The sequence below is a fragment of the Neolamprologus multifasciatus genome, chromosome 15, assembly GCF_963576455.1.
Source record: "Neolamprologus multifasciatus chromosome 15, fNeoMul1.2, whole genome shotgun sequence".
In the NCBI taxonomy this organism is placed as follows: Eukaryota; Metazoa; Chordata; class Actinopteri; order Cichliformes; family Cichlidae; genus Neolamprologus; species Neolamprologus multifasciatus.
In genome coordinates, this window is record NC_140453.1 from 8,396,732 (window position 1) to 8,457,783 (window position 61,052).

A 61,052-nucleotide genomic window follows, 5' to 3' on the forward strand; every position below is an offset into this window, starting at 1 on the left:
AGTGAGACATAATCACATCACAATTTAAATGGAAATCTTTGCAGCATCCAACGCACGGTGTGAGTATTTATCTGAGACATGGCCCTAGTCATTCATAAACATGCAAACACTCACTGGTGTGTGAGGTGGATTGGATTAAAGCTTGGCAAAGCCTGGAAGCTCAGGTGTTTGTTCATGTTTTATGCACTCATGTTGCGTTTATATTTCTATGAGCTGTTTTTAAAAGCATTAGAAAAAGTATGTTTTTCTGCTCATTTACATACAAATGCACACGCAACGGTTTTGTCCATAGTAAATGAATGAAAGGATGCATAAAAAATATTTCTTTTGAAAAGCTCTTAAAAAATATGTTAGGATTATTTTAATTAACCTCAGTGTTTAGCGCTCTTTAGCAGATGTTAGCAACTAGCATGCTAAATTGGTTAACCCTTTAAAACCGGTCAGAGCAGCACGCTCCGTTTTGCGTAACTATTTTTAAATCCCGGTAGCTCTGCAACCAGGTAAGCTAGCGCAATAATTTTTTTTGCATATGAAACCGGAGGAGTTGTACTTACATCTTATGCCATCAGCTTGTCCTAGGTCACGGTTTCCTTCCACATATAGCTTTGCAAAAACTGCATAAAAAGCACTTGCAGCAACAAAAACATAATATTCCAGAAACACGCTTTGCCATCCGATCAGCTGTTCATAACACTTCCTATGTCCATCAGCGTGAACTATCGCATGTCCGCCATGACCTGCCCGAAATCGGAAGTGACGTCATTTTCGCGGAAATGTAGTTTTTTACCATCAAGGCCTCATGAGCGTATACTGGTGTTTTTAAAAGTTATCTTTGACTTTATGACTTTCTGGGATGCTTAGGACTAATATTGCACTGCTGGAAATAGTTTATTTTGATGCATATGCTGCTTTTTTGCAAATTTGCACTATAATATTTATTTTTGTTTTTCCTGCAGTGTATAGAAATTGGTGTATTTCAAAAATAAAACTATGAAGACACTCAAAATAAATTGAACTTGAACTTGAAGATGGCATAAAGATGGGATTTATCTACTTTTACCTAAACACATGACACCAGATGTGATGCTGAAGGCAGTTAAGTGCTGACATCCAATAAATACATATGCTAGATTGAAAAATAGCAATTTTAAAGATTATTGCATTTTTTCATATTGCAATCTCAGCATTGCCTTTTGAAAAAATGTGGCTAACGTTTTATGTCTTTTTGCCTTGTTCTGTCAGTGTTTATTGAATAAATCTCCAGCGATGTGTGAGAAGCAGAAGTACAAGAAGACTGGCAGCAACCAGAAAGAAGTCTTTCCCCTCATTACCCTTCCTCCCATATGACACAAATGTGACATAAGAACAGCTGCTGTAGTACAGCTGCAGACTCTTTGCTTTTTTCTAAATACACCACAAATCCCATCCGCATCTTTTGGACTTTACCTAGTCTTCTTTGTTCCTCTCCCTGTTTTCCAGTCTCCCAGTAGCCAGAGGGCACAATCACACAACCAGAAAGTCAATCAGGAAGCTTATTAAACATGACACTCGCTGAGCGCACTCTATATGGATGAAGGATATAGGCTGTAAGGTCTACCTGCCAATTAGGAGAATAAAATCAATCATAGCAGTCAATGTAACTCTTTCCCACTTTTCCCATCCCTTCTTCTCACTTTGTGCTTCATCATTTCCTGTGCTCACAAAACCCTCTGGCCTTCACTGAAAATTTTCGCTACCATAAATGCCAGTACTGCTGTTGCACACATTCATGCACAGCTCACTACAGAATAAACAAGGAAACACAGTCCCCGTCTACACAGGCATGCAGACACACACACACACACACAGAGAGAGACTACTACACTCCAGAAAGCTATTCATCACAATTTAGCCACACCATTAGACAAAGAGAGCCAATAACACCCTCAATAGAATACCATCCCCCCGAAAAAAGAACTAAACAAAAAAAGAAAAAAAAACCACAGCCACACACCTTCTCCTCCATGACACTCATTTTCCTCTCCATTTGTCATTACAGTCTCTCACACTTTTTAATTCTGGCTAAGCTGTCATCTGTCTTTTGTCCCCTTAAAAACAAAGCTATACCATTCAGTGAATATAAACTGAACGTCAGTGAAACTAAGGGAAAAAATATGCTTTTATTTTTAAAGGAAATGAATGTGTTATTTAACCAGATTACTTAATGTAGCCACAGTAAGTTATGTATTTTCAACCCAATTTCCAAATCGTTGGAAAGCTATATCACAAATTAAACAGAATGCCATGATTTTCAGTTCTCATAAACTCACATTTTATTCACAGTAGAATAGAAAACATATCACGTGTTTAAACTGAGAAACTGTTGTCAACCCCTTTCTTGCGTTTATTACGTTCTTGTGATTCATTCAGACTAGACATGATTTCCTTCGTGTCTAGTCTGTTCCTGGTCTCGTCTCTGTCTTGTCATCAGCATCTCTTGTTGTCATCTGTAGTGTTCCCGGTCATATTCCCGTGTCTGTCTGGTCTTTCTGTGTTCTACCTGGTTTCCCTTTCCTTTCATGTTGATTCGTTTGTGGTCCAGTCCCAGTGTCAAGTTTATGTGTCTTAGTCTGAGTCTCTGTGTGCGTTACTTCCTATTTTATTTTAATAGTCTCCCATCTTATGTATTATGTTCAGTTTTGCGTCCCCTCTCTCATCAGTCTGTGTTTATGTTGCCTGAGTCTGTGTGTATGTGTATGTGTGTCCCTGTGTCGTCTGTAAGTTCTGTATTTTCTTGTAGGGTCCCAGTTTCCTTAGTTCTTAGCTCCTAGTTTTCTTCTTTGTCTGAGTTTGTGTGTAATTAAGTTTCTAAATTCATCTGCATCTTTCAGTTAATCCTTTTTCCCTCTGAGTCCTGCTATTGGGTGCTGCCTGGCCTGCCATACAGTGCATTATAATAAAAACTATTACAGGGGAAACATAAGGCTGGAAAATCAAGCGGTACAACAAAGAAACAGCTGGAGGAACACTTTTCAACTAATTCAGGTCAATAATCAACAAGTCAGTAACTTGAGTGCATATAAAAAAAGAGCATCTTAGAGAGGCAGAGTTTCATCAGTCTTCATCTGTAAATATTAGGATAATTTCCTGTAAATGTGAAATTCTGAAGACACTGAATATCTCATCATGTAAAATGCATAATACCAACAAAAGATTCAGGCAATCTGGAGAAATCTCTGTGCGTAAGGGACATGGCTGAACATCAGTAGTGGACATCTGTGATCTTCCAACCTTATAAACAGGCATGGAAACCACTTCATGGGGTCAGGAACACTTCAAAAAAAATCACTGTCTGTGCCATGTACAAATGTAGTGTAAAGCTTTGTCATGTAGGATTATTGGTGGAAAGCCACAATCAATGCTGAAAGATATCTACAGGTTTTAGAGCAATATAAGCTCCCATCCATAAAACGTCTTTTCAGGGAAGACCTTGCAGATTTCAGCAAAACAGAGCTAAACTGCATCTATTACAAGAGTATGGCTTTGCAGTAGAAGAGTGCAGGTGCTGATCTGGCCTGCCTGCATCAACTGAAAACATTTGGCGCCTCATGAAATGAAAGGAGGAGGTAGCATCGTATGTCAGAGAAAAATTGCACAATATTCTTCTTTTCTTAAGAAGAAAGAAAAAACTAACACATTTAATCCCCTGATAACACACAATAAAGTAGTGGACCTAATCCTTGATGGGCAGGAGTGGTAACAATGATTAATAAATCAACATTAACAAAAAAGTATGACCAGATACAAAGATGACCAAAGTAATTTTTTTTTTTTTGCCATAGTGAAATGTCTCAGTTTAAACAGCCAGCTGATTGATTGATGTCTTTCCTATGTTCTTTTGTGAATAAAATATGGGTTCGTGAGATTTGCAAATCACTGCAATCATTAAAAAATTATTTATACCGGGAGTGTTGATAGTTTTACACAGCTTAATATAAAAGCTTCACATTAACTTAATAGTATATGACCCAAACCCTAACTTTAGAGTTAGCATGTTAATTAAAGTAATCAAGGTAATTAAAAGCCAACCTTAGAAATTAGCGTTAATTGTATCCCTTTTAACACGAATCTCTTAAAATCTCCACACAGAACAAATTGATGCTGCTGGCAGATTCAGAAGGATTTTGATGTTTAGTAATTTTTTTCTGAGTGCTGTATAAGACAAATAAATAAACTGAGACATCCAAATAGTTGAAACCCAGAGAACACTTTTTTTTAAACATTTATCTGTTAGCTTAACCTCTCCTGATCCCCCTTCAGTATCCTCTCCACCTTCTTTCTCATCAAGCCACTGATGAAGTGCTTCAGGAAAAAAAAGGACTTTTTAAAGTCTTGCCAAAAGCTTGTTGAGACATAGTAATAGGCCCGCTAGACTGGTGATGATGAAAAAGAGAGATCTGCTCACAAGATCTCATTTCAGAGACAGTGACTGGAATGCTGTAGGCAAAAACTTGATTTGTAAGCATGAACTAACAAAGATCACTAGCACCACCTATAGATAAGCTGTGAGGGTGCACAACTTCAGGCCAATGGAAGTCATGGCAAATCAACATGAAGGGTGTAAATGTTTATTTAGATACAAAACACAGGTACAGATGTAAGATATATATTTTTTGTGGCTGGTTGTGGTAGTTTGCACCTTTGAAGATGCTGGTGTTCACCAGACAGGAGCTAGTTTTACTAGCTTGTATTTACTCCAGGTTTTATGTCTCCCAGGGACACCGGGGCACAGTACAGTACTATGACAATTGTAAAAATGGCTAGTTGTGCCGTATTGAGGTGTGTAAACCATATTATCCCAGTAATAGTCATACTTTTAGACAACTTAATTGGTTTTAGCAATTATGTTACTGAATCGCCATCGTCTACAGCCTAGACAGCGACTCTAGTATTTTTCCCAGTTATGAGTTTGCCTTTAGATTTCTATCAAATAGAATAACAGCTTGTAGTCTAAAGTGCTTTGAGTGGTCAGTTAGACTAGGAACTGCTATATAAATGCAAATCCATTTCGATTCCCCAATCCAGGAAAAATCCTGGATTCTTGCATCTTTTCTGCGAGTAATCCATTGATACATGATTGGTATCAAATAACAGGGGAAAAAAATGCAAAAACGAGAAAGAAAAAAAAATCTGTGTTATTACACAACGAGTCAGTAAAATCCAAGTAGTGCTTGTTATGTGGAGATATATGAGAAGTGATTCCCCAGAATTTTTTTCTGGGGTTGCTTTAACCAGTGTTCATCGCTATTATGTCGTAAATAATCTCACATACACACACATGCAATTTTATGTCCCAAAGTAATAAGACAAAACCTAGCAAAGTCGTGACACAGCACCTGAAAGATCCATCTGGCATCTCTACTGTTCACTGAAGCCTCATCAGAAATGTCTCAGTGGAAGGGTGGCTGTCAAGAAGCCATTCTTAGGGAAGGGAAACAGGGAGAAAAGGCAGAGTTATGCCATCAGTGGTATCTTATAGAAAGATGCCTTCAAATCTAAAACTTTTGGTTGAAATTGTTGTCAGTATTTATATAGGAGGTCATGAGAAAGGTACAACATAGAGTTGCAACAGCTATCTGTAAAACATAGTGGAGGCTTTGGGGCTGCATTTCAGTCAGTGGTGTTGTGGAGAGGTTGTCAAAAATTAATGGAATTATGAATGACACACTGCCAAAACAGTGAAAGCATACCTGGATAGAAAAACACACAGTGGAACACTATCGGTCATGGATTGGCCTCCTCAGAGCCCGGACCTTAACATTATTGAACCAGTGTGGGTTCATTTTGACAGAGAACAGAACAAAAGGCAGCCAATGCCAAAAGAAAAGCCTTGAATGCTCTTTAGGAAGAATAAGAACAAAGACCAAATACTAAATACTGATTTTCCACGTTATTAAAATTGTAAACATTCTGCTTTAGCCAATAAACTGCTGGACCCTTTTCCCATTTTACTAGCAAAATATCAAGAACTGACAGGTACCTGAAAGATTTTGCATAATACTGTATTTTAAATGAACCTCTGCCTTTTGATCCTTTCCTATGAGTCTTGGACAAAATGACACACACACGCAAAAAATCAATTAGTGTAATCATGGCTCCCAATGGAGCTGTTTAAGGTGACTTTGGCTTTCATCCAGCAGATGGCGCAGTTATTCACATAATAAATTTTTCTCGATAGAAACGTCAGTTAAAGTTGACTAGGCTGAAGGCAAGACTGCTGCGTGTTTTCCTTTCATTGTGAGTTCCTATGCTATAAGGAGAAAATTATAATTCCACTTATTTGTAATAGAGTTTAGGTAACTTTTAAGTTGTAAGAGTGTAGTGCCAGCTTCAATAATATCACCACATTATCTGAAGTCCTGAACATCATTGTGGAATAACGACTTTCAACAAAGGAAAAAAAAGGAACAAAATAATTTATTTGACCTGATTTGACAAATACAGAGATGGAGACTTGTTGGCAGAGAACAGCACTGGGGACAGGGCCACCACTCCTTTGTTAGCAGAACAACAACAACAACAAAATGCTGTTGCTTCCATTTTCATGGAACTGGTTTAGAGTGAATTAGAGTCTTAAATTGAAAGGCGTGGCAGACAAATACAGGTAGTGCAGCATACAGGTAGGTCATCTTCAGATTTCCTTCCCTCGGTCCCACACACGGTGTAGCATCCACATCCAGAATCCAAGAGCCTCATACCGCAGACCTTACAGAAAAGACACATTTTTAGACAAACTTTGTCCACTCGAAGATTTACTAACCGACATATCCTAAGCTCTGTAACTCTAAGTCAACAGCGTGTCGTCATAAATATGGCATTACCATTCAAGCCAAATCCAGTTTCTTCTGTGTTTCTGATAGCTTTTCCTGGAGTCGTTTTTTCCTCCAGTCCAGAAACCTTCTCCTCATTCTGTTCGCCTGCCACCCCGCCAAGAAGCCGGCAGCGAAAGAAACCACAACGGCGACTTGTAGTGTCCTCTCCGAGACGTCTGCCATGTTCACCTCTGTCTGACAGATGCACACATTTGTGTAAGCATGAAAATCTTAATACAGGAAGTGAACTCCTGCGAGTCTTTTTCTTCTTCTTCTTCTTGTGCTGGGTTTACTAGCAATTAGCTAACTGCTCAAGCGTGCCACCTACTGGGCTGAAGTGTGTAGCAGAAGGTTAGCAGACAAGCTAAAGTTGAGAAAATAGCAACTAAGTACCTAATTACCTAATTAACTAAATAAATAAATTCTTTATTAAGACCATTCTTCTTATAAGTGTTGAATACTGACTAAGTGTTTACTACAGCGTTTCTTTTAATTTCTGGATACCTTTTTCAAACACAGATATGCTTTTTAAATATCATAGACTCACTGGTTACTTTATTAGGCACACCTGTTTAGCTACTCATTAATATAAATTTCCAATTACCCAATCATAGGATAGCAGCTGAATGGATTTAGGTATGTATGCGTGGTCAAAACAACATGGTAAAGTTCAAACTGAGCATCAGAATGGGGAAGAAATGGGATTTAAGTGACTTTTAATGTGCTATTGTTGTTGGTCTGAGTATTTTAGACACCGCTACTCTGTTTGGAAAGAAAAAAATATCCAGTGAGTGGCTGTTCTTTGAGTGAAAATGCCTAGTTGATGCCAGAGGTCAAAGAAGAATGGCCATACTGCTTCAAGCTGTAACTGTAACTCAAATAACCACTCGTCGTCACAACCAAGGTATGCAACTTTTGGAATGTGGTGGAGTATGACATTTGCATCAGCCAACATATCTTGTCATGCTATCATGTCAACATGGAGCAAAATCTTGAGACAAGTTTTCAGCGCCTTATTGAATCTGTGCAATGAACTGTTAAGGCTGTTCCGAAGCTAAAAGCAGTAGCAAGATTTACCTAATAAAGTGGCGTGTGAGTATAGCAGTCACTTCCTGTGTTGCTGAGGTTTGTGAATTTTTCCTTTGTGATGCTTTTTATATCCCTTCATCATGTGTTTCTATGTCAACAATCAAATCACAGCTTAAATGAACACTTATTAGTAATATAGTAATAATAGTAATATTAGTTATTGAAAGTGCAAAGAAAAATTCGGAAAATTGGAAAGCAATTTGTGGTTGCTTGTTGTAGCTTGTTTTCACAGCGAAAAGTTTTACTAAATACTGATAAGCAGTAACGCGTTACTGCCCATCTCTGTAATCCGATTACTTTTTTCAGGTAACGAGTAAAGTAAGGGATTACTATTGCAAAAACGGTAATTAGATTACTAGATTACTGTCAGTGCGCCCCAGGGCAGCTGTGGCTACACTGTAGCTTGCTATCACCAGTGTGTGGATGTGTATGTGAATGGGTAGATGATTGTGTATAGTGTAAAGCGCTTTGGGGTCCTTAGGACCAAGTAAAGCGCTATACAAATACAGACCATTTACCATTTACATTACCGTTACTTTCCCGTAGGAAAGCTGCGTTACTGCGTTACTAAAGCCGTGAGTTTTTTGCGAGGATGTCTCATGACAGTGACGTAAGCGAGTGCGACGTTTGTGACAACACCTGTGTGCAGATCAACAATGGATAATATATCAAGTGCGGGAGAAAGTATGAGCGTGCAGCGTTTAAAGCGTGGAAGTACTGACCTTATTTTGAGTTTGATTCCATAAAATGTGACAAAAACATAAACTCGCGGATTCTTCAACTGACCGCTGCGGCACACCTGCACCGGGGTAAACCTCCGCCTACCCTACTCCTGCTTTACAGGTGAAAATAGAGCAACAGGACCGCTAGTCTTTGACTTTATTTATTTTCTGCTGTGTTTTACTTGCATCTATTTGAAAGAGAGAGTGTAAACACACAAAAAAAATTATTTTATGTGCTGGAATGTGCAGAAAATAGGTTTAAATATTAAACAGATTTCTTCCAGTCAGAGAATGTTGCATATAATTCATTTTTTGCTTGATGCATAAAGTTAAAAGATTAAAACTAATAAAACAAGTTTTAAAAAGAGACTTTTCCATTTGATTACATGTTGTAATCATGTTCATGTTGTATGATGGATTATGCAGAAAAAGTAGAATTGGGCTGAAAGATCTATTGCTTTATCACCTATTCAGGTTGTAAATCATGTTTTTAAAAGTAACTAAGTAATTAAGTAATTAATTACTTCTGAAAATAAGTAATCAGTAAAGTAACAGGATTACTTTTTGGGGGAAGTAGCTACTGATTACTTTTTTCAAGTAACTTGACCAACACTGCTGATAAGCAATCTGATTTTCTAACTGCTTTATGATACTGTGGGATAAAACCTGCAGCACCAGTGCATTCTAGCCTTTGCACCATATGTGAACAGGATCATTTGATTTGCAAAGTGCAGTTCTGTCTACTTTGCAATATGTATTATTGCAAAGTGAAAGTGTTTAGGAACCACAGCAAGTCAGCCAGACCACGTGGCAGACCCCATAAAGTTACAGAGCTGGGTCACCGGGTGCTGAGGTGTGTAAAAGTCATCCACGCTCTGCTGATTCAATAAAAGCAGTTTCAAATCTACCGTGGCATTACTATCAACACAAAACTGTGCACCAAGAACCTCATGACATGGGTTTCCATGGCTGAGTAGGTTCTCTGGATGTATTATAGGTGCCTCACTTCACAGTAGTTCATCGCGTAAATGTACTTTTTGCAAACCTTTGTACATTTATACTTACAATTGGTTTTCCAAAAAGAGAAGAAATTCAATTAAATAAATTCAAGTGATAGTATTATTTCTGTCATTGGTAATTTTCTATACATGCTGATATCCCAGAAATATCATATTCTCAATTCCTTGGCTATGATATATATTGCTTTGTCTGTTTTACCATACAGCTCCTATTTCAGATTAATAAACACACTTTTATCTTTCATCCTTTATGTTAACTAACAGCACAAAATCCAGTTAAGTAAGAGACAGGATTAAAATAAAGCCAGGTTTATTTAAGTATCAAACAGTACATCAAAATTCAATTAACATAGGTCACTAACTCAAAAATTGACAACATCTAGAGATTCTTAAATTTGTTGAAATAGCTCATGTGCTAAATGTTTGTGTTCATTTCTTGCATGTATTTAAAATCAAGTTTGATAAAGTGAAACTTTTTTTTATCATAAAAGATACTAATCAGCCTGTGTTGTACAAACAAAGCATTGAAGCATTGAAAAAAAAACAAGATTAAAGTAAGTAACAAGTACTATACACATTAAAAAAAGGCATTGTTTGACAAATACTGTGTATGACTACCTTTTGCACAATGTCACACAAGAAAACTGAATTTGGTGGCTGCATAGCCCTGATTCTGACATGGCAATGTTTAAAAGAAACCAAAAAAAAACAAAAAACAAATGTTAATGCTCGAGACATTTTACATACAGCAGTTTCCCTTTTTAACAGTTAAGGGATGAAATCCTGCTCCATTCTAAATGACTGAAGAGGTAACTTATGAGAAGAATGTAACCTGAAGGAAGTCACAGAGGTGAAGTTTACGAGTAGATATGCTGTAAAATGTAGTGATTGTAGTGGTAGTATCTGTTTCGGTGAGCACCCAGTTGTACGAGGTTTATTAAATTCGCTTTGTCTCATGCTACATTGCAACCCCAGTGGAAAAAAGAAGTCATATTTCCTTCCTGTCATTATGAGCACTGTGTGATTACAGACATCTACGACTGGTAAAAAATCTTGATCGCTTCACTCGAGCTCCGGTGTGGTTTGTGGTCAGAATCTTCACGTTAACAAATCACTTCTTTCTTTATTTTTTAAAACTTTTCCCAAATATGAGCTCTATCACTCCTTTCTCATGAAGTTTTACACATTCCAGTATTATAAATGTACACTTTGTATTGTCAAGTCTCTGGCACATAAACCATTTGCTTGGCCAACAAGTGTGCACTTAAAGTTCAGAGATGTTTGAGAACTGTGCTCTCAAAATGGCTCAGTAACAGCGCTGTTTTGTTCTAGATTATCTTGCAACAGACTTCCAAATCGACTTAATGAACAGTTTGAGTTATTAATTACAAGTCATGTCACCAACTTCAACCTGGATAAACGTGACCAAGTGAGGATAAAATGGACTATCTTAAAAGTCCAGCAGCAAGACTTTGTAAAGTTTAAATGTGTTACTGAGGTAAAGCACCCTAGAAGTTTATAATGATATAATACAGTATCCAGTGATTATGATCTGCACAAAATAACAATGCCCAAGCTCAAAAATTATTATTACAGGTCGTACTTCAATATACCGTAGCTGCCATCTGTTTGGCGACAAACTATTTACAATCTATAGCAGTTCAGGTACAAAGTAAAGAGAGACAAAAGTAAAATAACTGTTTGAGCTCTTAAATGTCCTAACATGTACAGTCACAGTGTCCAATCTGTGGACAAAGTGTGGTGTAAATGTAGTAAAAGCCAGCATATATTTGGATCAGACGTTCGTGATGTATTGCTGATGACTTAGAAAGGTTTCGGGAATTGGCACCGACTCGTTGCTCTTAAAAATTAACGAGGCGATCGAGGACTCGGCTCACAACCGGCTCTGCTTGAGCCTGTCGATGTGGTAGCAGAGTTTGAGCGCTGGTCCCAGCTTCAATCCCAGGTACTTCATCATCATCTCACTTTTCAGAAGAAGTAGGGCGTCCCCATCTATTTCCTGGAATATAGCAAGATATAGTCGTAAAGCAACAGAAAAAAAAGGGTTACTTTAAATATTCCACCCAAGTGCTGTGTGAGAAATGGAGGCAGCACGGTGACTTATTTAAAAGGCTCGGGGACAAACCTTCGTGCGCTTTAAAAATTCTTTAATAATATTCATGCAGTTTCCATTTCAGCTCATTTACATTCAGGACCACAGGGCACTGGGTGACAGATAATTTGAGCTACAGCTGTCATATAAGAGATTTTTAAATAGAAAGTAAAACTTTATTTACTTGTTATGCATGAATAACAAGAAATTGTTATTCATGCATTTGTTTCATCCCGTCTGGACTATTGTAACTCTTTGTTTACTTGTTTATGTAAAGCCTCTTTGGAGCGTCTGCAAGTCGTTCAGAACGCTGCTGCAAAGCTTCTGACCAAGTCCTCCAAATTTTCCCATGTCACACCCCTGCTGATTCAGCTGCACTGGCTCCCCGTTAAATTCAGAATCCAGTTTAAGGTTTTGACCTTGACTTTCAGGGCTCTTCATGGACAAGCACCAATATATATAAGTGAACTTTTACATGTATACATTCCCAGCAGGTCCCTGAGGTCTTGTGACCAGGGCTTGCTTGCTGTTCAACACACAAGGCTGAAAACAAAGGGCGACAGAGCTTTTGGAACTGTGGCCCCCAGACTGTGGAACTCTCTCCCTTCGAGCCTGAGATCTGTGGACTCAGTGGTCGCTTTTAAAAAACAGCTAAAGACTCATCTTTTTGAACTTGCTTTTGGTTGATTTTTATTTTTAGGTTTTAGCTTCTGTGAAGCACTTTGTGATTTTTATCTTGAAAGGTGCTATATAAATAAAGTTTTACTTACTTAAATAGAAAGCATACCCTGCTTCTTGTAAGCTGTGCCCCAGTGCATGTTGGGAAATGAGCTCAGTTCCAGTACATTTAGTATTTAAGTTACACAGCATTAAGCGGGTCGGACTTACATGCTTCCTGAATGCTTCCGCATGGGGTCCCAGAGCTTGGGGATCAGCATCTTTAATGAACCAAACCACATCCTCCACACCCCAGCTGGAAGGGTCCTTACCAACAGAACGCTTGCACTCTCCGGCATCTGACATCGGGCTGTAGGCTAGATAGCAAAAGAGGACAGGCAGGGTGAATTTTTATTCTAAAAAAAAACAACAAAATTGAAGATCTCATAATGTTGCCTGAAAAGAACTTAGAACACAGTCTATAGACTCTGAAGTGATGCGAAAGAGCCTTTACTGCTCATCTGTTTTGTTTTTTTGGCTTCCGTAAACACTTAAGAGATAACGTCTCAATCTCTAGTTTTGAGTTTTATTAATAGTGCAGCAGTCTTTTATTTTGAAATTTCACCCAGTTAGATTGACATAGATGATGAAGGAGGGTGTAATTTAGCTTGTGAGTAAAAAGTTACTGAGCAGAATACTTGGTTTCTCAGCCAATCAACCCCTCTCTTTCCTTACTTCCTGTTTCGAATAACGTAGATGGCGTCGGCCAAAATTCTCAAGTCATCGTTTCAAAATAAGTTGGCAAAACAATGCTTATGATAATGATGATTTGGAAAATGCTAGAAGTAGCTGGCCTGGCTCTGTCTGAAGGAAATATTACAGAGACACTGTCACCTCCTAGGCTAACCAATTAGGGAAAACAACAATTAAAAATTGTATATTACAATTTTACAAAGTGTTACCTTCAAGTCACACTGAATTTAGGCAGTAATTAGCATGTGTACTACTTATGCCAAGCTTCTTCTCATGGGTCTTCCAGAGATTGCTGATCTCAGCCTATTTTGGTAGAGGTCTCAGGTTAATCTTTTTGCATTGCACAGAATTCAATTCTATTGAAGCTAAAAAACTCCAGGGTTTCTCACACTAAGGCTGCAGCACACCTGACTGTGTGACTTTACTTGGGCAGATCTATGATGGAAATTGTGACATCACCCATCCCAAACCACTTACACCACAAATGACATTATTATGCTGTAAACTAGCACAACTATAGATGTAGGCAGATGTTAAAGAAATGCGTATGAAAATAAATGCAAACATCTCTTGAATGATGAGTGATCTGGACAATGCAAGTATAAACCAACACTAATGGCACAGGTGATGTGCATGGAAGTGCACCTGGCAATAATTTATAGCCTCACCATTTCTGTTTCCTTCCTGGTGACTTCCTGGGCTTGACGCTTGTCTGCACATGCCTGCTGTAGCAGAGCAGCTGCTGCCACGGTAACCGTAGGACTGCTTCGTCTGATACTGGGATGTCGTGACGCTGAATGCAGAGTCACTGGGATCTATAGCATAGCGCCTAGAGTCCACCGGTGGGTCACATAAAAAATCATCAGCCAATGGCATCTCCGCTGGGGAGGGAAGTACAGGAAGTGGCATTGTTAAAGCCAAACCCAACAAAAAAAAAAGTTGCTTTTTTTTAACATGACCATTGCAATTATACTGTGAGATATCGCAACATGGTTATCAGAGGATGTACCCTAACAACCCTGAATGAAACGATTTTCATGGATTATCATGAAAGCTTGATATGCCTGAGTTGCACTGAGGCAATGGCAAAAAAAGCTAATGACATTTCCTGTTGGCCTTAGCTTTAGACTGTGTTATGCGCTAGTTGATATTAACAAGCAAAAAGATGCTGAACATAGTACAAGCTATTATAGCTTAACCTCCTAAGACCCGAACTCTTCCACGACATGCATTTTTAATTTCTCTTTGATATTTGGGCATATTGGGGCCCGATGAATGTAAAAACAAAGAATTACCAGATTTTTTTTTAACCTTATTTTTGTTTTTAAGAAAAATAAGAGCCAAATATGAGGATATTCGTTTAAAATTTTGATAGAACACTAGCAGTATAATGTCCTCGTAAGTGGATATCATGCCCATGTAGAGCAAAATTGAGTATTTTAGTCTAAATAACCTAAAATGTGATGTCCACATATGTGGACGCCAGGTCCCAGGAGGTTAAAATTCATTGCATAAAGCTCAATGTATAGCCTCAAAACACTGCAAGTGTGGCTGTATTGTTCAAATTGGGCGATAGATACAAAAAGTAGAAGGACTGTGATGACCATATGAAATTTATAATGAGTCAAGAAAAAAAATTCTTAATATCTTACTATATTTTCAGACCAGTATAAAGCCTTTGGGTGTATATAGTATATTAGACAGCTTCCTTTCACCAGACTAGAATAATATAGAAAGAACTGTATAATAAATACAAAGCTAATCTTTAGGTAAGCTGCATTAAAGCCCCTGCGGTCTGTAACTGTATGGATCTGAAATGGATGAAAGATAGTCAGTAATTCCTCAGAGTCTGCTCCCTTTGTGCCAGCTTTTCAGTTTGTCAATAATGTAAATGCTTGCTAGTTAAGTCAGAACCAGGCAGATACAGATTTTCCTAATGACAGATTTATAACATCCAAAAATGCTACTAAGATAATTTTGCATTACTTCTGCATTATGCTCATGCAAAGGTTAAATGTACTGCTATTGTGTTCTGAAAAATCAATTATGATTAAGATCTGGGCATGCAAATTTGAAGGATTACACACCCCCACATGTACACAATAAGGCACACGTGCCCTACAGAATGTATTTTGATACTTTTCAAATATAAGCAGTTAGATATATAAGCAGTATTTTGCTGCATATCTACGAGTTCATTGCAACAGCTAAAAAGTCGTCTTTGATCTTTACATCATAACGTATTACTGCGGCACATACTATATATATGTGCGTGTTTAAAAATAAGATTTAGAAGATTAGTCACTCAAAAGGAAATGAATACTTCCAATATACATAGATGCTCCTGAAATGCTTTTTTTCCACTGGAGGAAAAAAATATCAATATCTGTCTGGGTGGCACCACGGGGATCATGCTGATTTTTTGTCTGCATGCATATGCGCATGTGCACTTCATCTCTGTGTCTACAGTCTGACATCAAACACTTTTCATGATTTGCATGAACAAAGAGCAAACGGCTGGTCCTTGACGCATGAGATTCCCCCCTCTAACCTTAAATACACTTAAGGCAGCCTTTAAATATTTGCTAATTCAAAGCAAGGCTAATCTTTAGGGTGGGAAAGATGTTTTTAAAATGAAAGAAACCATGGTTGTATGACTTTTGTTTCTTATTTAAAAGAATATTTAAGATTCGTACTTTTAAAAATCTTATTTTCTAAGCAACTAAGGAAAAGAGGCTGGGAAGATTGGAAGGGAAAACAAAATATGTAACTGGGTTATGTGTGAAGGTGTGAGCCCTTTATCCTAAATAAATCCACATATACTTGTGGTTTAAATTAGATAAATAAATTAGGGAAAACCAGTCACTAGTGTATTTAGAGAACAAAAATGAAACATCACACTGGAAAAAAATAGACAGAAGCATTTTATATTGCCCCTCAATTAAAGTCAAAGGCAGAGTAGTAAAGGATGGGGGGTTGTGGGGGTGGGAGATAATACAAGAAGTAGACAAAACAAAAAAGAAGAAGGGGGAGGCCACAAAGTCACACCATCACTTCAACCAGTGAATGCACAATGAGAATCACATTTTGAAAAACCACCATTGGTTAGCTTTCCCTTAATCGTTCTTCCTATTATTCTGGGCCATAGTTCACATCTGTTTGCATGCATACGTGTGAATGAATGTGAGACTGTATGGTTGATTATGTGTATGTTGGAATATGTATGTTTATCTTTAATAAATGGCTTATTTCTCCACTATTGTTATTAATAATGGCCAAGCTTCTTTATGGAAAAACTGATAATTATAACTGTGCGTGTCTTTGTGTCTTTTTACCTGTCAGGACCTGTGGTGCGGCAGAATGGGGGACGATGGCAGCGTCCTGTGGGATGGAGCCCATCTCTGGCTCTGGTGTGCTGCTGGGAGGACAATTGGCTAGAGGGGACATCACCATCCGGGGCTTCAGCTACAGGGGAACATACACATGCAGTCGCTAATTAGAGGTTCTGCATGTTGAAAACTGACATGGGTGAAAGGAAATCCTTAGCTATATCTGTAGAGTTCCTATAATGCAGCACATACTATAACGTCTGGTTAATGGGCTAGGCTAAAGCACATTACTGTAGATTTACAGCTGAGGACAAAAGCATCTTGTTGTGAGCTTTGTTTAAAAGCAGGCAGGCAACCACAACAGATAAACTCACCAGACACTTTATTAAATACAGTCTTGGTTAAGCCGTTTTTTTGCCTTCAGAGCTGCCTTAATTCCTTGTTGCATGGATTCAGCAATGTTGGAAACATTCCTCTGAGACTTTTGTCCATACTGACATGAGAGCATCAGACAGTTGCTGCAGACTTGTCGGCTGCACATCTATGATGTGGATCTCCTGCTCCACCACATTACAGTACAGTGAACTCACTGTCATGTTCACGAAACCAGTTAGAGATTATCTGAGCTTTGTGACATGGTGCCCAGAGCAGCCAGCAGGTCATAAAGGGATAGGGATGGTCACCAACAATAATCAGGTAGGCTGTGTTGATATTAAGGGGCCAAAAGTTTGCAAAGAAAATATCCACTATACCAGGGGTGGGCAACTCCAGGCCTCAAGGACCGGTGTCCCTGCAGGTTTTAGATGTGTCCTTGAACCAACACAGCTGATTTAAATAGCTAAATTAGCTCCTCGATGTGTCCTGAAGTTCTCCAGAGGCCTGATAATGAACTAATCATGTGATTCAGGTGTGTTGACCCAAGGTGAGATCTAAAACTTGCAGGACACCGGCCCATGAGGCCTGCAATTGCCCACCCCTGCACTATACCATTCCATCACCAACAACAAGCTGAAATGGTGATACAAGATAGCATGGATCCATGCTTTTATGTTGTTTACACCAAATTTTGGTGCAAACATTCACACTGGCGTAACCATGTCTACACGGCTAAAAGCACGGAGCTAGTGTTGAGCGATTGGTTGATTGAATATTTCCTTAACAAACAACTGAATTATACCTGCTAAAATGGCTGGTGAGTGTATAAAAATCAATACATACAATACAGAGATACATTTACCAGCTTTAACTTTTTTCATACAAAATGACATCACTTCTGCCCCAAGTGGAGGAGCTTAAGTATCTCGGGGTCTTGTTCACGAGTGATGGGGGAAGGGAGCCGGAGATCGACAGACGGATTGGTGCAGCGGCCGCAGTGATGCGGACGCTATACCAGCCTGTCGTGGTGAAGAGAGAGCAGAGTGTAAAAACGAAGCTCTCAATTTACTGGTCGATCTACGTCCCTACCCTCACCTATGGTCACGAGCTGTGGGTAGTGACCGAAAGAATGAGATCGCGGATACAAGCGGCGGAAATGGGCTACCTCCGAAGGGTAGCTGGGCTCTCTCTTAGAGATAGGGTGAGAAGTTCGGCCATTCAGGAGGGGCTCAGAGTAGAGCCGCTGCTCCTCCACATCGAAAGGAGCCCGTTGAGGTACTTCGGGCATCTGATAAAGGATGCCCCCTGGGCGCCTCCTGGGCGAGGTTTTCCGAGCATGTCCCACCGGGAGGAGGCCCCAGGGCAGACCCAGGACACACAGGAGAGATTATTTCTCTCAGCTGGCCTGGGAACGCCTTGTTGTTCCCCCGGATAAGCTGGAGGAGGTGGCTGGGGAGAGGGAGGTCTGGGCTTCTCTGCTTGGGCTGCTGCCCCCGCAACCCAGCCCCGGATAAGCGGAAGAAAATGGATAGATGGATGGATGTCATCATTTTATCCCTTTTGAAATTCTATGAAAACTCTCGATTTATGCCCAAAAACATGTTTTGTGAGCTCACAGTCAATTTGGCAAATTTATTACTGATGGTTATGCGTGTTGGATGTTTATGCCAAAGTTTAAGAATTCCCCTTAAGATGTTCCTTAGACACCTCATTCATGAGCATGGGATACGGTATTCCATTCATTCACGTACTATATAGTACTGAGCCACCCATAATTTCTTAATAGTTTGCTAGGAACATGGAAACTATAGGTGCAACGATTTATTTAAAACTGTGGAAATACAAATGGAAATAGTATATAAAGGAAAATATTGATTCTCTACTATTCTGATAAGCTTATAATCCCACCTTTATTCTTCAACACAGCCTAAACTCTCATAGGCAAGCTTTCTTTTCATTTCTTTACGAAGTCTTCAGGAATAGTTCTCCCGGATTCCTGAAAGACATTCAAAGCTCTTCTTTGGATGTTGGCTGCTTTTTGATGCGTTCCCAGCCAAGATGATCCCACACTGGTTCAAAGATTTTGAGGTCCAGGCTCTGGGGAGGCCAATCCATGACTCATGGTGTTCTGTTGATTGTTTATCTATCCAGGTATCCTTTTACTACATTTGCAGAACGTTTGGGATCATTGTCTTTCTGAAAACCAAGACATCTGGATCAATGTCTACATAAGACCTGCTACCACTGGCTGCCAGTCAGCATACCTCAGCCTTTTCTACCTGTTTCCTTTCCTTAAGGATAACTTCATGACAGCCATCCTTCCACAACAGATGGTGCAGCTGAAGTGCCAGATGCATCTCTCAGGTCCAGTGTCATTGGCTGGATTTTTTCGTATTTCTTAAAGACATCACTTTCAGATGCTGTTCATCAGCTGCAGATAGTTTTTTAGGCCTACCACTGCTTCTTATGTCATCCACTTGTTCAGTTTTCACAGTTTTTTAAGGATTAACTGCACACCACGATGGCATATGCCAAGTTTTCAGCTGATAGCAAGGAATGAGGGCTGCCTCAAGACTACCCAGCGCTGTAGGTGATGAAAATAGTGGGTCATCATGCATACAGACATTCGAGCAAAATAAAGAATGAAAGCTAGGTTAAGTATTTGTTTCACAAGGAAGAAAATGCCTTAGTCATTCAAAGGAATGAAAACACAACATGACAACATGAAAACTGTGTGAAAATTCAACTGTGTTTGCTCACAGGAAGACTCAACGGAGTGCACTCTGTGTAAAAAGAAAAATGCATTAAAAGCATTTTTCAGTTGTTGATCACATATGTGAGGGAAGTGGTTTGTATGTATAACCACCAAGGGTTCAGGGAAATACGTATAGATTAGCAGCCTCAAAACACACATGACCTATACTCAGTACTGTATATGATCGTATGCTGTACCAACAAAGACTCGGTTTCCCTCTTCTATGAAAGGAATGCCCATCTACATGATTAAACTAAAAAATTAAACTGACCTTAAAGCCAGGCTTCCTGCCTCTTTTCTTCGGGACCTTAAGAGGTGACAGAGTTTCAACATAGTGGCTCTGGAACTCCAGCTTTCGGATAGGAGGGCGTCCTCGCTTCCTGCCAGGCACCTTACCTTGGGGCCCCGGTATGAACTGGGGGTCGAGAGCGGAAGCCTGCATCTCCGAGCCGGCGGACAAGGAACTCATCAGACCTGAGAGACAGCGGGAGAGATTATCAAACTCAAAGTGGCAGCTTTTAAAAAAGCGTGCAACACTGCTCGGCTGCAAATCACAGTGGAAACTCAGAGGCTCACTCACACACACTCACCGCCCCCCTCCTCCGAAACACACCGAAAATATAGGAAGTAGTAGAAACAAAGCCACATAAAGCTTTGTACTTTACTCCACCCCTCCCCCCCCCCCCCCAACCCTCCAGCTGCAAAGATTGCAATAAATATCATTACTGCACTAAGAGAGAGAGGGAGAGAGAGACAAAGCCCCGCAAGCAGGCAGACACACAAACATAGGAAATGAAACCCACAACACCCACACACACTATCAAACAATCAATGAAGTGCGCTGTCACACAGACACGCACACATTTACACACGCACAGGCAGTACTTTCAAGTGTTTGATTGAGTGCCATTAATCCACACTGCCTCTCTCAATCTATCTCAATCAATCAATCCATATTATTTCGTTTGGGTTTTTTTTAATTATGCAAAAGAATTCAGCTGACTTTGCCTTTGAACATGAAGCTCTGTGCTTTACTTCTCAGAGCTCTCCTGCCAATTTACCCGGTCAGCGGCACATTACTCTTTCGTTTCTGTAAATGGCTAAACAACGCCTTGATGCAACTTGACTCCAGTGCAGACAGACAACAGTCTGCAAAGTATTTGCCACTGCAGAGGGAGAGAGAGAGAGAGAAACAGGAACAGAGGCAGACAGACCACGTGAATACGTACGATGCCTTCCATCCTCTCTCTCTCTCTCTTTTTTCCTCAAATAGAAAAAGCTTCAAAATGACCTGCTGAGCGTTACTTACCATGCACACAGCTGTCTGTGCTAATTGCCGTCTCTGTGATGCCTCACCTCAGCAGCAGATTTATGGATGTCCCCCCCCCTTCTCCTCTCTGACAGATCTCGCTTGCTCCAGCAGTCTGCCACTGCTGTCCTCCGCTGCCACACACTGACTGTCAAGACACCGGCAACTCCGCGTGCCTCTCTCTCTTCCTCAATCTCCGACACAACCCCCTCCTCCTCTTTCTCTTCTACTCTAACCCCCTTCCTGTGTGTCCCCTTTCAGTCGCCATAGCAACACGCCTCTAACATCCCGCGGCAGCCGGCAGACGTGCTGAGCTCAAAGCACTGTGTGTGTGTGTGTGTGTGTGGCAGTGTGGGACAGTAATGTAATTACAGTTGCTGCATCTCGGGGTTCTTCTTGCCTGTCTTCAGAAAAAAAACAACAAAAAAGAAGGCTTAGAGCGGGTGACAAGGGATTCAAGCTGTGCACTGTTTTGTGCTGCAAGCGTATGAGTTACACACAGTAAAATGTCTGTTTTTTCATTTTTGGAGAAGAAATTTCTGCACAGGAAGATTATTTTCTTAAAGAGTCCAGACCAAAATTGGAATATCTCGCTATTTGTTTTTCCTTTGCCTGATTACTTTTGAATCCGTGAAGCTTATGCAGACTGGCTTTAAGGTAAAGAGATCAATTTTCCCTGTAAACATCAAACGGTTCCAGCAGAAGCCCCACAGCCCCTTTTGGTTGCGATAAAAGATCACACTGTCAGAAACTCAACACTCTTCCTTTCATTCATAGTCTTCTTTGGCTTCTATGTCAGCTAATGTAACGCATTTCTTGTTTTATCTGTAATGAAAAAGAAAACAAACATTGGATAGACAAAGAAAAGGGGCCAGCCAAAGGCTTGTCTGTGTCTCTAAAGTAAAAAAGAAAAGAAGAAGAAAGCAGGCTCGAGAGGGCTTATTTGCTCTTAAAGGTTACAAGTGTACCAACTCTGGCTTTTCCCCTCACTGCATATTGATTAGTTACGCCCTGGTTGCAATGCCGGTTCCCGTTCCAAGCTGTATTTGTGGGGTTTTAACACTCAATCAGAAGCAGGTTAACCTTTCAAGAAGGAGCCTCAATCCCTGACGCACGCAGGGCGCCTCCATTCGTGGCCTCTGCGAGCGTGTAAAGAGATTTGTCAAGAGTCGGCTGCAAAGCTTTGCTCACGGGATGTTTTAACAGTGAATATTAGGTGCCAGGTGAAGCCTACGTGATAATAAAAAACAACAACGACAATAAACAGCAAGGTCAAGACAAATACTCTGTAAAACTGTACACACACACGCACTGTAATGGCCTGAGTGCGCAGAAGTGAGAGCCATAAATCATAAAAGTAATTACGCGGTGAGATTAATCCTGATGTCCCTCTTCAATCAGTCCTGTCTCATTACAGCACATCACATTAGAGACATAGACAGACTGAGACAGAACAGATAATCATCTTTTACTTAAAAAAGAATTGGATATGAGGGGTGGGAGCCCATTAACGCTCACCGAGTCAATATGAGACAGCGCCAGTTTTTTGGGGGGGGTTTTGCAGGCAAGCAGAAAGAGTTTCAGCATTGCACGGGACCCACCACTCCCGCCCAGACCCCTAAACACAATACGGTTGGGATCGCAGCCTAATTTGTTTATGGCTAATAAAACAATTAAGCAATCAGTGAACCCCTGCATGCGATTTTATTTTCCTGCTGAGGGACATCGGAAGTCAAATGTTGGAGGGAGCCCGGTGTTACAGACTCAGTCATGCAGCGACGATCAGCAGTGATTAGCATAACATAATCACTGGCTTCGGGGGATGGAGATTTGTATCCGCTTTCACTTACGCAGAGGGGATACAGCAATAAAGTGAGTTATAGTTATGCCTCACTAAACTGCACACCTAGACGCACACATAAACAAACAGTCTAATCACGGCCTTACAGACACACACAAACCTAAATGCACGCATATAATAAGTGCAGTAAGACAACATACCCTTGCTTGGCAGCAGAATAGATTAGTATAAGTGTGTTTTTGTCTATGTATATGTGTGTATGTGCGTGTTTTCTAATCAGTGTAACAATATAACCCCAACCTCCCCCCAACCTCCCCCCACCCTGAATTTATTTACAGCTCAGGCAGGGCGTCACCATGGTAACAGACAGTGAAATCGGATTCTGCACCAGCGTCGTGTGATAAGGTGGGAATAAATAAAAGGATAAACAACAATGTGTGTATTAAATAGGCGAGCTCTCACACTCCGCCTGCCCCTCCTTATCTCTGCTGAGCCCTTCTAACTACACAGCACACTTCAGGGAGAAAAGTGGAGGTGGGGAGTGTTGCTCTTTGCACCAGCTCTTTGCACCGGTGGTCTTGGAGGGGGGAGCTCTCTGACATAGACTAAGCCACACACCTGTACACACACGTCTGTATGTAAAACTAGGCTTAGATGTGGTCTGTGGTCTCAAAAATATTTGTAGATGTTGAATTCTTTATAACATGCGACACAAACTGACAGAATGTTACTTAGTAACATCTTTCCAATATCCTTCTTATTGTTACAAATTTGCTTTTTTATGCATTTCTGCTTCACAAGGTAATAGGAGAATGTAAAACATACTCCCAGTCATGTCTGTCTACTTTGTGTGTCCTTAATAATATTATATATTATATTATAAAATGCATTTCTATTATATAAAATTCTGAATCTTCTTATGAATAATATCAAATTTTTTCATTTTATTTTTGTTGCAATGGCTGGAGTTGAATTATTTAGCATCCATATTTGTCTTTGATATACAATCATCTGCCACTTAGGTATACCTTTTCACCTGCTTGTTAACATAACATTTTATGTAAATAAGAAATCACATGATACTGACTCAGTGCTGTGAATGTGGCATGATTGTTGGTACCAGACAAGTCGGTCTGTGTATTTCAGAAACTGCTGATCTACTGAGATCTTGTACTGATTTCCACTCTAGCTAATCATAACATTACTGTTAAACTCATACTTTGTGTGTAGGAGTCCTGGATCTTCATACTCTGCATGGCTGGCTCTGACTCTGGATCCAAGTTAACCAGATGCCAGCAACTGCGCCCCCTGTGGTCACGCTGATCTTGACGCAGGCGCAGACGCACACCTTTGCTGAGGGCGCCAGGCAGTCTCATGCCCTCAAAGTCAACCGCGTGAGGGCAAAATGCACCACACTGGAACGGCAGAAAGAAAACACACAGAAATAATCATGTGTTCATGTGGCTGATACGCTTAGTTTTTCCATTATTCCATTTGTCAGCATTAATCAAGTCTTCTGAAAATTAATTTTAGACCTTTGAATCAAAAAATGAGTGTGGAAATGGAAAAAAGCAAGCAACTTAAGGACAGATGGAGTAAGACAGAAATGGACAGGGTGAGCAGAAGAAGCACAAAAATTAATTGGGATGCCGGTTGGGTAATTATACTAGTGCACGCTCAGAGGTCAAAGGAATAAACTGGAAGTTAATGGGAGAATATGGCTTAGCTAATGATAAAAGTATGTGGAACAATTTGTCTTTTATGCTGTAAAGCGAATGCAATTCGGCCTCCGGGGTGCTGGATTACTGATTAATGTGAACTAACGTGGCTTTAGTCTTCTTTGTACTGGATGGAACAAAAGCGAATGAGAGGGAAGAGCGGAGCCGAGAACTTGTAGACTTAATGGAAATGTTCATATTATCACCCCACGCTGGGAGCAGATCTTGTTTTCTGTGTGTTGTTTGTTAATTGCTATTTAAAGTTTACAGAGGACCTGGTTATATTTATCGCTCTCAGGCTTAGATTAAATAATCCTTGCAATTTTTAGCTGCTTTTGCTTTCCTGAAGGCTCCATATGGACTTCCACCAATGGAAATTTAGCAGGGATTCTAAACCAATCAGTCTAATCACAAAAATATATTAATTATATGCAGCTTATGCTTATACAAAGACTGGCACTGCAAAGCTCTATGGATTATCAGCAAATACAATTTGATGAGGAAGAAGGGAGCGTCACAGTGTCATAAATATCCTAAGCCTGGTGACAAAATTAACTTATTTAAATTGCAATCAGATATTACAAGGTGACTGTGTTTGCTAAATAAACATATTGTAATTAATCTTCCCTGTCGTCCTCAAGCGATTCAACAGGAAGGAGAAGACAGAGAGGAAAGTCATTTCCTTCAGACACAAACAAAACGAGATAAGGAACATCAGCAAAAAAGATTTTTGTGTACAGTCCTTGTAAAATTCTTTTCTTCACATTTCACTCATATCCTGTCTCTCTCCCTCCTCTAACTCCCAACGGTCACAGCAGATGGCCGCCCCTTCCTGAACCCAGAGGTTTCTTCCTGTCAAAAGAGAGTTTTGCCTTCCCACTGTCGCCAAGTCCTCAAAGGTGGTGTTATCTGATTGGTAGGGGTTCCTCTCTATTTTTGTAGGTCTGTCCTTGATATATAAAGTTATATAACTAAAACTGTATTGATTTGAACCCTCTATAATAGAGATGTCATGGAACACATGGGAATCAATTTGATACTAAGTGTGTGTGTGTGTGTGTGTAGGGGGGGGGGGACCAGTATTAATAGAAAAGTCTTAATCAGAAGGAAAAACTATATATGAAAATACTGCTGAAAGTCTGAAATTTATGCCTTCCTTCACATTTTCTAAAGCCATAGGTGTGGGGATTCAAGTCTTTCCTGGGCATGTTCCGGCCCCCGGACTTTATGTTTAATATCCATGCTTTATAGGATCTGTAATGAATTATTCCCAGAGGAAATTATGTGAAAAAAATTCCATGGCAACAAGAAGGACAAAAACTCTCTCGACAAACATGTTTGAGTTAAAGCTATTTAAACAATCAGAAAGTAAGAAAAAAGTTTAAAGTTCAGGGAAAGGGGGAAAAAACAGGAGCAACTGAAACAGTCATTCCAGCCATGCTACGAGGTTATACAGGACTCCTCCCGACAATCATCTTGACATGCTGAAGTGTACATTACAGCATGCTTATATTTGCTAATGAGCACTGAACACAAAGTACAGCTGACGCTTTTACCAAAAATAGAGCATCAACTGAAAAATGACCCAATGATGGCGCTTTGGACAAAAAGATTTTCAGTTCAGTAGCTGTCAAGATGTTTGACTCAAAACCATAAATATAAGGGAAGCATTAGGGTACACCGTGTGTGTTTGTACAAGTGTTCACACTAATACATCCTCGGCATCTGTCTGATTACATAAGCAAAAGGGGTAAGAAATGAGATGACATGAAAAAGGTCACGTGGCGCTGGATGAAGATTTGACCAGATCACTAAAGTCAGTAATGGGGTTCATCTAATTTAGGGTTTAAGAGCGCAGTTTGGACTGAGTGGAAATGAGAGAACATAAAAAGAGAAGTGAGAGGTGGCAGTTAAAGGAGGAGACCAGATAAAAACTGGACAAGGAAATGAGAGAGGGAGGAGGACAACGTGGAGAGAGAGGCACATTCAAATGATTGAACTCTTTAACTCTTTCCCCCATAAAGATGGTGTCTGACAGCCTAACCTGTACCCTAAATGGTGGGTTTTGACACCTCACTATATATTTAATGAAGAGTTAGTTTGAAAACCATTAGAATAGTTTCTGGGTTTTTACAAAGGCAGCAGGTCTGAAATGTGATAGAAATTGCTTTGCTCAGAAAAGAGCTTCAGAGGTTACTCCAAGTAAGGGGTAAAGGGTTAAAAAGTGCTATGAATGTTATAGGAGCATTGAAAAAGCACAAACAAATTCTAGCTATTTAATGGTTTTTTGTTTAGTTTTCTTAATTAATGAATAAAAAAACAAAGGAAAAATTTAGAAAAACAACAAGGGGTAGGGGGGAGGAAGAGAGTAACAAAAAAAGGAGTGGGAGACGATAAAACACTCTTCAGTGTCGGACTGTCAGATTCAATCAGGCTGCAGATGAAAAAAATCTGCCCTGAACCTCAAAAATTCCCATTTACAAAAAAAAAAAAAGTGAAACATCAAATAGTTATTGTAAAAACACACAAACACACACACACACACACAAATCATGCACCATGAAACAACTTGAATGGAAAAAAACCCTCAGATTTGATGAAATGCAATGCAACTGACACACACGCGCGCGCACACACACACACGCACACACACACAGGGGAATGCTTCTGTTTCTGTCTACAGGATCTGGGTCCCATAAGGGCAGCAGGCTGCTTCACCTTGTCACTCTATCAAAACATTGTGTTTTGGAGCTTTGCCAGGAGTGTAGCTGCTGGGTTTATTTTTTTGTGTTTTTAAAATCATACACTCACAGACAGAACCACACACACACACACACACACACACAGCTGTTCTTATTCAGGTAAGCCACGAGCGAGACATATGTAGTGATGGAAAAAGCACCAGAAAGGCTCGGATTTTTTTTTTTTTAAAAAGGTCTTTTTTGATTAAAGGCTGCGGCTTTGCTCACGCACATAATCATCAAACGTGCTGCTCGTGCTTTACGAGTGTCACACTCCATCCCTTTGCACTGCAAATCCACCCCATCCATTTTAACAGAGTAAGACATCCATAAATAGACTGCTTAATAGGTAAAAGTTCAAAAGATTATAATTACTACTTTTTTCACACAAGGAGCAACAAAACGTAGAACACAAACAGCCTGAGATTATATTTTTTTGTAAAGAATCCCTGTGATACCAAAAACAAAAAGCCTTGATATTCAAAAGAAGAACATTGAATATGTAAATTAAGAGCGTGGAATTTCACAGAAGGCATCTGTATTTGATTTGATTTGCCAGTGAATCTCACTGGGAAATAAGACAGAAGAAACAGAACTGGATTATTGTTTTTGTGTATTAAATAATGGTTTGCTGTCTTAGAAAATGTAAAAGTTTAAAAACCAAATCAAAAGATAACTTTTTAAAATAATTTTCAGGTCTGCCAAGCATTGCCAGCTTTTTTGGTAGCCAATGTGGAATTTTATGAAAAAAATAGTGCATTTAGTGTTAAATAACCACAATGTCTACATTTCCCAACAATTTCACAGGTGACCATCTTTTCATTATTTTTTTTTAAAAAAGCTGAGAGTTTAATGTCCTTCTGTACTCTATTAAAACACTAAGTGATCTTTAACAATTAGGCATTAAATCATCAGACTGAGCTCGAGCAGTCCACAGTGGAGATTTGCTACAATGACGACTTTAATGACATGTTCTGTCATTGATCGCAGACCCTGGCTTCCCTGGCTTCTCCACCCACCGCTGTACAGGTTGGTTTTTTTTAGCTCAGGGTCAGCATGTTTATAAAAGGGAACAGCGCGAGAAAATCTGTAGACTTTGCTTCTCTAAGTGAAGCAGCCACGTATTAAACCTTTATTTTCAGTCGGATAAGCTGACCTGGCTTCAACCCTAAAGACAAACTCCAAGATGTTCAGGCAGTCATGAGAGCAGAGGTGAAGCCTTCATTACTGGATGCTTTCCTTCCAGTCATCCTTACTTCTTTCCTTTAGTTGATGAAGGGATTAACAGATAACTGAAAGCATATTCAAATGAAAAGTAGATGCTGTTACCACTTACACTAAAAAAAAAAGCTGTTTGCCTGCAAGGTAGGCACATGGGGGCCCACATGTGGGGGCACACCCCACTGCAGTCAACCTTTGTGATGCATGATGGGAAAATAATTACTTTGCCATTACTATATCACATAGGCTATATATATATATATATATATATATATATATATATATATATATATATATATATATATATATATATATATAGTTTATCATTATCTTGTCAATACAAGGACAATCAAAGGAGCATGATCCTGTAATAAACAATGCTTTAATATAATTAGCGGGTCTCTGTTGGCCCAGTGTGAGTGTATTTTGACCTTGCAGGTTAGACTAATGAAATTAGCACCCGTGGGTTTGTGCGCTCTAAGTCCAGTAACGTCAGGATGTGAGAGGGTCGAGTCTGTGGTAGGATTTATTTACCTATGTCGAAGCGGTTGATTCATCAGCGGGGAATCAATTTCTCCACAGCAGGCTGGCTGAGCACACAGTGCAGAGGTAGTGCACGGAGCATTAGATGCAGCACAAACACCGGGGAAGGAGGGGGGGCACGAGTCCGGGTTCCACCCCTGCAGATGCGGCAGGGAGGCGAGCGAGCTCAGCGGGCTGCCGGCGGGAAGCAGAGCTACAGACTTCACCTTCCTAACGCGCCGTCCGATGCTTTTCAGAGACAGGAGTTGAAAGATCCTGCAGGGCGGAAGCTGAGGGGGAAAGTGAGACTGAATTGGTGGTGTGCATAATTTTCCTATCTGGCCTTATATAGCCTTAAAGCTGTTGCCTATTGCGTTTTATCTCCACCGGGTTAAGGAGAGCGGGAGATGGCACGGTAAATAAAGTAGTAGCACTCAAACTGAAGAGGTTCAGCCTCCTTTGACAACACAAAAACACCCCTCGGTGGGCATGGAGTGCGGGAGTGTGAGCCCAGTCCAGACAAAAACAATCGACATGGGTCTAATGAGTCATTTGATTAACATTTTACGTGCCTGAGTATCTTTAAATATTCATAAGGCTTCTATCAGGCTCATGTTGATGTAAGAATAATTTACCCCCACAGTGCCGTTACACGTGGCTACATATTGATATTATCCAAATCACGATGCTATCATAGTGAACTCACTCCAAAGTTCCAAATTATACTGACAGGGAATTCCCACCTGTTCCTATGAGGAGGAAACCAGTATGTGTGGCAGTTGGTGATCAAGTGTTATTTAGGCCACAGGATTTTAGCTATTCGGTGCTTTAGTGATATGAAAGTAACTAGTTACATTTCCAGAAACAAGTGGCACTCACTGAAAATGGAGTGTATTTATAGAGGACCAAGACTGCCGACAAATGTACGAAGATTATCATAATAAATTCACAGTTTGACAATAAATGAAGCCCTTATTCGATTATAGACCTTTTAGGTTTAACTGGCAATTCATTTGGGTTTACTTTCGTTTTAATATGAATATATTTATTTCTGTATTTTCTTAAGAAATATAAAACTATCAGCCCACCTTCTTTTTATTCTCACATAATTTTTTTTATATATTCACTTCATTATGCAAATGAGGATGTTATATAAAGTGGTCACATGTTTACTTTCTAGCTACCAGGTTCATTTAGGAACCTGAGCTAAAGCTAACACCGTCAATCTGCAATAAGTTACGCGATGTTTCTTTTAAGACCAAATACTACAAAAATAAATATATAAAAAATTAAATCCTGTTCAATGCATAAAAGAATAAAGCCGCTCATTTAAAAGGTTTTATTTGAAATGATTTTTAAATACAAATAATATAGTTTTTCATTTACAATGACAGTTCCTTTGTAAACAAAAGTGGCAGATAATCATTGGGTAGTCATTTGTCCAAACTGAGGCAACTTGCCGGCCAGTTGCCTGGATAAGGTCTGTCATGGGTGGGATGGCGTATTTTACCTCACTGCATTCTCCCCCCACGGCATAAATCACTGATGCTACATTCTATTGTGTAGAGTGATAAATACTCAGATTACAATATTACTTGTTAGCGTACACCTGCTCTGAACACAACTACAGATGGGTATAGTTTGCACATGTGAGATTGTGTGAATGCGTTGCGAGGAGAGCATGCTTAAACTTTCATCTCTCCCACACTGACATGATACACTAGTAAGCACTGTAAAAAAATAAAATAAACAAAAAACCACACAACTGTATGGATATTTGTGGCGATAGATTACACATTACTGAAACTGCCAAGTTGCCAGGATACAGCAAGAGCCCACAGAACTACTCAAAGTATCTCTGTTCTTTTTTTTTCCTTCCCAAAGTCTAACACATGTAAAAATCAAGGTTAGATTACAACAAAACCAGACACACATTTATGTATTACATGATTAACGGAAAAATTGTCAATGAAAGTGGGAGCCTGAGCTGCTCTGTGTGCCTCAGAAAAATGGAAAACTCCCAGGTTTGGTAAAAAAAAAACCCAAACCACTCAATCTGACATGGCAGTAACTGCAAACCTAAGCCTGTTCTGCTTAAGAAAAAAACAAAAAGCAAGTTTAACAGTTTTTTCCCCAGATGAGTGCTGTGTGTGTCTCTCTAACAGGGATATCATACTCACTTTTACACTCACAATGCACATACAACTGCAAAATAACTGTACTTATGGGAGGTATTGTGATGAAAAAAATCTGTGATATGTATCCCAATACTTATGAGCTACAGGTTATCAAAAGAAAAAGAAAACCAACACTAAAGATTCTTACACAAGAAAAAAAAAATTACTTCTCTCTCAGGAACCAATGGTGCATAGCACCCAAGGACGTGTATGTTGCAGTATTTTAGTAGTATTCGTAAGGCCTTTTTCAGACAAGGAGTACACACTGGAATGTGAAAAAGGATTGAGATAAGGGAAGTAACTATGTAACGCTCTCCCTCTAATACATTTATATATATTTTGACATCAGTATCTTATCCCCAAAAAAGACTGAAGACACATCTTTTAGTGCTAAACTAAAAGATGACTCATTCAAGCAAACCCTAACACTGCAAGTTTTTTCAGCTTCCCCTCCAGTTACATTTGAGATCACATTTCAACTCGAGCTCCTCCTGCTTTCAATCAACCGTCTTCTCTTCTCAGAAAAATAAAAAACATTTTAAAGTGAATCACGCGGGGAGAAGGGGCATCACTTACAGAACTGGCTGTAGATCAGCATCCATCTGTGGATATCTCTGTCAAAAATACGTGTACAGACAAACGAATGGCTGATTTGACAGTGGATGTAAGTAAATATCCCAAATGGCTGACTTGGTTGCGATGTCCAAAAGCAGGACTGAACTTCGCGCTTCTGCAGTATAAATGTACAATAGAAAGCATCACTGCTGTGGAAAACATTGGTGCTGAGCATTATTAAAAACAGGAGCAAAGTGTGTTGAGAATGATTTCCATACGGAGATCAGCATTTTTAATTTTGCAGATGGAATTGGCGGTTATACATCCCCACTCCCTGTCAAGAAAAGAAGAAAAGAGCCAATATAATAATAATAATAATAATTAGAATTCTAACAATAGGTCCTCCAGTCCACAGTGTGTCCATTTGCCATACCTGTACAAAGACACAAGGTTACATACCATTGACGCACTCACACACACCCGCTCACACACACCCGCTCACACACACCCGCTCACACACACCCGCTCACACACACCCGCTCACACACACCCGCTCACACACACCCGCTCACACACACACACACACACCAGGCCTGTTAGTATTCACAGAATTCTCTTCCGCCAGCAGCGGAAAGTGAATAAACAAGTCTCTGTAGAAAAGAGAATTTCGGGGTGTCGGGGTTCAGGTCACAGTCCATGACTTTGCAAAGGTTAAATGGAGGAGGGCTCTGTGTGTAGAAACTGTCCCCGGTGACTCTGTGAGTGTTTGTGGCTTCGCTGCTCCTCACTGACTGCTTTCTGGCTTGAGCGGGGTCAGCAGTGAATGTGTGGCCAAGTCCATGAGAGGGTAAAGGGAGGAGGGAGGGGAGGGCTGAGCGCGTACGCACGCGCTCAGTCGTTGTCCTCATCGTCATCTTCACTCTCCTCGATGCCGTCGCTGTCCTCTTGCTCCTCGTCCTCCTCCTCTGTGTCGGGGATGTCCCACTGCGGGTGGTTGTCCAGAATGGCCTTGGCCTCGTGGACCTCCAACTGCACAAACACAAAGCACTTGTGTTATCATCATTGCAATTAACACTTTCGAGTCTGTGCATATTATTTAAGGTGATTTGTAGATTATTACAAATGCTAGCATGTGCCTCAATATGACTTAAGATGCTCGTGGAAAACCGATAAGGAAATATTGTAACACAATACTGGGAAAAATGACCTGTGCACCTACATGAAATGTTCACATGGGAATCTAGGAAATGTACAGCAGCGGTTCCTGGTTTACGGCATTTAAAATGTCAATTAAGCAAAAGGTTGCTGGTTTAATTCCAGTTACCTGCTGTGGCGACCCCTTGTGGCAAGGAAGCAGCTAAAAATATTGGTGTAATGTATGAAGTATATCAGCCAATATTTGCTGATCTATCAGAGTCAGTATTATATCTGCTGTTAAGTAAATTAACCCCAAGCCAACTAATTATCTGACCTCGCTCTGATTTTAAGTGGCTGTCTTTCCCAGTCGTTTCCACTTTGTTATAAAACCACTAACAGCTGACTGGAATCAAAACACTGTGAGCTCCTGAGAGCGACCACCCCCTTTTTTTGTTGTTTTTAAACAAATGTTTGTAGGAGTCCGCATGCTTAGGTCCTTGATTGTATACAACTGTGGCCACGGAAGTGATTGGAACACCTGAATTCAATAATTGGTTGGCTGAGAGAATACTTTGGGCAATATAGAGTATATATTCTCCAATATATCTGTTTTTTTTTAATATGTTAGTCTTAAAAATTCTCTTTGTGTTAGGCTCTAGTAAAGAGCCTGCAAGTGTTTTAACTCTTTCTCACCAGTGCATCATTTAATTTATGCATTTAGTGCTTGGCCCACATGTTGTGCTTTATGGTTATTATGGATAACCTCCTCTCTGCCTGCAGAAGCGCTATCGGCCACTGACAATGGCTGACAAACTTTCAACACAAGGTCATTGAAAAATATATATAAAAGATGTAGTGCCAACAAGAATCCCCATTCAAAGATGTTCTACACATTTTTTGTGTAGAACATCTAAATACACATCCAAATACTGGATAAAAATTAGGTACTAAACAAGTCATTTTATAGTATGTCTGTACGACATTGGCATTGACATTTTTTCCACTGCAAGCACCACATGCTTTCAGAATGAAACCAATCACATACTAGGTTCAAGTCTAATTTGAATAACATTGATTTGAAGATCCCGCATTTTAAGATGAAGGTGAGTAGCTATGAAATAAATAAATTCTTGACCAGTAGAAGAAAACCAAACCTTAAGTGCACTTAAAGTGCACTGGCTACAACAATACAAATCATATTGCTTCTGGCTAGCAGTCAATACCTTCATTCCTAACATCTTGGCAGCAATCAATACCATTGTTCAGTGAGCCTCAGCTACATTTGGCTACAGCTGGTGGGTTTATTATTCCAGCCACTTTGGTAGCAAAAACCCATCATATCCAGGACAATTTGAACTGATTGGCTGACGGAAGGCCCCCCTATTTACACACACACACACACACACACACACACACACACACACACACACACTAATAAAAGGCACGCACATACACACCTTGAGTGGTTTGATCTGGTCCAGTCCTAGGTAGGAATCAGAACGAAGGATAACAGAATATTGGTAGTTGCCCGTTTTGGAGGGGGCTGAAAACTTGAGCTCCACCTGGAAAATAACCCATGGAGACACACACACACACATAAATATGTTAATTTCATGTTTCTTAAAAGACTCCCTTTAACCAAATCTAATCACAGAAGCACTCAATGTGCAGTGTATAACTGTATGACTCAGAGCACTATTGTTTTATGCATTAATTATAGCTGCAATGCTGGATTGTGGCCAAAATCCTGCGATTGATGCAAAAATACAATAGTCTCCATGTAAACAAAGCCGACCTGTTTCCATCCCCATAGAAACCACTAACGCAAGCGCCAAAAGGAGGCAAAGGACAAACGCAGTGAATATTATAAACTTCTGCAATCTGCTGTCACCAATGATGTACAATCATCTAGCAGCAGAGGGCCACAGCGTGGTAGGTAATTACAAATGAACTGCCGCACGATGATGGGGTCCAACTGTAAATATTAGACCAACATTGCCTCAGGCTATGATTACTATGTTGCGCAATTACATATGGAAAACAGCTCATTACGAGCACAATGAACCTAATTATTATTCAGCGTGCGAACAGAGAATGAGCTGTGATCATAGCCACTATTAACTGTCCTGGCCAGAGATGAAAGCACGGCGTATTAACAGTCACGCAGCGAGAAACGACAGAAGGAACTGCTGAAGTGACAGGCTAATGGATTTCTTGGCAGTGACCTGCAACGCCTCTTATTACCATCCTTGAGAGCGGGGGTGGCCAGTCATGCACGCTTAAAAACGGCCTTGTTAAGCTTTTACCTTCACGTCAGTCTGTGCTGGTTATGCTGAGCACCAGGATCAGTGGTGCAAATTGTGCAAAACAAACACAGACATACACTACTCTGAGGAAATAATGACAAGTGACACAAGTGCAAAGGGTTGCTTAGCAACAGCATGTGCAAGGGGTTACAAGAAACATAAGCACACACTAACTTATTAAGACCTTTTTACCTCACATGCATTACTGTGTAATCCAAACGATATTCACAAAGTATTTTGATACAAACACAATGAACTGACTGTACAGTGCTGGATCTGATGATCGTGTACATTTCTACTTTTTTAATTAAAAACAATAACAATATAAAATCATACAATTTAAAATAACAATTGTGCTGATTAATTACGTGTAAATTATCGATCATGATGTCACCGTGTCAAATTATTTCTATGAAAAAAAAATCACAAATTCTCCAAAGAGTCATCTGGCACAGGCACACGCTCACTTCCTGTATGTCTGTTAAAATTCTAGTGCGGCAATCTCACCTCTTCTGTGTCTTTTAGCGTGCACACGTGACTGGGCATGGAGACGAGCGTATGCTCTCGGCGGTCAGCAATGTAGAGCCACCACCACTCCTGCTTCTCCTCTGGAAAGTAGAGACTGTAGACCGGGTGTGTCACCTTTGACTTGGTTTCTAGCAGGGCCCGCTCTCGCCGCTGGATGCTTTGTTGCAACGCTTCCCACTCCTGACAGGCAGGGGCGAAAAGAGTGACGGTTAGATTGGATAGGGTGTTTCCCTTCCATTTATCAGCTGGACCTTAACACTATAGGCTTTTAAGTGATAAAGCTCCTGCTGCTAAATCCTACGAATGACATGTGCATCCGATTAACGCTCTCTGACCTCCTCGTCGTCGCCAGCCATCTCGTCGACTTCTGTGTCGCTCTGTTTGTCGCTGTCTTCGTCTCTTTCGCTCGGAGAATCCTTGTTGGCTTCGCCCTCGTCTGACTCGCTGCCTTTGTCTGACCCGTCATCATCTTCCTCCTTTGTCGCCACAGTTGCTGCTGTTGTTGTTGTTGTTGCTGCGACTTCCTGCGACACCGGTATCAATAATGAAAAGTTATGCTGAAAGCATCGTTGTTTTAAATAATCATCTGACAGTAGGTGGATGCTGGTGCTAGTTTAATTCAGGTGTAACTGACTGAGTGAGTGGCTGCTTACATTTCCTGCCACGGTGCCATTGGCCTGCTTGTTTTTGGCAGGAGCAGGAGTGGCTTTCTTCTTGGTTAACTTTTTCTTCTTGGACTTGGCTGTCTTTTTAGCCCCTTTATTCTTGTTCTGCCACACTTTGGTTTTGGCTTTACTTGTGTCTCCTTGCTTCAGATCAGACACAAAAAAAGAAAACGTGAACATGATTCTTTGAACCATTAAACTTTTACAGCTTTAAGTTGCCCAAGCAAACTGAACATAAACTAATCTGAGCCGAAATGGTTTCTGCATGTGTAATCTTACCGCTTCCTCTGTAGTGGCAGTCTCATCTCCTTGACACGGCACTGGCTCTTGCTCTTGTTCAAACATGTCCTACACACACATCAATAAGCAGAGTTAACTGATGCTATCCAGCCATGTTTTCAGTCAACAGTGCACTCTAATGGTGATCCACAGTAGTGCATGTGCAGGGCAGCAGAACCTGCTTTCTAGTAACTTATTGTTACGTCAAGTATTACGTAGGTGTTGAGTCACACGGAAACATTTCTTACCGCCATCCGTTTCCTGTTTAAGGTGACGGTTACTGTGACGATTGAGCCAGCCGTGATGTTACTACTGTCTTCATCATCAAGGACTGCAAAAAAAAAAAAAAAACAAAACATTAATGTCTAAAAGTTGAACACAAAAAAACATAATGTACACACTTTTGCCACAAGATAAAACTCTAAATGATCAGCATTAAAGCTTACAATGCCTCTTCCTACAGCCATACAGAAACAACCATAATTTTTCTTCATTAATCCATCTTCCACATCTACAGTAACATGAAACTGAAGTCGAAATCAAAGTAACATATTTTTCCCCTACCCTGTAGTGTAATTATGCATCTTCCTTTTTTTGTAAGCATCAGCTTTAGAAACATTTACCAAAATGAGAAAATATACAAATATTCGATATCCACTTTGTTAGGTACACCTGTTTAACTGCTCATGAATGCAATTATTCTATCAGCTGATTACATTGCAGCAACTCAGTAGATTTGGGCATGTATGGTCAAACTGAGCATCAGAATTAGTGAATAAAGGTGATTTAAGTGACTTTGTTAGTGCCAGACAGGCAAGTCTGAGTATTTCAGATCAGATGCCCAACACCGCACTCTCTAGGATTTACAGAGAATGGTTTGAAAAACAGGAAATATCCAGTGAGTGGCAGTTCTCCTGGAGAAATTGCCTTGTTGATGCCCGAGGTCAGAAGACAATGACCAGACTGCTTTGAGCTGATAGGATGGCAACAGTAACTCAAATATAGCACCCGTTACAAGCAAGGTATGCAGAAGAGCTTCTCTCGACACACCACACACGCTGAACCTTGAAGCTGATGAGCGATAGCAAAAAAAAGACTAAGGGTGCCACTCTTGTCAGCCAAAAACAGACAACTGGAGCTACACAGTCTGCACAGGCTCAGAAAAATGGGCTAATAGAAGATTGGAAAAATGTTGCATGGCCTGATTCGCCTCTGCTTCTGCTGCGCAATGCAGATGTTAGGGTTGGGATTTGCTGTAAATAACACAAAAGTATGGACGCATGCTGCTGCTGGTGGTGTAATGGGGCAGGGGGATATTTTCTTGCCACACTTTGGGGCCTTTAGTACAAGCTGAACATTGTTTAGACACCACAGCCTCCTATTGTTGCTCACCATGTCCACCCTGTATGATCATAGTGTACCCATCTCCTGACGTCTACTTCCAGCAGTACAACACACCATGTCACAAAGGTTAAATAATCTCACATTTCTTTACTGAGTATGACAATGTGTTGACTGAGCAGATCTAAAACCAAAAGAACACCTTTGAGATTGTGAAAAGGAGCATCATGAATGTGCAGCCCAGCATTGAGTCAATGACATGAAGCGTTAAGTCAGTTCTAAAGGACGAAGGAGTCCAAACCAATGCTCACAAGATGTCTCTATTAAAGTGGTCAGTGAGTTTATGTTACACTCCCCCCTCCCTTCCTGTTACAGATGAGCTTCCCATTCCCCTGAGCCACGGCGCCCCCACAAGACATGACAGCGTCTACAACCTGTCACACTGCCACAAGCATGAGCCTCTTGTCACAGGTAGACAGATGCTTGACTCTGCACAGTGATACTGTTGGCAGTTGTAGTTTGGTAGAAAGAAAAGGTTCCTACATGAAACTCCTCACAACAAGATTTGTTCAGTAACAATGTCATGATGTCAATGGCATTTCCTCACACTGTGTGCACAGTTCCATATTTACATCCAACATATCCAAAAAATAAATAAATTTAAAAAATGAGCAACTCACACCAAAGCAACATTAACCTCCTAGGACCTTGCGTCCACATATGTGGACATCGCAGTTTGGGTTGTCTAGACCAAAATACTAAATGTTACTCTACAAGGGCCTGATATCCACTTACGAGGACATTATACTGCCACTGTTCTATCAAAATTTAAAGCGAATATCCTCATATGTGGATCTCATTTTTCTCAGAAATGAAAATAAGGTACAAAAAAAAAAAAAAAAAAAAAAAAAAATCATGTAATTCTTTGTTTTTACATTCATCAGATCCCAATCAGCCCAAATAGCAAAGAGAAATTAAAAATGCATGCCATGAAAGAGCTCGGGTCTTAGGAGGTTAATGATCTACAGCACTAATGGTGAGAGAACAGTCTGTTAAAAAACAGCAGATCAGACTATCAAAGGTCTGCTATGAACAAACAAAGTGTGTTTAAGGACTGACCCTGCAGTTTGATATCCATGGTGATGTGAGGGAAGCTGCCCAGCACAGCCATGACCTCGTCGTACTTCTCCTCTCCAAGGAAACGCAGCATGTTTCGTCTGTCGGAGTCCTTCAGACTCACCAAGTCCTGGAGGGTTCGCACCTTATACTAAAGTAGGGAGGAGGAAGAGGATGGCAGTGAGAGAATAGTGACCTGTCGACCATAAAACATCTTTATCTCCCATTATATTACACACAGTATGCGGGCACATGCAAACTCTCATTAGATACCTTTTTAGAAATGCAGTATCGGAGGTGCTCCTCTTCAAAGTGAGGCAGCTGCAGCAGCGGTGACTTTGACTCCTTCAGGCCCTGCACTATCATCTGGGTCAATTTCATACAGTTCTCTATGGTCACCAAGCGAGGAGCACTGAAACCTGAGGAGAGACATTATCATTCATGGAAAAGTATACGAAGATTTTATGATGTTGGTAGCACCAATAGAACTAAAAAAATGTATAACAGTAGTCAAAGAGCTGTAATAATGTGTAGTATATATGCAAACCTCTGCTGTTGGCCATAAAAATAAGCTGACAGCCCACATTGATCATCTCCTGGAGAAGCGCTGGAGTCTTTTTCACCACAAACCTCTGATCTGGAACAGAAACATACAACATTTTATTTAAAGAGCCAGTGAAATTTATCAAAAGCACTGAATGAAGCGCTGCATTGTTTATCTGATGTAGAAAAGGATATATTATTATTATTTGTGTTATATTCTATTCTAAGATTCTAATCTGCTTCCAAGTCTGTTTTACACGCTGGAATTGAAGCTACTAGAGTGCAGAACGCACACCAAGAATACCCCTTCAATCAAAATCCATTTTGACAAATTTCACTTTGAGCTGCCAAAAATCTAAAGTGTTTTTCGACATAATGTTTAAAATCACTTTAGAAAGAAACAACAGCAACGAGAGTGCACTCGTAGATAAAATAGTCAACTTGGATTAAAATTTTGCTCCTGTGCACTAAATCACCTGATTAACAATTTTCTGGACCATTAATTCGATTTTTGCAACAGTGTTTAATTTTAATGTTAAATTTTGACGTTCTCTACAGATTTCCAATCACCACTTTATCATAACTGGAGGGATCAAGAGTCACATGACCCACAAAACACCCAGCCTGAAGAAGAAAGGCTTGCTTCACAGACAAAGTTGAGAACCACCACTATTGACACCTGTTATCTATTCATTATGAACTGCATTCAATTCAATTTTATTTATATAGCGTCAAATCACAACAACAGTCGCTGCACAATGATACTACTGCATTCTTACATCATGAAAGCAATATAATGACAACATTTGGGTCTTGGGGGGGGGGGGGGGGGGGGTGATGAAGCCTCATTTATCAGCTCCTGATAAATGAGGCTTCATTAATCTTTTGAACAACTAGGCCAGATCTACTTGAAGATTTCTTTTTTTAATAAAATAATTAAACAAGCATAATTAGTAAAAATGTACAATTCCAGTGAGTATCATTCAGCATGTGTCCTACCTTCCTCTAATTCCTCAGACACGTCCATGCGGGCCAAGTGAGCTAACACCAACACCCTGGCCTTCAGACTGTAGGGATAGTAGAACGGAGGCTCCTTCTTCTTCACATTGATATTTCCTAATTCACGGATCAACTATGAGAGAGTTGGGAGGCAGTCATTATAACATACTGTATTGTACAAAAATATCATCTTCCACGTTGCGTGCTAAATTCTGGGTTACTGGTAATGAACTTCAATCACACAGGAAATAAAATCGCAATGAGAACGCTCTTTTCCTTCCTCATCTCCAAAACGTCCATCTCAAAAACAACATCTGGACATAACACCCCCCTCAAACCAAGTTTCTTCTCTTATGAAGCTTCTTTCACAGAAGCAAACTTCTGTTTTTACCTGCGGCACTTCAACGTTGTCTGTGGGTCTTATGGTTGCTTCTTTATTGTTGCGAGGATCGAATTCGAGTGCTGCCGTCAACACCATGATTAACCCTGGAGGCCAGAGTCAGCCAAAATTATAATTTGTTAATGCAATAAGGAAGAAGACCAAATTTATATCAACATAACCTTTGCTGAATAAAGTAAAGCATGTGCAATGCTACAGAATCTTCCAGTATGTGAACCAGAAACTCACGTTTCATGTTCATATTTGGTGTCTTGCACATGAAATGCATAAAGAGCTGGGTGGTGTTAATGAGGATCTGGTCTCCACTGTATCGGATTGAGCGGTACCACCATGTCCCCTAAAGTACAAAGAAAAAGAACAACTAGTATGAGAAACACAGATTATAACAATACAAGGCTTCTATTTCTATATGAAATCATGATGAACACTTACCACAACAACAGGAAGGATAACCATAAAGGCAAGTCCGTACACCAACAGCACCTATAAAATGAAAATAAAGCAGTTCGATCCAACCAAGTCTTTCAACTTGATCTACAATAGCCCACATAGTGTTTTGTTTTTTAATAAAGTATGGTTCTTTGGAGTATAGGGGCTCTCTGCTATTAAGAAAAAATAAAAATCACATATGAGATTTATCAGTTAACTCTACAATGAAATAATGGACAAATACCAGCATTGAGTTCTTCTGGTCAACAATCCAGGCAGGCAGGGCGATGCCAAAGCTGGTTGCTAGAAAAGGGAGACACAAGAGGCAATGGAATTAAACAGGAAAATTCCCTTTATACATACCGAAAGCAATCTTTCTGCAAAAGCACTCCTCTGTGTCGCACATTACTTGTAAGGGTGAGCAATCTAAAGATACTGTGTCGTTGATGATCTAAATTTGGCATATGAAACAGTATAATCAGCTCATTTAAACTTTTCTACACCACGTCTACCATGGCTGGTAGTGACACAATGAGAGTGATGCTCACTGGGCGCACTACTGATCTCTGATGTGCAACTTGAATAGCAAACAGAAGACAGAATGGCAGGTGAAGATGACTCTGCAGTGTGGAAATGATTTGGATGCTCAGTAACTGAATGCAAAGTTGGCAGGGAATCTGTTGGGACAACCTGTAATCTAATCACAATCTTGTTCTACCATGTTGAAAATTGATCTTCACTGAAGGCAGTATCGAAGTAATCAGCTAGTCTGATGACTCAGACACTCGAGGCAACGGTTTCATTTTCTGGGGCTTCAGGTGTGGCCGGAATGTCTAGATCAGGGGTGTCAAACTCAAATACACAGTGGGCCAAAATTCAAAACGCAGTCGCAGGCTAACATTAATATTTATTGAAAAAAAAACTTCCTCTAGATATAAGAATGAATCTTTTCTTATGGACTCAAACAAGTTTTGCTGAAAAACTGAATATGGAACAAGCAAAGCTTAATACTAAACAATATATATATTAGTTGTATAATACCAGTAGGCCAGCTCTAATAGTAATTCAGTATGGCTTCGCGGGCCAAATGTAATTAGGCTGCAGGCCAAATTTGGCCTGTGGGCCAGAGTTTGACACCTATGGTCTAGATAATGGATCAAGACTTCCTGTTCCATGCATCATAATTGTGTACAAAACCGGATACAGTTTTAAAAAGCTAATAAAAAGTCAAGTTGTTTTCAGATGATGTGACTGTTTAAAGATAGCACAAAGTCTCTTTTTTGCTCTCCTCTCTGTTTGTCTGCATGCAGCCAAGCCTCCTCGAAAAACTAAAACTAGAAAACCTTCAGTACCAAAACTTATTTCCTTTGCTTGAAGATTCTGTATATTAATGAGAAGATATATAGCAACAGAGACAGCAGGTAGAGCTCCCACATCAAATGATACCAGCCTCAAACAAATTGTGATAAATTTGTTCATGAATGTAAATAAAACTAAGTAACACATCTAAAACTATTACAGTGCTTGAAATATACTTATTTAACTGACTGCGTTTAAACTTTTACATTTACAGAAGCCGCAAAATCCAAAAGTGTGCTATCATTCCATTAGTGGAGCCGCACAGACAAAGAGTGTGTGTGAAAGTGGAGCAAACTCTTTTTCGTATCATCCCTGCTCTTACTGGACTGTGCTGTTTCAAATGATTTACTACAAGTTAACAGGAAACGGTTTCACCAGCATCAGTGGAGAAGGTGCACCAATGCATTAAACTGGTGTGCATGAGAGAAGCTCACTTACCTCCTGGGCCGTCAGGGTTTCCATACATTTCCCAGTTCTGCCTTGACTGTTCATTGGTTAGACTGCAAGGAAAAAAACAAAAGAAAAACAGATTATTTGATCAACCCAGAACTCTGGGCTAGAAGATGTAATCTGGCTAGCATGAACAAAGTCAAAACCACAATGTTACTTACGCAGCATAAGCCTTAGCAATTCTCATGAATGTGGCCTCATCGCCACCTTTGTCGGGGTGATACTTGAGTGACAGTACACGGTACTGCTTCTTGATTTCTGACAGCGATGCACCCTGAAACACAAATACACCACACCACATGTAATGTAGGTAACAAAGACAATCAGCCCTAATTTAAAGAAGACTGAGAAATCCCAGAAATCCAGAAAGACACGTTTTGAGCTTGAGTAAGATGTGGAAGTCATACAAAAAATAAAAATGTAACATTAAGGACTCCAGTGGCTTTGCAATAAACCATTTGTTTTGTGTGTGTTTACCGGGTCCAAGCTGAGGACTTCATATGGATTATACTCCTGGTACTCTCTGTCCAGCTTAGACACCTTGTAGGCCAGCAGCAGAAACACGAGCCACCCAAATAACAAGGCTGCTTTCCTGAAAATGTCAGCACACAAACAGGAAACATGAATAAACATCTGGGCTATAGAGCCCACATGAGACATCTGTCATTTTCAGAAACACTTCCGATGACTACATCCACATTAATATAACCCTGCAACTGAAATGATCTTTACCATTTAAAGCTACAAACATTCTATCATAATTTGAAACACTAAAAGCAAATTTCAACCCAACACATCCAAACACGAGGACATGCCACGTTCTGACATTGTTGTTTGTTTAATATTTATGCGTTGAAGTTGAACTTGTTACCATGACAATGGCAAAAAACCTGTGGCCTGCTCTGCAGCATCTGTTGCCATGACGACAGCTCACTAGCCAGAGTTGTCTGAGTTGCTCGACCGGAGAAATACATGATGGATTCTTATAATAAACACGATCCCGATGATACACTTGTGAGAGGGAAACAGATACTGAGATTTTGAGAGTGAGGCTGAGATGATCGCTTTGATTTTTTTCCACCCCGGTAAACAAGCTGTGTGCTTCCACCGTCTTCTGTACGATGAGCAGCCAAGCAAGGAAAGGCTTTATAAATTCCAGTTGTTAAATACTGGGCGTAAATACAGGATGTGGGTCTAGTGAAGGCACGAGAGAGGAGTAAGTGGGAGTAAGAAGCTGTTAAACCACGCAGAGCGAATAAACAGCTCTTAGAAGACAGGGTGATGTTAAGATAAATGTTAAGCAGTGCAGCTAAATGTTTACAGCCACAGCACAAGTCACACGCACAAGTCACACGCAAACAACATAAACTGCACTCATGCCAAAAGCAAGTTCTTATACGCACACAAAAAGAGAATATTCAGTCTGACCATAACATATACCGCAACACGTTCTTTGTCCAGCTGGAAAAACCCTCAGAGTGAATCTATATGCTGTCAGAAACAGGTACAGTGTCGAGACGATGTCTGAGTGATCACAGTGTTAACAGCTTGGGCCAGTCAATCCTAAACAACAGCAGCGACGTGACATTCAACAAGCAGGCAAACAACCAAGCATGCAAGCTTGTTATTGTACTGTCCAGGAAGTGTTGTCCAAATATAAGTCAACATATTTATATGCAAGTCGTGATCCTCTTTCAGCTGGTCCCTTTAGCGGTCACCAAAGCAAATCATATGCCTCCATGTCACCCTAGCCCTAGCTTCCACACCAACCCTCTGAATTCCACCTTCACTACATCCGTGAATCTTCCCTGTAAAGAATACAAAGATAGTGTTATGAAGGACTTCAAACTAAAACTTCTTATGGCTTCGGTGTAAGGCACGATAGAGTCCCATTCATAACTGAGGTCTCAAACCAGTTATAAATAAGACGTTCGCTTTTATAGATGTTACCTCCAGAAAAATTCTTTAGAAAGGGAAGCTGAGGAAATCCACCAAACAACAAGAAAACCATGTGTGGGACGAGCTACTATAAGTACAAACCCAAAGTTCAATTCAGCAGACTCACTTTAGTGTTGGCACGATGCTCTGCTGCGACTTCATCAGCCTGAGCCGATACCACAGACACCTGCCGTGCACCCTCCGTAGGCTCTTTAGGCGCAGTTGTTCTGAGACAAGAGGAAGCACATTAGCAGTATGAAAACAGCCACAATCAGTATGCATAACAACAATGCAACAATTCAGTGAGATTGCCTGGCTGCACAGAGCCACTACTGTGCCAGGGGGAGGGTTTATTAATGTTGTTTACTTCAATCAGCTCGAATTTTGTATTAGTCAATCTTCAATCCTATTGCAGAAGATGGACAAATAATTATTTTATGAGTTTAGTGGCTCTGTGTTTATTAACTTCCATAAATTATCTGAGGTCACTACGATAACCGGTTTACCTGCCAGTCAGATTCTCCCAGTCAGCTACTCCCAGTAGAGCAGCTGCATAAAGTTTGCTACCATAACTTATATAACAGCTTATGCTGGCTGCATTCTGTTAACTAGCATAGAGTCTCGCTAAGATAGGGAGCTATCAAGAGGAGGTCAATAAAAGCGCAAAGGAAAGCTTAAGCGCGTGCCAGAGTGACGCTGGCTTTTGCTGTTTTAGCTGTGCTGTTAGCTCATGTTTCCAGGCGCCTGTGTCGCTGGGTTTCACTGCAAAGCTCCTGGAGGTAGACCCAAATGGAGGCTAAATCGTGGCCAGCTGGTAGCCGTATACGAGCCAAAATACCGCCAGAAAACTTCCTGTTAAGTTAGACAGTTAAGTTAGCTCAGTTAGCACTGAGCCACACAGTCAGGCCTTACCAGCATTTTGATCCCGGGGCCAGAGGTAATATGTGGCCGGGATCACAATAAGTCCGACGAAGGACGTTAGGAAATAGAAAAAGGTATTGCCGCTGTCATCGTACTGGAACTGTTGCCCGGCCATTTCGTAGCGGCGCTTGGGTCGCCCTTCTTCTCCACCGCTGCTCTTCCCCCTTCAAGCCCAATGTGTGATACCTGACAGACCGTTAGCAATCCAGCCAAGAGAGCTCGATGCTATGGATGCATCGGTGTACGTGGTGTACGCCTGCGCAATGTGGTTTGACTTCTTCTTCTTTTATTTTTTAAAACCTTTCCCGCGTTAGCGACCCCTAGCGGTGGCATTGGAGATCAGCGTGTGAATGGTTTCAAGATTCAAAGTGTTTATTGTCATGTGTACAGAAGAAATAGCATTTCTCTGTGCAATTAAATTCTTCCTTTGCTGTCCATACGCAAATGCCAAGTTAGGTAGGGTTGAAGGAAAAAGATAAATAAGGTAAAATTAAGTATAAAAAATAGAGAAAGATAAATAAATAAGTACAAAATATGTAAACGAAGAAAAGTGAGATGTGCAGTTATCAATGTAAAAGGATGTACAAAGGAGCTTAATGTGCAAAAGAACTTAGTGCGCAAATTGTCCTGATGTGCAAATTGCAGTTGAGGTAGGTCAGCTGTTCAGGAGTCTGATAGCAGTGGGGAAGAAGGAGTTGTTGAGTCTAGATGTTCTGGATTTCACACTTCTAAACCTTCGTCCCGAGGGCAGGAGTGTGAACAGTCCATGTTGGGGGTGTGTGGGGTCTCTAAGGATGGAGGCAACTCTCCTTGGACTCTGCGATGGTAGATGCTCTGCAGAGCGGGGTCCTGGTGATTTTCTCCGCAGTTATTGTAACTCTCTGCAGGCGTTTGCGCATAGCAGTAGTGCTGCTGTACCATGCAGTGATGCAGCTGGTCAGTGTGCTCTCCACAGTGCAGCTGTAGAAGCTGCTAAGGATCTTGGCAAACATCCCAAATTTCCTCAGTCTCCTCAGGAAGTGCAGCAGCTGCTGAGCCTTCTTGACCAGCTGTGTGGTGTTCAGTGTCCAGGTGAGGTCCTCACTGATGTGAACGCCCAGGTACCTAAAGCTGCTCACCCTCTCCACTTCACTCTCCCGGATAAACAGCGACTGGTGAGGCCTCTTCTTTCTCATGTCCATGTTCTTCCTTTTTGAGCTTGAATAAATGCAATGGGGGGGTCTTTATTAGTTTTTTTTAGCTATGTAAACATCCCGTGTATGACATGACTTCATATGAAGGATCTGTAAAGTCTGAACCATTAGATAATTGTCAGTAGTTTATGTGTAACATAAAAGTGATTATAGCTCAATTTACATATTTGCAGTTTTAATTCATTTTAATTCATTGCGTTTTGCTACATCCAGCAATTTGTGCAATTTATTGCTTACATTTTTGGGCACTTTGTTCAGGTTTTTGTTTTTTTGTTCTAGCCTATTATGTTTTGGAATGTATTATATAAATATTTAAATATAACTTCAGCATCCAGTCTCACTTAGTGCAAATGCATTTATTAAGTCACTCCGACTGACATTTATCAGGTACAATGTCCATACATATACATACACACATATGCATCTACAAACATACTCTGGATATATTCCAATCATCAAGAGTAAATGCAAAATATCACAAATGATGAATAACGTATCTTTTTTTCTTTTTTAAAGGACTTCCAAGAAGCATCAGTGATATTGGAACATACTACCTCCCAAAAAATAATAATAAAAAATTGTATTACACTGGGAGAAGGTTAAAGAGAGAAAGAGAGAGCGATAGGGAGACAGTTGGAGAAAAAAAATTGTGAGTTAACTAATACATTAGTGGTAAGCTGGTGTTCTGATAAACCATCCTACTTTGGCAAAACGTCCTACCGTAAGTAGTTTATGCACATTTCTGCTGTCACAGAGTAATTCCAGCACAAATCTAAGTAGGTATGATGGTTTGCCACTTAACTTTGCCCATCAGAGTATGCTTGTAGCTCATATTCATAAAGCCAGGACGGTTTGCCACTGCATTTTACCCGTTAAAGTATGCTTGTAGGTAACATTCACAAAGGTAGCATGGTTTGGCACTTAATTTTACCCGTCAGAGTATGTTTCTAGCTCTTATTAAAAAAGGTAGGATGATTTGCCACTTAATTTTAGCTGTTCAAGTATGCTTCTAGCTCATATTCACAAAAGTAGGACGATTTGACACTTAATTTTGTGTTGTGCGCATGTGCAGAAACAACGGGTAAGATGGTTTGTCAGGTAGGATGGATTCCCAGAACATCGGACAGTGTGTGGGTGTTATATTGTCTCCAACACACCTATTACCCACTCAGATGTGCAGAGATTTTGTAACCTTTTTTTCTCTTTCGCCAGTTTCTGTTCTGCAGTTGAAGTTAATGCCTGTTCTCATCAGCACTCTTCAACACATACCTGGAGAGATCTGTGGAGGCTGGAGGAAGAAAAATAACCAACCTGTGTGTTCCAGATTGCAGGAAAAGGAAAACAACTTGCTATCGTGGCGCAACATCTTGATAAAACAATCTCAGCTTTTGATATGGAGATCGGTGTCAAAAAGACCAAGTTCAAAATATGAGATTTTGGCAAGGAAAGCACAGACAAAAGGTTCAACAGTAAACAGGGCCAAACACTGCGATCAAAAATCAGCCTGCTGTGCTCTCTTGTCTTGTTAATCTTTCTGTGTTACAAAAACTCACAGCAGAACTCCAGAGAAGAATTCTCGCAACACAGATAAGATGCAACAGGAAGCTCTTATAGGCATCTTATCCAAAGTTCCAGTGAGTAATTGGACTTTGTGACAAACTCCTCCCAGCTGTCAAAAGAATGGAAATTTGAGATTGAATGACCTTTGTCCTGTTCATCAGGGCTTGTGAAATCACCTTGTAAGGAACACTACAAACACTCAAAATAAATGACAGTGTTCTAATTGTATGCAGTATTTGGGAAAAGTTGATTCTAGATAAGATTGCCCACAAAAATAGTCTAAGGCTCGTGGCTGGACTATACTCACAATGAATAAGTAACCCTAACTTAGTTTTCTTAAGTAAGCTGTACTTGGTTTTTTTTAAGGCAACAAGTTTGCATCAGGTTCTGGGAACTAATTCGATTTTATAGTTCATTCTCTTTTCTTCCCCTATGCAGGTGCTTACTGAACACTGCTATTGCAGTTAGCATTCAACTGAGCAACCACCGAGCTACCACCTGTTCGTCATTCATCCAAATCTTGTTGTAAATGAACTTTCCTCAGTTGTTTGTGTGTGGTTTGAAAAATCAGAGACCAGAGGAACATTCATAGAACGGAATCAAAGAATTTTTGCTGGTTATTTATTTGAAATGTGCATGATAGAAATATGCTAAACCCAAATAAGCCAACCAAATGTTCACTACTTTGCCTTCAAAAGCTAGGTTAGCAATTAGTAAGCTATGAAAGATTCATGCCATCCTCTCTTGGTTGTCTATCTTAAACACTTAAAGACTGATCTAAAGAAGCTTCACTCTCTGCTTCTCTCTACTGTGAAAGCACTTCTAAGTCTCATCAGGCATCTGCCTGGTTGATTTCTCAGCTACAGGCAAAGAATTTGATGAAGAAAAATAAAACAGTCTGCTTTTTGCATCTCATTTTCTCACACGTGCACCAAAATATCATCCAGATGCTTGCGTTTCAAGTCAGGCACAGTAGCATCAGAGGCAGGATAACCAACAGGAAGTAGCATCAGCAGCTTCTCGTTCGCCGGGCGTTTAAGTAGTAGTCTGAGTTTGGGGCCGCAGTTGAGGGGCGTAGATGTGACGGTAACAAGACCCGCATTCTGATGAAGCAGACGGAGAGAAACAGTGAGATTTGTGCACCACATTTTTGGATTTTATGAGAGAGAGAGAGAGAGAAGAGCTACTTTCCCAAGTTGTTCAAATGATTTGAATTATGACCTGTAATGCAGCCAGGAGGATCCCACAGGATATGGACACGCTGATTTCGTTGTAGTAGTGCGTTTTCTTCTTGCCATTTGGGAGAATCCCGTAGGTCTGTTTAAAGATGAGGATCAGATATGGAGCAACATCCAAGTACTCCTTAATCCAATTTGTCCTACAAGAGGAGGGAAAAGAGAAAGAAAATGTGTTTTTTTACTTTGGAAGATAATAACTGAAAATTAGTTGTGAATTTAATGTCATCCAAGTTCGTTCTTTAACATCTCTGCTTGGCTGTAGTAAGAGCATGTATGTTTACCTGAATTTGGCCAAATCCTGAACCCATTTTTCCCCCATCCTCTGGCGGTAGTTCATCTCCTCCTCCTCTTCAACTATCAGTCTAATTTGATGCTTTATATCTGGATCTGACACCACAATGAACGTCCAGGGTTCTGTGTGTGCTCCACTAGGTGCTGTACCTGCTCATGTGATGAACAGGAAAAGAAGAAAAAAAAACCCTTCAAAATGAAGCTCAGACTAATATCCTGGGGTGAATCCCAGTGAATTATATTTTAATGACGTTTCGTGCCTGCAGTGTGGATGACATTATCGATGACTTCCCGTGGGACAGGCTCCGGGCTGATGAATCGGACAGACCTCCGTTGGTTCATCAAAGTGTAAAACTCCTTGGACCTTTGCAGCATTGTCTCCTCAGGGTATCGCTGCGGTGAATAAGGCAGTTGTGTGAGGTTCTCCTCTTCAGTGCTGTCCCCCCAACCATCATCAGCATCATCATCTTATAAAAGATGAAAGACAGAAAGACATACCAATAAAATACAACTCCAATCCCAAAAAGTTAGGACACACTGTAAAAAGTCATCACAATCAATTGCAATGATCTGGAAATCTCATAAGTCCACATTTTATTTACGAGAGCACAAAACATACGGAATGTTTAAGCTGACATATCTTACTATTTCATGATAAATACTGGGTTATTTTAATTTTGATGACAGCAGCATGTCTCAAATACAGTTGTGACAGGTTCCTGTTTTCCACTGCGTAGCATCCCGTCTGCTTTTAACAACAGTATTCCATCATGTGGGAACTGTGGGCCAGATGAGCACAGGGAGTCTTCTTCACCTGTGCTGCTGTAATGGATGCAGTATGCAGTTTAACATTTTCTTGCTGAAATATGCAAGACGCCATCTGAATTGGAACATCTCTAAAACCTGAATATACCTTTCAGCAATAATGTCGCCTTTCCAGATGTGAAAGCTGCCAATGTCACAGGCACTGATGTGTTTCCACACCATCTGAGATGCAGGCTTTTGAACTGAGTGCCGATAACAACCCTGGTGGTCACTTTCCTCTTTACACCAGAAGACAGTGTTTCTGGATCACTTTCACATTTGGCTTCTTCTTTGCATGACAGAGCTCTAACCTGCATTTGTGGAAAGTACGGAGAACAGACAGCAATTTCTGCAATCCTTCTCAGGGATTTCCGTGACACAATCATGCCTACTTTTAATGCACTGGCTTATATTACTTATATTCAGCCATGTCCCTTGCACGCAGAGATTTCTCCGGATTCTCTGAATGTCGAATTTAGTTATACAAATTTGTCACAATTTTACTCGAGGAACAATTTTGTGGAAATTTTCAATAATTTACAGACACTTATTTTTGGTTTTTTGGTTCACCCATTTTTACTTTTGGGAAACACTGTCGCTTTAAGATGCTCTTTTTTAAACCCAATGGTGTTACTGGTCCATTGCCAAAGGGAAAATGTCCTTCCAGCTGTTTCTTTTTATTACAACTTACTTTTTCAGTCTTTTGTTTCTCCACTCTCAAAGTATTTTTTCTTTTTTTGAGATGTGTTGCTGGCATCAAGTTCATAATGAGTTATTTTTTCTTTAAATTATACATTTTTCAGTTTAAAGAGCATGTGAGGATACAGTTACTGGCCTTGCCAAGTTGTGGAGTTTCATGTGAAAAACAACAGAGGAACGTTATGTAATAGACAACCAATAAAAAAAAACTCTTTTCGAATCCACGCAGAACCTTTGCCGAAACATTTTAAACCGGTAACCACATTCTTTATTGTGTTCAATGTTCAGTTTACATTGCATTTTAAAAGTTGTGACCTACATTTGAACATTATGCAACTGGCTCTAAAGCATGCATCCAACCAACCACACCAAAAAAAAAAAAAGTTCAGCCCTACAGCGAACTACAAGGCTCAGCTCTCACCGTCTTCTTTTGCTGTGATTTCTGTATCGTCCTGTAAGTCCTGGTCCACCCATGGTCTTTTCTCCCCTTTTGTCGCCCCTTTACTTTTGCCTGGAGATGTGGAAGTGGTCTCTGTGTCCCATGATTTCACCAGCACGAAGCCTATCACCAGGCATAAAACCACCGCCAGAACAGGCGTGAACACGGACAGGAGAGCCATGCTCGCTGGACTGCAGAGAAAAGGCCACGGGTACCTGCCCTTTGTGTTGCTTACCTCAGCGGAACGCAGACTTGATTGTGAAACACTACTACAGTTATCGGGGCGGGGGCTGTAGGCTGAGTCAGAGCAGCCGTACTGAGAAATGGCCCACTAGCTTCAAGGTCAGCTATAAAACGAAATAGCGCACAGATCCACCACCAAGTCATCCGCTGCACTCTTAGAAAGGATGTGTTAAAAAATGACACAAAAAATGTGTTATTACACTATTAACACTTTGTGTGAATTCTAACATAACATGTGCAAGAAAATGTGTAAACATTAAAAAATGTGTAAAAAACTTAACACATTTGATGTGTTTCGCAGTTTAACACATTTTGTGTGTTAATACACTGCTTTTTAGGACCATTTTTATGCCTATGCAGTGGAAAAGTCAGACAATATGAACTGATTATATTGGCTGAAATTTTTCATTTTTGGCCTTTATATATAGTGACAAGCTTTGATGCTAATAAGCTGTATTTAAACCCAAAGTACAAAATTGTATAACCTGGATGCTATATTCGCCAAAATGTATGTTTTTCTGTTTGCATGCAACTGCACATTTGCTGAATGTTGACAATTTGTTGAAGATGACAACTGTTACCTTTTGTCTGGACATGCTTATATCAGAACATGTATGTATGTATGTATGTATGTATGTGTATATATATATATATATATATATATATATATATATATATATGATTTTTTTCTAATTTTTTGACATTTTAATGATCTAGAGAGTTAGAAAGTTAGTCAGATATGAATTTTGTTTGATTTTGTCAAGTACAAATTGTGATAAAGCTTTGGCTAAAATTGAATGTAGAACATTTTAATTGAAAAGATTCTGACAACTGTTGTTTATTCAGTTTGTTATAATTTATAATATGCTAAGTAAAAATGGAATTCAATAAATGTATAATATATACCCATTTTTTTTTTAAAAAATTGAAATGTACACATTTTAACAAATCTTTGTGTCACAATAACACATCCTTGTGTTGACTTTTTTTTAACACAGAAGATGTGTTAAAGGAGCAGACACATTAATTGTGTTAAAACTGACACATCATGTGTTGTCCCTGAGCTGATGCAGCACATGTGTTAAAATTTAAATTTAAATTAACACATGATATGTCAATTTTAACACATCCCTTCTAAGAGTGTGGGACCAACAAAGAGGACATTTAAATCCGTGTAAAGTCCCACTAGGTTAATATTCCACTTCCAGTGGATATTTCAGTCTGTTCATATCTAAGTCTAAGGTTCACAGACAGTTCACTGATTTACTTCAAATTAGATGTACTGTACAATCCTCTGGTAACTGTTTGCTAGTTTGGTCAATATTTGATCAGGCAGGTATGTATTATATCATACATCAATTTTCTACCACTTACCTAATTTGTGGGGGCTGAATCCAATCCCAGCATAATGCCATGAGGCGAGAGGTGGGTGACACCCCGGTCAGGTCGCCAGCCTGTAAACACAGAGCGACAGAGAAACATTCACACTCACACCTATGACTTTAGGCAGTAAAGTATTTTAAATAATTAATTACTGATGAAAGACTCACCCTAGTTTCCTTAAGTTAATTTATTTTAATTCAGCCAGAAAGGAAAAAGAAATCATGAGCCTGAGGAAACTTTATGCACAATACTCGTGGAGTGGTGTGAACGTAAACCAAACAGTTTCAAAGTTTCAAAGTCAACGGTGACACAAAAGTTAGAACACAGAACAACCAATAAAAATCTTGACTTTGATCTCTGCAATCCCATAAATAGAAGTAAAAAGTTCGCATTGTTCATCACAGCACTCAGCAGCAATTAGTCCACATTTGTTCCGTGTTTTTAAACAGTTTGCTAAAGAGATTTCAAACCTTTTTCAAGGACATTTTAAAAGTTTGAAACCAGTCAGCTAAAGTCTGACAGCTGTGACGACCAGTTTCCTCCAGTCTATTGTAGCAGACTGTTTTCATCCGAGAAAAATGGATAAAGGAGAAAGATCAAATCGACCTGTTGCGCGGTCTAGTTGTTAATCAACTGCCACAACACGAGGAGGCGGTTGATGTCATCAAAATAAAACCACCTCAGGAAATAGAAGGAACCTGGGACAATAATGGAGCAGAGAATAGAGCAGGAGACTTTGAATTAAACCCGGCTGACCAAGCAGAAGATCTGATAATTGAGGAAATGTGGTGGGAAGATGAAGGATCTGAGAGGGACACTGAAAGTGGTCCTGACAGTGACACGGATGACAGTGACATGGATGACAGTGACACTGATGATGATGGAGACAATGGCCCAGTACCAGGAGGTTCAAGGAGGAGACCAAGGGAGGAGGAGGATGAAGAAGAAGAAGATGGGAGAGCTAGAAAAACATTTAAACACTGAATTTTGAGCTGAGCTGGACACTCAGTGTTGCACCCATCTTCCAAAGCTACATGTGTCCTACATTGTGTTTCTTTTTACAGAGGAGCTTGCATCCAATAAAAGCAGCAGGAACAAACAACAAGGAAAAAGTGAAAAATTGCAAAGCAGAAAAGGAAGAAACAAAGACTCAAAGAACAGAAGATAGATAACAGGAAAAAAAAAGAAGAAAATGTCATGGCTGTGTGAAGGCAGGCAGGAATGGTGGACCCAAGAGCAGGATTCATGGAGGCAAATGTGAAGTCAAAACACCCTGCTTTATTGGGAGCTTGCAGATTGAACAGAAAACGAATTAAAGTGGGAAAGCAAATAAACTAACAGGCAGGAAAACGGCAAACAGAACACACAGAGTAGAATGAGGGACGATGCGACGACAAGCACAGACTGGACTCAGAGACACGGTAACAGACAGAACCAAAACCCTAAAAACTAAAACGTTTAAACCCAAACACATAATCAGAATGAACTAGAACACAAAATCATAATAATAATAAACACAAAATAAACATTAGGAAGGCAGGGTTGGGGGCTTCCTATCACCATTATGCTAACGTAATTAAACAATAAATAGCATTTACAACACCACCATCTTCAGATAGAAAAACACGTTATGGAACGCTATCAATTGTGTATTGGCCTCCCCACAGCCTGAACCTCAACATTAGTGAATAGTGGGATCATTTTGACAGAGAAGGGAGCAAAAGGCAGCCAACATCCAAAGAAGAGCTTTGAATGTCCTTCAAGAAGCCTGGAGAAGTTTTCCTGAAGAATACTTTCGCTATAATAAAAAAAGACAAAATTAAAGAATGGGTAATGGCTAGTGTCATGGCTACTGGACGGACTCACGCGCAGACAGTTCTTTCTTTGAAAACAAAAGGAGATTTATTTACAACGTTTTATATATATATATGTACAGTCAGTTGGGAGGGGCCAGGGCTCCAGGGAGAGAGGGGGGGGGGGGAATCCACACACACGCTTCCTCTTCCACACAGTCAGCGCCACAGCTCCTCCGCACACACGCACTCTTCAGCCGCACTCGCTCCAAAACTCCACACACGCTGCCACACCCGGGCAGGTCCCGTGATTTGGTCCAGTAGAGGGATATCTACACACAGAATTTAACGTTAGTTCCACAGCGAAATACATACAGGGGATTCTTTTGATAATGCCGAGAGCACGAACTCAGGAGGTTCACCGTTCCAGCAGTGAGTTGCTCTGTGCCACTGCCTTAAATAGCAGCTGGGGAAATCAGCCAGATCCACAGCAGGTGGACACAATCACACAGGTGCGTGGGCCAAGAGCGAGGCCCGTAACGAGCTCCACCCAGGCAGAGAGGAGGAGGAGAGACAAAGAAAACAAAGACGAACAACAACAACACCTGTAGCCAGCGTGAGCCAACCAGAGAGACACGGGGACCGTGACAGCTAGTTTGGGTGTTGTAGTCCTTTAATAATCAAGGAAAAGTAGTAAATCTACAATTTGTGCTTTTATTATAAATAATCCTGGTGTGGATTAGTTACTTACACATCAAACCAATGTTTTACAGGCAAAAGAGTGCTTATCTGAGTTTTTACAGACCCAGAGTAAAGTTCACACAAGTTCAGCTTTCGTCACCTGATAGTACGCCACTGAAGCAGACCCACTCTGCTCTGTCTTTGAAGATTCACCATGAGAAATTGGCATTTCTTGCTCCAACTGTCCACAATATGAAAGTGTAGTGGCAGATTTCTTTTCTCATATATTAATCACATATTTAATCATATTACATTAGTTATAGTAATATCACTTTCTCACTTTACTATAGTAAGAGCACTCCTGTCACTAGTTTACATGCATGTGGAAAGTTAACACAGTGAGGCCATTGTAATGGGAGACGTTAAACAGATAGTGGGACTCCTTCTGCTTATCAGGGATGTAAATCTTTAGGTGACGGCCAAGCAGAAAACAAGGTCATAATTCTCTCTGTGAGGGAGAAGGTATAGCCCCCCCGTGAGAGGGGCCAACATGTGAGTTTGTGGAATGTTCTTTGTCTGTGTCTCTGTATGTAAGGGCGGTGGCCACAATTCAGAGATGGTCTTGGTGTTTCACTGGGATGCTCTCTCCACATTGCAATGTGTTTATTAAACCCACTTCAAAGCAAGCTCACTGGGTGTGTTGCAGGTTATTGTTAAATTTTCCACGACAAAAGTCACAGGAAAAACAGAGACATGTCTTCTTTTTGTTTGTTTGGGTTTTTTTTTTAACCCACTGTGGTGCCACTTAAAATCCCTGTGTTTGAACAGTACACTTCAATTCTGCTTTTACAGCAACCCTTGAAGTGCAGGGAAACATCAGGGTTAGCAAGCTCACAGCGCGAGTCTTCTTTCTCTGGCCCACATGTGTAATATTTATGTTTTTGTCCATCGAGCAACTCCATAGAGCTTCACCGCAAGTAATATTTAATTGCAGCAGAGAATGCAGCAAAGCCTCCACATCCCAGAACACCAGCCTTCAGACCAGCTGCAAAACAGAAAAATAAACACGTGGACAAAATGCATAAATTTGCTGTAATGCAAACTATTAGTTAATAAAGTAAGTTACATACCGCGAAAGCCAATAGCTCCTCCAGTCACACAACCACTGTACACAGCTTTTTCCCAGTCAGATTTGCTTCTTTGCTGTAAATGAAAAACAGGTACAAAAAAGACAGTTATTTACACAGTGTACTGCAGGGATAGTAAATCTGTACTTGAGAAGCCATGTTCCTATCCAATTCAATTCAATTCAATTCAATTTTATTTATATAGCGCCAAATCACAACAAATGTCGCCTCAAGGCGCTTCATAGATACAGAGAAAAGCCCAACAATCATATGACCCCCTATGAGCAAGCACTTTGGCGACAGTGGGAAGGAAAAACTCCCTTTTAACAGGAAGAAACCTCCGGCAGAACCAGGCTCAGGGAGGGGCGGCCATCTGCTGCGACCGGTTGGGGTGAGAGAAGGAAGACAGGATAAAGACATGCTGTGGAAGAGAGACAGAGATTAATAACAGATACGATTCAATACAGAGAGGTCTGTTAATACATAGTGAGTGAGAAAGGTGACTGGAAAGGAAAAACTCAATGCATCATGGGAATCCCCCGGCAGCCTACATCTATTGCAGCATAACTAAGGGAGGATTCAGGGTCACCTGGTCCAGCCCTAACTATATGCTTTAGCAAAAAGGAAGGTTTTAAGCCTAATCTTAAAAGTAGAGATAGTGTCTGTCTCCTGAATCCAAACTGGAAGCTGGTTCCACAGAAGAGGGGCCTGAAAACTGAAGGCTCTCCCTCCCATTCTACTTTTAAATACTCTAGGAACAACAAGTAGGCCTGCAGAGCGGGAGCGAAGTGCTCTAATAGGGTGATATGGTACTACAAGGTCATTAAGATAAGATGGGGCCTGATCCGTAGATAGAACCTCTGGGCATGCCCCAGCACCTCACACAGGAAGTGTTTTGTTTTTCATCTGCATGGCAGGAGGTAGTAATGGCAGACAATCAATTAATGTTCGAGAGAGCATTCATTAATCAGCATATATCTGTAAAAGCATTCTCATATAAATTACCATCACTTTATTTAGCACCTTCTAATGATTTGTTAACCACTTCTGCAAACAACCTGTGCCTGACTTTATCATAATACGTTACATGCTGACAATAGAACAAAGCATATAATTACTAAATGGGTTAGCAGTGGGAATGTGAGCATGATATTGGAAGAAATCATAGAATTCTAGGAAAAAAGGGGGGAAAATGTTTAGCAGCTGTTTTTATCTCTCTCTCCAGCTGTGTCCATTTTTTGGTGACAAATGTTGCTGGATAGTGATGTGGACATGAGCGTACCTGAGTGTGGGAGGCAACATTTCCAGCAGTGCTTGCAGTTGTAAAAATACCATATGCACTGATGAATATTATGACTGTTGCTGTTTTAGAAGTAATAGATTATTATTTTTACTCCTGTTTTTTGTTTCCAGATTAGAACTAAATAAAAAAAAAAATGTTGGACTTTGATTTGTGGGGAATATATTTTAACGTTGAGGCTAAATATCTATGTTAACCTCCATCCCCCTTAAAAAAAATCAAAATGCTCTCATTTTGTCTGTCTATGCTTTATGATCTGCAACAGTACTGTATTCCTAGAAACAGAAGTATAATATTTTAACTAATTAAAATATTTCTTCATTTTGTCATCTCCATGATTCTGCCATCACTGGAATTTATTCTGTTTATACCATGTCTTTAAATCATTCACAATATCAGTAGTGTCTCCCATAGAGCAACATTTGGAAATTTGACATTTCAAATCTACACATGCTGCTCCCTCTGGTGGTTACTGTAATTCAGTTCAGTAACAGACCTTTACTGAGTTTACAGAAAATGCTGCACTGATGAAGAACTGTGATCTATATCCTACTAAACAAAGTAACACAATGCCCTTTCAAATAAATATGCTAACAGTAGACTAAGCTTTCATTTTTCTTCCATTAACTTAACTATAAATTAGCACAAATAAATATCAGAGGCCTAATTAACCTTTTAAGCCCCAAAGGGCTTTCTGAGCTTCCTGCTCAAAAATGACATGCCCAAAATAAATAAAGTATTTCTCTGCAATTACAAACTCTGTGTAAACAATCGTGGTATCAAAATAAAGCTAACACTTGTGAGATTTCATCAGAGGTTTAAATATTACAGCAGATGTTACTGTGTGAAAGTTACTGAGGCTGGAGAACAGAAAAAGTAAGTAGATCTTTTCCCTCGCCTAATTTATGTATTTGTTGTTGTGGAACATGTGGAAGAACCTTATACAGTGGAGTTGACATCAGAAATCAATATGTGTGTCCTTGTTTTGTTTGTTACATTTTTGGAAAAACCAAACTGCAGGTACAGAGAGTGTTTCACCAACAGCATGTCATTGATATCTATGATAGACGACTTATTCCAAGACCAAACCAAGTTCCCAAAGAATATACTAAAAGATATTCCGAGTGTAGATAACATCCAAGATGTTGGGCCTAATTACCCCCATTATGAAGTTTTACCAGAGTATTACACTTAAGCTTGTATCTTCTTCTGACATTCGCAAGTTCATTTTAGATCAGATTCATCATCAAGCCCCAAACACAGTCATTTCATCCCGTTTTCCCACAACAGAAATATTTCTACACTTACACGATGCATTTTGACACTCACACTGTTGAATGCTTTTATTTTCAAATTTATCAATCCAGGAAAGCCAAATGGAAAACATACAGTATAGATTTGATTTGAACAATAGAGTCAGCGTCTAATTAATCAAAAGGTTTTTACCCCATGAAGCAGTTCAGCAAACATGTAAAGCAGCAAAAAATACACTTGGGCACTTTAAAGCTAGCTAGTTATGTTGTACCAAAAAGTGAAAATTAATACAGTTATAATTGACTTGTTGGCCTATAATCTAAAAATGTAGGTCAAAAACATCTCTCGTGAATGATATCGAGTCATTCGGAGCCAGAAAGGGACTATATCCTTTATTAATCCAGCTAAAACGTCTCATTTACAAAAAAAATGCGTTTTTAATTAGAGATCGGGCAAAGGGGGCAGCAGAAATGGTAACAAATACAACATAACAGTTCTACAAATATACTTTAAATGACAAGACTGGTTATAACGTGGGCACAATAAGGCACATGCTTGCAAGATAGGCCATTTCTTTAGTTTATTTATAACGCCCACATAAATCCTGTCCATTACACTTTATTTGCCAATATAAGAAAATATTTATAAAATACACACACACATAGAAACAATCACTTTCGGCACAAGAAGGGAGAATTTTATTTTAAATAAATGTATTAAAATATAAGTTAGGTTATTATTATGTCCGACAGGTGGCGCAAAAGAGTTCAGAATTGTACTGAGTTGGAAAATATTCAGACGACTTCCCTACTTCTATATTCCACAAAATTTTACAAACCCTACTTTAGAAATTGGAAAAATATATTTGAGAAATATCAGCAACGCTGATGAAAGACCCTCAGTATCTGCATCTGCGAGGATGAAGCACC

The 61,052-nt window shown here is 40.1% G+C and overlaps 4 protein-coding genes across 7 annotated transcripts; all 4 read right to left on the reverse strand.

Moving 5' to 3' along the window:
• Positions 1 to 6,437: 6,437 nt before the first annotated feature.
• Positions 6,438 to 7,122, reverse strand: lnc.lemp (lncRNA encoded micropeptide). The gene is made up of 2 exons (XM_085133486.1): positions 6,861 to 7,122; positions 6,438 to 6,744 (listed from the first exon to the last, which is right to left on the reverse strand). The coding sequence occupies exon 1, from the start codon at positions 7,032 to 7,034 to the stop codon at positions 6,864 to 6,866; it is 171 nt and encodes a 56-aa protein (XP_084989612.1). The 5' UTR covers positions 7,035 to 7,122; the 3' UTR covers positions 6,438 to 6,744; positions 6,861 to 6,863.
• A 2,852-nt stretch (positions 7,123 to 9,974) lies between these two features.
• On the reverse strand, positions 9,975 to 24,923 carry scml4 (Scm polycomb group protein like 4). Of its 3 annotated transcripts, none has more exons than XM_085133485.1 (6): positions 23,993 to 24,923; positions 19,935 to 20,137; positions 16,540 to 16,669; positions 13,873 to 14,085; positions 12,683 to 12,828; positions 9,975 to 11,701 (listed from the first exon to the last, which is right to left on the reverse strand). In XM_085133485.1, exons 1-6 carry the CDS (start codon positions 24,147 to 24,149, stop codon positions 11,576 to 11,578), a joined length of 975 nt encoding a protein of 324 aa, XP_084989611.1. In that variant the 5' UTR covers positions 24,150 to 24,923; the 3' UTR covers positions 9,975 to 11,575. The 3 variants fall into 3 exon arrangements, with proteins under 3 accessions (XP_084989611.1, XP_084989610.1, XP_084989609.1); XM_085133484.1 differs by lacking the exon at positions 23,993 to 24,923 and adding an exon at positions 21,020 to 22,571; XM_085133483.1 differs by lacking the exon at positions 23,993 to 24,923 and adding an exon at positions 20,973 to 22,568.
• A 5,377-nt stretch (positions 24,924 to 30,300) lies between these two features.
• Positions 30,301 to 46,390, reverse strand: sec63 (SEC63 homolog, protein translocation regulator). Of its 2 annotated transcripts, none has more exons than XM_085133399.1 (20): positions 46,110 to 46,390; positions 45,325 to 45,424; positions 43,737 to 43,851; positions 43,421 to 43,533; positions 43,248 to 43,309; positions 41,695 to 41,753; positions 41,454 to 41,504; positions 41,250 to 41,358; positions 41,013 to 41,107; positions 40,622 to 40,754; positions 39,627 to 39,716; positions 39,353 to 39,498; positions 39,083 to 39,230; positions 36,871 to 36,953; positions 36,623 to 36,691; positions 36,321 to 36,487; positions 36,014 to 36,188; positions 35,658 to 35,858; positions 34,302 to 34,406; positions 30,301 to 32,736 (listed from the first exon to the last, which is right to left on the reverse strand). In XM_085133399.1, the coding sequence occupies exons 1-20, from the start codon at positions 46,231 to 46,233 to the stop codon at positions 32,599 to 32,601; spliced, it is 2,283 nt and encodes a 760-aa protein (XP_084989525.1). In that variant the 5' UTR covers positions 46,234 to 46,390; the 3' UTR covers positions 30,301 to 32,598. The 2 variants fall into 2 exon arrangements, with proteins under 2 accessions (XP_084989525.1, XP_084989524.1); XM_085133398.1 differs by having other exon boundaries at positions 36,014 to 36,202; positions 36,332 to 36,487; positions 46,110 to 46,389.
• Positions 46,391 to 49,476: 3,086 nt separating this feature from the next.
• iyd (iodotyrosine deiodinase) lies at positions 49,477 to 52,586 on the reverse strand. Its single transcript, XM_085133400.1, has 5 exons — positions 52,325 to 52,586; positions 50,661 to 50,867; positions 50,391 to 50,550; positions 50,093 to 50,249; positions 49,477 to 49,974 (listed from the first exon to the last, which is right to left on the reverse strand). The coding sequence occupies exons 1-5, from the start codon at positions 52,521 to 52,523 to the stop codon at positions 49,792 to 49,794; spliced, it is 906 nt and encodes a 301-aa protein (XP_084989526.1). The 5' UTR covers positions 52,524 to 52,586; the 3' UTR covers positions 49,477 to 49,791.
• Positions 52,587 to 61,052: the final 8,466 nt, after the last annotated feature.

Coding starts and splice junctions, on each gene's coding strand:
- lnc.lemp (XM_085133486.1), bottom strand. CDS start 7,034: ATGGCAGACGTCTCGGAGAGGACACTACAAGTCGCCGTTGTGGTTTCT.
- scml4 (XM_085133485.1), bottom strand. CDS start 24,149: ATGAGACTGCCTGGCGCCCTCAGCAAAGGTGTGCGTCTGCGCCTGCGT. Junction 12,829..13,872: donor CCAGGAAGGAAACAGAAATG/GTGAGGCTATAA, acceptor TTTGCTATCTAG/CCTACAGCCCGATGTCAGAT. Junction 11,702..12,682: donor CGGAAGCATTCAGGAAGCAT/GTAAGTCCGACC, acceptor GCTATATTCCAG/GAAATAGATGGGGACGCCCT.
- sec63 (XM_085133398.1), bottom strand. CDS start 46,233: ATGGCCGGGCAACAGTTCCAGTACGATGACAGCGGCAATACCTTTTTC. Junction 43,852..45,324: donor AGCATCGTGCCAACACTAAA/GTGAGTCTGCTG, acceptor TGACATTTTCAG/GAAAGCAGCCTTGTTATTTG. Junction 43,310..43,420: donor ATTGCTAAGGCTTATGCTGC/GTAAGTAACATT, acceptor TTTTCCTTGCAG/TCTAACCAATGAACAGTCAA.
- iyd (XM_085133400.1), bottom strand. CDS start 52,523: ATGGCTCTCCTGTCCGTGTTCACGCCTGTTCTGGCGGTGGTTTTATGC. Junction 50,868..52,324: donor AATCACAGCAAAAGAAGACG/GTGAGAGCTGAG, acceptor ATCTTTTATAAG/ATGATGATGCTGATGATGGT. Junction 49,975..50,092: donor TCCTCCTGGCTGCATTACAG/GTCATAATTCAA, acceptor CTGCTTCATCAG/AATGCGGGTCTTGTTACCGT.